General features: G+C 40.2%; 1 protein-coding gene across 1 annotated transcript; it reads right to left on the reverse strand.

Moving 5' to 3' along the window:
* Positions 1-18,031: 18,031 nt before the first annotated feature.
* LOC740583 (zinc finger protein 726-like) lies at positions 18,032-42,815 on the reverse strand. Its single transcript, XM_016935566.4, is given in 7 exon segments — positions 18,032-19,979; positions 19,981-20,115; positions 20,117-20,237; positions 31,799-31,894; positions 32,381-32,507; positions 39,083-39,114; positions 42,736-42,815. Coding segments are annotated over 7 exon segments (1,806 nt in total). The 5' UTR covers positions 42,743-42,815; the 3' UTR covers positions 18,032-18,691.
* Between the last annotated feature and the right edge of the window lie 29,274 nt (positions 42,816-72,089).

Raw genomic sequence — 72,089 nt, forward strand, 5'->3', positions numbered from 1 at the left:
AGGTGAGCAGTGGATGAGCGAGGCTTCATCAGGATTCACAGTCACTCCCCATCACTCGCATTACAAATCAGCAGCAGCATTAGATTATCATAAGAGTGCAGACCCTATCGTGAACTGCGCACGTGAGGGATGTAGGTTGTACACTATTTACGAGAATCTAATGCCTAAGGATCTCTCACTGTCTGTCATCACCCCTAGATGGGAACCTTTAGTTGCAGGAAAACAATCCTATGGCTCTCACTGATTCTACGTTATGGTGAGCTGTATAATTATTTCATTATATATTATAATGTAATAATAGAAACAAAGTGCACAGTAAGTGTAATGCACTTAAATCATACCAATAGAAAACCATCTTGCCACATCCGTGAAAAAATTGTCTGTCACAAAACCAGACCCTGGTGCCAACAAGGTTGAGGAGCACTGCCCTATATTGTACAGTGCCTGACATACACCAGGTAGCCAAAAAAATTCTTAGTGGGGTTAATTAGAGCTTTTAAAAACTGTATTTGTCTTTCCCTAGCTTGCTTTGTATTTTCTCTTTTTTCCGTGTTCTCAGAGACAATGGGGTAGGACTATATAAATGTCTGATATTTCTGGTAGTTTACTTACTTTAAAATGTTCTTTATTCATTTTGATATACCTTCTTGGACTAAGTTATTTTCACCCTGCTTCTTTGAAATCATTCAGGAAAGATTCCATGTTTATACTCAGAACAACACTATTAGGGTTGGGTGTGTATGTTGACCCATTTTATAGCTGCTTTATGAGGTACCCAGTGGCTGGCAATAAATTAAGCTCAGCATCCACAATTCCTAACTACCATCTAGCTCCATGGAACACCTGCTTTATAGAGTCAGCTTGATCTCAAAAAAAAAAAAATCATAGATTTAAATGTATACTGCTTATTTACCTCTGTGTATGTGTGTTGTTATTTTTAATAAAGAAGACCTTTTTTTTTCAAAATAAATTTGATTGAATTTGAAGGTATAAGGGAATTTCAAATGAAACTTTAGCCTCTGGTGACGTTGCCATTGATGAATATGATGATAGACATCTTTTCAGTAGCCTTTCTACCTCATGGGATTGTTGTAAAGATAAATAAATGTTCCAGAAACTCAAAACCTACATATGGAATAAAGTGGTTTATTTTGAGATCAGGAAGCTTTGTGGGTATCCACTGTGGATTTCCTTTCCAGAATTTTGAATTTTTGAGTGATTTGCTTTGGGGAAGGGTGCTACTGGCCTTAAGTATACAGACACTAGAAATGCTGCTCAGCATATTACAATGCACAGGATAGCCACAAATGTCAGCAGAGCTGAAGTCAAGGAAGCCTGCTTGAGAGGTGTAGTAGTGGCCTTTATTGCATCCACAAGCACAGTGGGTGCATTCCCTGTATTGCATGTGCTATATTTAGAAATCTGAAGTTCCAGAAAGTAGGTAAGCTTTCATCTGCCTCTAAGATGCCATGGTTGGCAAGGTCAAAGTTTTACAAGAAGCTTGGGATTGAGGAAAACATTAAGTGGTATTCAGTGTATTTGAAAACTCCATAGTAAATAAGAGTTCTAGAACTCATCAGCTTCTTCAACAAATGAGATGCATTGGCTCTGTAAAGCTGTTTTGGTAGGTGGCTCCTACCTGAGTTATTTAGGAAATTCGCTCTGATGCTGTCATCTGCCAGTCTCCCTCATGTTTTCAGTTACGTGGAGTACATCTTTTAAAAAAATTCTTTGAACTAGCTCTTACTAGCTTGATAGTTAATGTTTTTGCATTCATAGTCTCCCTTATTTTAATTTCTCAAGTTTTTGCAAAATTCTTACATAACTATCTGCCCTTTTCATAGAGCGGTGTTTCTGAGCCAGGTCTTCTGTCCACACATGTTGTCTTGAGAGAGTGGATGTCAGCCAGCTGCCCTGGCTGAGATGGATGGGGACAATACAGGGATGCAATAAAGGAGACAGTGATAATTTATATGATCTGGGACCCCAGGCCTCACACCAGAACTGTCTAGTATATGTTTAGCAAATAAGTGCCACTGATTTGACCTTTGTCCTGCCCTTCCACTTTCCACCCTACTACACAAGCAGGAAATATGCACGAGATAAGGCAGGAAGATGAGGAGACTGAATTCCAGAAAAGAAAGGGCTGCCTGCAGTAAGCAGACAGTTGCCTCCAAAGTGGTCTGGGCTCCCACTTACCTTAGAGACATGTGCAACACTTGAGAATAGTTGTTTTAAAATTCTGAAATCAGTGGACAGACTGTAAGCATCCCATTGGAGTCAGTTGCCAGGTACCTGTTCTCTGCAGCAACCTTTCACCTCCCAAACTTGGGAGTGAGTTCTGTTCCTGCAGAGTGCCCTGTGCATTCTGGTGCTTTTGTGCCCTCTCCTTTAACCTATAAACTGACAACTCTAACTCTACATTTTCACTTATAATTTTTCTGAAGCAGTAATTTTTTGTCGTCCTGATCACACTACAAGTCCCTCAACCTGCAAGTACTTGTAAAAATGAAAGTAATGTCCATTCCTTCTGGAAGGTGATTGCCATGCACACAACCTACTAGGCCAGGAACATTACTGATGGCTGTCCTGATGCATGTCTCTCTTACCCCCATGTCCAATCAGTCACCAGGCTCTCCTCAAAACCATGCTTCAGTCACTGACTTTGGCTGTTTAATCACTTCTGACCTAAGGCCCTCATTGAGTCATAAGCACCTCTTAATTTTCTGCCACCAGTTTCTCTCTACTGCTGTTAATCTTCCAGCTTGCTGCCAGAGTCATCATCCTCAAAAACAAAAGCTGCTGTCATTGTTTGCCTGCCTAATAACATCTCTTGCCTCCCTGCTGTCTGCAAAAAGAAAAATCCAAACTCCTTCACTTGTTTTACGAAGACCCTTATCTGCTTCCAAACCAAATTGCTAGTCTTGGCTCTTGTCTCTGTCTTCCACATCACTGACACACTGAATAATTCTTTACTGCCCCTGCTGTTGCATGGGTTGTTCTTTTTGTTGTGTCTCCATCCCCTTCCCCCAGCAAAGAATATTTACTCTTTACTCTTCTGTTGAGACCCATCTCAAATACTACCTTTTCTAGGGAGAATTAGGCCTTCTGTTCCTAATAACTTTTACCCTCGTCTATCAAGTCTGTCTGCTGTAATTTATCTGTTAACATGTTTCTCCTACCTCAAGGATATTTTTTCCATCTTCTGTACCTAGCACAATTGCATGGCTGATGCTCACTGACTACTGCATGTTGATTTACTTATTTTATTTTACTTGTTTGAGAGATGGAGTCTTGCTCTGTTGCCCAGGCTGGAGTGCAGTGGTGCAATGTAGGCTCACTACAGTTTCTGTCTCCCTGTTTCAAGCAATTCTCCTGCCTCAGCCTCCCCAGTAGCTCAGATTACAGGCACCCACCACCACGTCCAGCTAATTTTTGTATTTTTAGTAGAGACGGGTTTCACCACATTGGTCAGGCTGGGAAATGAAGGGATGGGCCAAATTAAAGGAATAGGTTGGGCTAATTAACTGCAGCAGGAGCATGTCCTTAAGGCATAGATGACTCATGCTATTGTTTGTGGCTTAAGAATGCCTTTAAGTGGTTTTCTGCCCTGGGCGGGCCAGGTGATCCTTGCCCTCATTCTGGTAAACACACAACCTTCCAGTGTGGGTGTTATGGCCATCATGAACATGTCACAGTGCTGCAGAGATTTTGTTTATGGCCAATTTCAGGGCCAGTTTATGGACAGATTTTGGGGGGCTTGTTCCCAACAACTGTAAATGAAGTAATTAAAATGGCCAGCCAGGAGTGGTGGCTCACCTCTGTAATCCCAGCACTTTGGGAGGCTGAGGCAGGTGAATCACCTGAGGTCAGGACTTTGAGACTAGCCTGGGCAACATGCCACAACTGTATCTCTACAAAACATTTTAAAAAATAGCTAGATGTAATGGTGCGCACCTATGGTCCTAGCTACTCGGGAGGCTGAGATAAAAAGATGGTTTGATCCTGGAAGGTGGAGGTTGCAGTGAGCCAAGATTGTTCCACTGCCCTCCAGCCTGGGTGACAGATTAAAACCCATTTCAAAAAGAAAATTAAGATAAAAATTAAAAATATGTGGGAAAAAAGATGGAAAGACAAACACAATGTAATAAAACCTGTGAGATAAAGAAAATATAATACTAAGAGGGCAGTTTACAGCCTAAATGACTGCATCAAAAAAGTAGAAAGCTTACATATTGAGCACCTGACATCACACACTCTTCAAGGAACTAGAAAATTAATAATAAACAAAATTCCAAGTTAGAAGAAAAAAATAACAAAAATCAGAACAGAACCAAATGAAATAGAGATGAAAAACAATAAAAATGATCAACAGAATAGAGTTGGTTTTCCAAAAAGACAAAATGGGTAAATTGCTAGGTAGATTAACCACAAACAGAATAAAAATCTAAATAAACAAAATCAGTTATGAAAGAAGACATTACAATGGATACAACAGTAATACAAAAGATCACTAGAAATGATTATAAACATCTAGACACTAATAAACCTGAAAACCTAAAAAGAATGAATTCATGGAAACATACAACCTCTCAAGGTAGAGCCAGGAAGAAATAGAGTACCTGAACAAACCAGTAATGAGTAGCATGATTGAGTCAGTAATAAAAAGTATCTCGACAAAGAAAAGCTCAGGACTGGATAAACGCACAGCCAAATTCTACCAAATATACAAAGAATAATAATCCTCCTTAAACTCTTCCCCAAAATTGAAGATAATTAAATTCTCCCTAAGTCACTCTGAGGTCAGTATCACCCTGATACCAAAACTAGCCAAGGACACAGCAAAGAAAACTATTATTATATTATTATTATAAAAAATAGACAAATGGGACACAAAAGAGTTTTTGCACAGTAAAAAAAAAAAATCAACAGGATAAATAGGCAACCTACAGAATAAAAGAATATATTTGCAAACTATGGGCCAACATGAAACCAATATTCAGAATGTACAAATAACTCAAACAATTCAAAAATATAATAATAATGAGAAATCCCATTGAAAAATGAGCAAATACTACTAAGTATTTTTCAATAAAGACATACAAATAACCAACATGCATATAAAAAACATGCTCAATCTCAACTAAAAATAAAACTACGATTTAATTCAGAAACCTCATCATTGGGTATCTACTCACAGAAAATTAGTTTATTATATGAAAATGATACCTAATATCACCTACAAATAGGCAACTGCAAATGAAAACAATGATGAGCTATGACTTCAAATCTGTTAAAATTACTAATATCAAAAAGAAAAAATAGAGGCTGGGCACGGTGGCTCACGCCTGTCATCCCACACTTTGGGATGCCAAGGCGGGAGGATCACTTATGTTCGGAAATTCAAGACCAGGCTGACCAACATTGGGAAACACCATCTTTACTAAAAATACAAAATTAGCTGGTCATGGTGGGGCATGCCTGTAATCCCAGCTACTCCAGAGGTTGAAGTGGGAGAATCTCTTGAACCCAGAGGAGAATCGCTTGAACCCAGGAGGGGAAGATGGTGGTGAGCTGAGATCATGCCATTGTACTCCAGCCTGGGCAACAAGAGCAAAACTCTGCCTCAAACAAACAAACAAACGAACAAAAACAAAAAGGAAAGAAAGAAAAGAAAAAATACAGAAATAGCAAGTAACATCTGTCATTGATGTTCCTGAGATTTCTGAAACAAATCTTAATGTCACCACTGCTCTCACACACTTCAGATATGATGGAAAAAGAAAACTTCAGAAATGATCTAACATGCACTTCCTCAAAATACTCAGAGATATTCTTATATTCCCCCTTGAAGCAATGGAAGAGGAGGCATATCATGCAGTACCTTATAAGCCATAAAGAGGACTTTAGCTCTCACGGTACCTTCAAAGGAAAATCACTAAATAGCAAGTAGAGTCCATAGAGAATTTAACGGTATGGGACAAATGATGCTCCTATACAAAAGCTACAGAATAAAAAATGGCTTTTTAGGAAACATTTCCACTGAAGCAGAGCATCCCATACCACATTTTAAGGTCTGCAATTCTTTTTGACCTTTGTACCTCTCATCTGTGTTATCTGCTTCATTCATGCTTACCTGCCTGAGTATTTGACCACTGTCTCATGTCTCCACATTCCAGGGCTCTTTTATTTGCTCAAGGCAGGAGATGCGATCAGGTTTAGAGACAGCAAGGCCTGTTTTGTTAGAAAAAGTAACATAACTTGCTGAGATTCTACAGTTACCAACCTTGTACCATGTTCAGTAGACAGGAGAAAATATGAAAGATTCTAGAAATTTAATTCCAAAATACTGTTTTCTGACAGAAACTTTTGAATATTTAGAACATATTTTACATTTCTGGGTCCTTAGCTCTACTATTCAATATTATTGAATTTAAAATTGGTGCTGGATATTGAATTTTAATATTTGGGCAAGAATATTTAATGCCACTGAATTTCTAGAATGACCATTAATCTAGAGTGAAGAATACAGATTAGCTCAAGAAAGGGGAAGTTTCCTGTTAAAACATCTTGAAGATTTTCTTTTCTGTTCCAGTAAACCTTCAAGTTTTCCTTAAAAGTGTTGATCTAAAAATAATTTATGCAGAGGAAAAACTGCCAAAATCATTCTACAAAGGGAGAAAATAGAAGCGTTAGGATATATTAGAATATCTGGGGAAAATGTATTGACACCGAGAGACCAGTTTTCGGCAGTTCTCTAACACTGCATCTCTATACAAATTTCACTTAGCAGTATTCAGACATTCCACACCTCCTGAGAGAATTCTATGGCCACAGCCTTGAAAGTTAACATCTCCTAAAATAAACCCAAAGACGCACACATACTTAGCAAGTGGCCATAGGCAGAATTATTAATTTTACTCTAAGTGTTTGAGAGTTAAGAGAACTGGCTCTGTTTTACATAAGAGACTGGCATTATCCAATAAAATATTGTTCAATAGAGAAAGATTCTCTAATGTATTCCTTCATTCTGAGGAAAGAGGATGAAACAAGATCCACAAAATCAGTGTATGTATTATAGTTTTCTGAATGATACAGCATAATATTTATGGCAAAAACACAAGCATATACAGTTTTGAGTGCCATATATGCATTATACAGAGGAAGGTGTGTACAGTTCTCATATGGAGAAGTCACAGTAAGTTAGAAGTTACCTCTCGAATTTTAATGCATACATTAATAAACTGGAGATTTTGTTAAAATACATATTCTAATTCAAGAGATCTGGGATGAGACCTGAGTTACTGTATTGCTAACAAACTCACCAATGATGTCAATGATTCTAGCTTAAGAAAAATACTCTGTAAAACATCTAGTAAGTGATAGAACCTGGGTTTTGTACCCATGTATATGACCAGTAAACAAAGATGACCGCCTTCATTTTCCAAAGCAATGTATAAACAAAGAGAAACTATTAAGAAAAAGAGCATAAGAAAAATGGATATTCTGTGGTCAAGAATAGGCCATGGTAAACGTCTGGTTCAGCATGACTCAGTTAGTTTAGAGTGCAGGTGCACAATTCTACTTATCATCTAACATGGTTGTGTAAGCTCATACTTGGCTCTGATCCACTATTGAGTGAAAGGAGTACACAGACAGGTGGACAGGAGGGAGAGGGAGAGTAAAGCTGCTCACCCTGTACACAGGGCTCATGCTCAGGCTTGTGCCTAGAGAGAAAAAAAAGCCATCTCAAAACTTCCCATAGTTCCTTGATTGTTTTTCCAGCAACCCACCACTCACCCACCAACTCCTGTTAGACCTCAGATTAGGCTGGAACCTGACACTTGGCATGACAGGGGAGCTTTCAGAGTAAATGTAATTGTTTATGCACATTAGTCACCTCTCCAAAATACCTATTAATAATACAGTTAAAAAAAAAAAACATTATAGTGAAGAAATTCTACAGAAAACACGTTAACCAAGGTAATAAAATTAATGGGACAGATTGGTATCAGGTGCTGATACATATAGGAGGATGCAACATGACTCTGTGAGACTACTGGCCAAAAAACATAAATTATAATCTGAATCTAATCATGAAAAATATGTTTTATGTAAAGTTCAAGCCACATATGTTGCCCATGTTTTGTAATTTCTAATAGTGTATCTAAAAATTCTTTTAGCATTCTAGAAGGCAAATTTCTTTGAATTCATTCCTTTACATATCTTTCTAAATTATTCCAGGCTATTAATTCCATTCTTTTAAAGTGTGCATTTAAAAATTATGTTCTTCATAGAGTTGATGGAGCCCTCCGATGGAACCTAACAGGTGCGGTTTTCTCCCTCACTGATATCTGAGGACCCAGCACCATCCCCAATAAGAATGTTTTATATCCCCACCTGCCCAGGCTGATCTGTCAACAAAGAGAATATTCTCAATATTTCAGGGTATAAATTCAAGGTGAGTATTAGTTGTGATATGTAAGAATCCTGGATGGAGAGAATAAAGATAAGGCTCTGATATATAGGAGTGAATTATTTTAATGAGGTCCTTTCACTGTCACGAGAAGACAAGAGAAATGTAGTTCAAATAATCTTGTTAGGCAAAAGCATCAGAAGTAGAAATGTAAATGATTGCAATTCTAAATACATGACATTCTAGAAGAAAATGTGGACACAATTTTGACCTGGGACACACTTACCTGACAATCAACCATTTCTTCCTCTCTTCTCTGATTCCTTCTCAGGAGAGATTATCTGAACAAATCACCACTTTCATCTTGAGACTGTGTCTTTAAAGGCATCAGGGCAGACCCTCTGAAGGAAGCAGACTGCTCCTGCAGGACCCTGGAGACACCCCAAATACTGTGAGTGCCACAACTGCAGAAGTGGGAAAGGGAGACCCTCCTCTCCTAAACACACAACCCCACTGGAGAAGCTGAAAGTCTGTTTGTGGGAGAAGTTTCTAACTACCTGGAGCTGCGTCAAGTTAGAGAGCCAAGCTGAGTGAAATACAGGGGTGTAGGAGGCAACAAAGAGGCCCTGGGAGCTCGCTGAATCCCCAAGGAGCCCATTCCTGCCTAGCACCACAGGGATCCATCAAGAGGAGGACAGAGGAGCAGGGGTAAAACTTCCAAGGGGAGAAGGACTTCCCTAGCTGAACTTTGTAACAATTTGAATGGGGCAAGAAGACTTCTGGCCAGAACTCGGGGGAAGGCATGAATCCGGCTTGAAGACTTCACAGGCATGGAAGAACTAAAGCCCTTTTCCCCCCCACAGCTGGGAGACAGAAAGCCTGGGGAAATTTTCAAGCCCAACTCGCCCTCCACCTGGAAACAGACTCAGGGCTGTTATGAAGGGCACAGTGAGAGTGAGACCAGCCCTTTGGTTTGCATGGGAGCTGAGTAAGGCCTGTGACTGCCAGCTTTCCCCCCACTTCCCTGACACCCTGCATGACTCAGCAGAGACAGCCATAATCCTCCTAGGTACACAACTCCAGTGACCTGGGAATCTCACCCCCATCTGCCACAGCAGCTTCAGCAACAACCACCCAAGGAGACTCTGAACTCAGGCATGCCTAGCGCCCCCCGCACCCATTGGTCCTTCCTTACACACCATGATAGCAGAAGAAAAAGGACATATAATCTTGGGAGTCCTGGGGTCCCACCCACTGCTGGTCCCTTTCAACAGTACTACAGCTGATGCTTTCTGGAAAGCGCTATCTCCTGGCAGGAGGTCTACCAGCACAAAAATAAAGCATTAAACCACCAAAGCTAAGGACACCCATGGAGTCCATTGCACCCTTAGCCACCTCCACCAGAGCAGGCACTGGTATCCATGGCTGAGAGACCCATAAACAGTTCACATCACAGGACTCTGTGCAGACAACCCCAAGTATCAGCCTGGAGCTGGGAAGACTCACTGGGTGGCTAGATCCAGAAGAGAGACAACCAATCACTGCAGTTCGGCTCACAGGAAACCACATCCACGGGAAAAGGGGGAGAGTACTACATCAAGGGAACACCCTGTGGGATAAAAAAAAAAAAATCTGAACAACGGTTTTCAGCTCTAGACCTTCCCTCTGAAAGGGACTACCCAAATGAGAAGGAACCAGAAAAGCAAACCAGGTCATATGACAAAAGGAGGTTTGTCAACACCCCCCACAAAAAAAAAATCACACTAGCTCACCGGCAATGGATCCAAACCAAGAAGAAATCCCTGATTTATCTAAAAAAAGAATTCAGGAGGTTAGTTCTTAAGCTAATGATGGAGGGACAAGAGAAAGGTGAAGCCCAATGCAACAAAATTAAAAAAAAAAATCATACAAGAAGTGAAGGAAGAAATATTCAACAAAATATATAGCTTAAAGAAAAAAAATCAAAAATTCAGGCAACTTTGCACAGACTTTTAGAAATACGAAACGCTCTGGAAAGTCTCAGCAGTAACAAGTAGAAGAAAGAAATTCAGAGTTCAAAGACAAGATATTTGAATTAACCAAATTCAACAAAGACAAAGAAAAAAGAATAAGAAAATATGAACAAAGCCTCCAAGAAGTCTGGAATTAAGTTAAATGACCAAACCTAAGAATAATTTGTGTTCCTGAGAAAGAAGACAATTCTAAAAGCTTGAAAAATATATTTGAGGGAATAATCAAGGAAAACTTCTCTGGCCTTGCTAGGGACCTAGACATGCAAATACAAGAAGCACAAAGAACACCTGGAAAATTCATTGCAAAGAGATCTTCGCCTAAGCACACTGTCATCAGCTTATCCAAAGTAAAGACAAAGGAATCTTAAGAGTTGTGAGACAGAAGCACCAGGTAACCTATAAAGGAAAACCTACCAGACTAACAGCAGACTTCTCAGTAGAAACCATACAAACTAGAAGGGATTGGGGCCCCATCTTCAGCCTCCTCAAACAAAACAATTATGTGCCAAGAATTTTACATCCAATGAAACTAAGCATCATATATGAAGGAAAGAAACAGTTGTATTTTTAGTAGAGAAGGGGGTATCTCCATGTTGATCAGGTTGGTCTCAAACTCCTGACCTCAGGTGATCCACCCGCCTTAGCCTCCCAAAGTGCTGGCATTATAGGAGTGAGTCACCGTGCCTGGCCCAGAAACTCTTTAAAGCATAAATCAAACTAGACTTATAAAATAAAAATACAAGTTAAAAAAAAAATACCAGATGCAGTGGCTCACACCTGTAATTCCAGTAAGCACTTTGGGAGACTGATGTGGGTAGATCACAAGGTCAGGAGTTCGAGACCACCCTGTCTGATATGGTGAAACCGTGTCTGTACTAAATATACAAAAATTAGCCCGGTGTAGTGGTGGGCACCTGTAGTACCAGCTACTCAGGAGGCTGAGGCAGGAGAATCACTTGAACCTGGAAGACGGATGTTGCAGTGAGCCAAGATCGAGCCACTGCACTACACCATGGGTGACAGAGCAAGACTCCATCCCAAAACAACAACAACAACAACAACAACAACAAAAACACCAAAGTATGCAGCCAACAAAGATCATGATGAATGCAATGGTACCTCACATTTCAATACTAACATTGAATGTAAATGACCTAAATGCTCCACTTAAAAGACACAGAACGGCAGAATGGATAAGAACTCACCAACTATCTGCCATCTTCAGGAGACTCACCTAACATAAAGACTCAAAGTAAAGGGGTGTAAAAAGGCATTTCATGCAGATGGACACCAAATGTAAGCAGGGGTAGCTATGCTTATATCAGACAAAACAAACTTTAAAGCAACTGTGGTTAAAAGAGACAAAGAAGGACATTACATAACAGTAAATGGCCTGATCCAACAGGAAAACATCACAATCCTAAACATATATGCAATCCTAAGTATACAAACATCACACTGGAGCTCCAAAATTTATAAAACAATTACTAATAGACAGAAGAAATGAGATAGACACCAACATCATAATAATGGGGGACTTCAATACTCCACTGACAGCACTACACAGGTCATCAAGACAGAAAGTCAACAAAGAAACAATGAATTTAACTATACCTTGGAAAAAATGGACTAAACAGATATATACACAACATTTCATCCAACAACCATGGAACACACATTCTGCTCAACAGTGCATGGAACTTTCTCCAAGATAGATCATATGATAGGCCATAAGACAAGCCTCAATAAATTTAAGAAAATTGAAATTATTTCAAGCACTCTTTCAGACCACCGTGGAATAAAACTGGAAATCAACACACAAAGAAACTTTCAAAACCATGCAAAAACATGGAAATTCAGTAACCTGCTCCTGAATGAGCATTGGGGCAAAAACAAAATCAATATGGAAATTAAAAATTTTTCTAACTGAATGACAGTAATGACACAGCCTATCAAAACCTCTGGGATACAGGAAAGGTGGTGCTAAAAGGAAAGTTCATAGCCCTAAATGCCTACATCAGAAAGTCTGAAAGAGCAGAAACAGACAATCTAAGGTCATACCTCAAGAAACTAGAGAAACGAGAAACAAGAACAAACCAAACCCAAACCCAGCAGAAAAAAAGGAAATAACCAAGATCAGAAAAGAACTAAATGAAATTGAAACAAACAAACAAAAAAATACAAAAGGTAAATGAGACAAAAAGCTTCTCCTTAGGAAAAATACATAAAATTGATAGACCATTAGCAAGACTAAGAAAGAAAAAAAGAGAAAATCCAAATAACCTCACTGAGAAATGAAACAGGAGATATTATAACTGACACCACTGAAACACAAAAAAATCACTGAAGGCTAGTATAAACACCTTTACAAAAAAGCTAGAAAACCTAGAAGAGATACTTAAATTCCTGGAAAAATACAACTCTCCTAGCTTAAATCGGGAGGAATTACATACCCTGAACAGACCAATAACAAGCAGTGAGATTAAAATGGTAATTTAAAAATCACCAACAAAAAAAAGTCCAGGACCAGACAGGTTCACAACAGAATTGTAGCAGATATTCAAAGAATCAGTACCAATATAGAGAAAGAAGGAAATCTCTCTAATTCATCCTATGAAGCCAGCATCACCCTAATACCCAAAACCAGGAAAAGATACAACCAAAAAAGAAAACTACAGACCAATATCATTGATAAACATTGATGCTAAAATCCTTAACAAAAAATTAGCTAATTAAATCCAACAACATGTCAAAAAGATAATTCACTGTGATCAAGCGGATTTCATACCAGGATGCAGGGATGGTTTAACACACACAGGTAAAAAAATGTGATACACCACATAAATAGAATTTAAAACTAAAATCACATGATCATCTCAATAGATTCAGAAAAAGCATTTGACAAAATCCAGCATCCTTTATGATTAAAACTCTCAGCAAAGTTGGCACACAAGGGACACAGCTTGATATAATAAAAGCTATCTATGACAAACCCACAGCCAACATAATACTGAATGGGGAAAAGTTGAAAGCATTCCCTCTGAGAACGGGAACAAGACAAGGATGCCCACTCTCACTACTCCTCTTCAACACAATTCTGGAAGTCCTAGCCAAAGCAATAAGACAGGAAATAAAGGGCATCCAAATCAGCTATCTATGACAAACCCACAGCCAACATAATACTGAATGGGGAAAAGTTGAAAGCATTCCCTCTGAGAACGGGAACAAGACAAGGATGCCCACTCTCACTACTCCTCTTCAACACAATTCTGGAAGTCCTAGCCAAAGCAATAAGACAGGAAATAAAGGGCATCCAAATCAGTAAACAAAAGGTCAAACTGCCCCTGTTTGCTGATGATATAATCATTTACTTTGAAAACCCTAAGGACTCCTGCAGAAAGCTCCTAGAACTGATAAAATAATTCAGCAAAGTTTCTGGATACAAGATTAACCTACACAAATAAGTAGCCCTTTTGTTCACCAACAGCAACCAAACGGAGAATTAAATCAAGAACTCAACCCCTTTTACAATAGCTCAACAAAAATAAAATACTTAGGAACACACCTAATGAAGGACTCAAAAGACCTCTACAAGGAAAACTACAAAGCACTGTTGAAAGAAATAGTAGATGACACAAATGGAAACACATCCCATGCTCATGGATGAGTGGAATCAATATTGTGAAAATGACCATACTGCCAAAAGCAATCTACAAATTCAACACAATCTCCATCAAAATACCATCATCATTCTGAAGATGGTGAGTTGGAAAAACAGAGTTGGAAAAAACAATTCTAACATTCATATGGAGCCCACATAGACAAAGGAAGTCTAAGCAAAAAAAAAAAAAAAAAAAAAAAAAAAAAAAAAAAAAAAAAAAAAAAAAAATGAAGGCACCACACTACCTGATTTCAAACTATACTGTAAGGCCATAGTCACCAAAACAGCATAGTACTGGTATAAAAATAGGCACATAGACCAATGGAACAGAGAACCCAGAAATAAACCCAAATAGTTACAGCCAACTGATCTTCAACAAAGCAAACAAAAACATAAAGTGGGGAAAGAACACCCTTTTCAACAAATAGTGCTGGAATAATTGGCTAGCCACATGTAGGAGAATAAAACTGGATCCTCATCTCTCACCTTATACAAAAATCAACTCAAGATGACTTAAGAACTTAAACCTAAGACCTGAAACTGTATAAATTTTGGAAGATAACATTGGAAAAACCCTTCTAGGCATTGGCTAGGCAAAAATTTCATGACAAAAATCCAAAAGCAAATGCAGTAAAAACAAAGATAAATAGCTAAGACCTAATTAAATTAAAGAGCTTTTCACGGCAAAAGGAACAGTCAGCAGAGCAAACAGACAACTCACAGTGTGGGAGAAAATCTTAACAATTTATACACCTGACAAAGGACTAATATCCAGAATCTACAATGAACTCAAACAACTCAGTAAAAAAAAAAATTCCCATAAAAAAGTGGGCCCTTGATTAGACAATTCTCAAAAGAAGATATACAAATGGCCAACAAACATAGATTTTAAAAAGCTCAACATCACTAACGATCAGGGAAATGCAAATCAAAACCACAATGTAATACCACCTTATTCCTGCAAGAATGGCCATAATCAAAAGATTAATAAACTGTAGATGTTGGCATGGATGAGGCAATCAGGAAACACTTCTACACTGCTGATGGGAATGTAAACTAGTACAGCCACTATAGAAAAGAGTGTAGAGATTCCTTAAAGAACTAAAAGTAGAACTACCATTTAATCCCACCACTGGGTATCTACCCAACAGGAAAAGAAGTCATTATTTGAAACATAGAACAATGAAACAGAGAACCCAAAAATAAACCCAAATACTGATTATAGAAAAACATACTTAAACATTCATGTTTCTAGGAGCACAATTCACAGTTTCAAAATCGTGGAACCAAACAAAATGCCCATCAATCAATGAGTAGATAAAGAAGGTGTGGTGTGTATATATGTGTGTATATATATATATGTTGGGATACTACTCAACCACAAAAAGGAATGAATTAACAGCATTTGCAATGACCTGGATGAGATTAGAGACTATTATTCTAAGTGAAGTAACTGAGGAATGGAAAACTGAACGCTGTGTGTCCTCGCTGATATGTGGGAGGTAAGCTATGAGGACACAAAGGCATAAGAATGATACAATAGACTTTGGGGACTTGGGGGAAGAGTGGGAAAAAGGAGGGATAGAAGACAACATATATGGTGCAGTGTATACTGCTCAGCTGATGGGTCTATCAGGATCTCACAAACCACTAAAGAACTTACTCATCCAACCAAGTATCACCTGTACCCCATTAAATTATGGAACAATGAAATTTTTAAAAAAATTATTCTTATAATTACAGACTAGCTCACATAAGGAATACTTCATAAACTATTACACAGGCTGGGCACAGTGGCTTATGCCTGTAATCCCAGCACTTTGGGAGGCCAAGGTGGGTGAATCACCTGAGGTCAGTAGTTTGAGACCAGCCTGACCAACCCTGTCTCTACTAAAAATATGAAACTTAGCTGGGCATGGTGGCAGGCACCTGTAATCCCAGGTACTTGGGAGGCTGAGGTAGAAGTATTGCTTGAAACTGACAGGCCAAGGTTGCAGTGAGCCAAGATAGCACCATTGTACTCCAGCCTGGGCTATACAGCAAGAGTCCGTCTCAAAAAAAAAACAAAAACAAACTATTAAACAAACAAACAAAAAGAAAATTATAAGTCTAACATGAGTAATAGTCAACTTAAAACAGAGAATTTTCATGGGGAGATTCTGAAGCATAAGCCAAGGATTATACAGTAATAAATTCAATACAAAGCAGACAGAATAGATTTGCTTTCAGCATTTTTGAGAATTTTTTTTCTAGTAAATTAGACACCTTCTTAAAATGATTTATTTTGTTCCAGTATTGCTTTTTTCTGCTACAAATAGTTTCAAACTTACGATAACACAAATACATTTACTCCAAAATTTATTTACACCTAAGATTTATCTTTAGACTAATAGATGTATATTTAACTCTGTAAATCAATACTAACAGTCCATATGTGCATGCAAGCAGAGGCCACATGTTCAAAGAAAAATATATTAAAATTTTAAAAAATATTTTCTCAGGACTCAGAAATGCATAGATTTTACTTATGTTTCTACATAATTTTCATTATGACCATAAAAATGCTCCTGCAGTCAATAACAATTTAATTGTACATTTAAAAATAACTAAAACTGTAGAAATGAATTGCTTGTAATACAAAGAATAAATGCTACAGGTAATGGATACCTATTTTCCTCTAATATGATTACATATTGCATGCCTGTATCAAAATATACCATATATGGCATACGCATATACACATATTATGTATCCACAAAAATTAAGAAAAATAAATTTAAACGTGAAAATGAGAATAAAAGTTTCACCTATAGGAACAATATTCTGTAACTTATTGACAATTTAAAGTCACTGGCAAAAAAGATTACTAGAGATTTCAGTCCGTTATCTTACCAAATAATATATTGTTACCATCTTTTACCTGCACCCTTGAGTAAGGTGGAATAGGCTAAAGTTAGTGGCATAACACTTCAATGAATTCATGATAGTATTTAAACTGTTAAAAATGTTTAAATGGAAAGTTAAGTTGACAGAAAATTTATAATTTAAGAGTATAATTAATATTATTCCATAAAAGTACAATTAATAACATACTAACTTAAACAAAATTTAAAAATGTTTTTCTTTCCTAATAATGCAGATTACTCTGAACACCTACCTCATACATCACTCAATGTTATAAGTTAACCACAAATAGCCTCTCCACTTAAATTTTCATCATGAGTCCTACATTATAATGTCCTTACCCTTCCATAGAAAAGGTCATAAATAACACCTACCTAAAAAAAAGAATCTTTCGTATCATTTATGCAGCAATGATTAGTCACATATTTTCACATGTGAATACACCAGGAATGATGAAACAGCATGAAGTAATTTAAGACATTAATTCCATTATTATTCACTTTTTAAAAATTCCATATTTTCACAAAAAGTATACTTTGAGTGTAATTATATCTCTCCAAAAAATTTTTTTAAAGTTATATACAAATAATGTTTATATGAACTTTAGTCTGTATTTTTTATACTCAGCTTTCTGATTTAGTATAATGTCTAAAGTTTGAGTGTCCTAGATGTTTCTACTGTGAATGATTCCCTGATATTTACATAGAACTAACTTTGGACTGAACATCTTTCATATTTAATGCATCTGCAAAAATACATTTTAGTATAAACTCTTTGGTGTTTCATAATTTGCAGTTTTTGAAAAAAATGTTTTTCCAAATTTATTACATTGGCAGGGTTTTCTTCAGTATAAACTCCTTGATGTTGAACAAAATTTTAACAACTGCCTCAAGGTTTTCCTCTAGTACAAAATGTGTGCAATACGATCTGTGATACAAGCAAAGATATTACAACCCTCTTCATATTGGTAATGCTTTTTCAAAATAAATACTCTTCTGCACTTTATAGACATATTTTCTGAGAGATCTTTTGATAGTAATTAAACTTTTAATGCTTTTATTTAGTATGAACTCTGATTTTGAGTAAGATTTGAGCAGGTATTAATGGCTTTTTTGTCAATATTTGTACATTGGTTCTCAAGTATAAATGCTTTACAGTGCAATAAGATGTGAGCATTGGTTAGAAGCTTGGCCACATTGTTCACACCGCCAATTTTCTCAGTATGAATTATCTTATCTATAATCAAGTGTGACAATCATTTAAAGGCTTTGTCACATTCTTCACATTTCTAGAATTTGTTGGCAACAAGTTTTTGTGTTTAGAAAAGTTTGAGGTGTTGTCAAAAGCATTGTCTTTTCTTTCAGGTTTGTAGAGTTTCTCTCCAATATGAATAATCTTATGTCTGTTAAGAATTGAGGACTTTTTTAGGCTTTCCGTATTATTCAACCTTGTAAGATTTTTCTCCAATATGACTTATCTGTAGTAATAAGTGAGGACTGGTTAAAGGCTTTGCCAAATTTTTTCCATTTGTAGGGTTGCTGTCCAGTATGAATTTTCTTATGTGTAGTTAGGGATGAGGATGAGAAAAAGGCTTTCCCACATTCTTCACATTTGTAGGGTTTTACTCCAGTATAAACTACCTCAATGTTTATTAAAAGTTGAAGATAAGTTAAAAGATTTGCCACATTATTCATATGATCAGGGTTTCTCTCCAGTATGAATTTTCTTATGGTTAGTAAGAATTGAAGACTGGTTAAAGGTTTTGCCACATTCTTCACATTGGTAGGGTTTCTCTCCAGTATGAACAATCGTATGTTTAGTAAGATTTGAGTAATGATTAAAAGCTTTGCCACATTCTTCACACTTGTAAGGTTTCTCTCCAGTATGAATTATCTTATGGTTAGAAAGGATTGAAGACTGGTTAAAGGTTTTGCCACATTTTTCACATTTGTAGGGTTTCTCTTCAGTATGGATTATCTTATGTTTAGTAAGAGTTGAGGACGAGTTAAAGGCTTTGCCACATTCTTCACATTTGTAGGATTTCTCTCCAGTATGAATTATCTTATGTGCAGTAAGGGTTGAGGATTGTCTAAAAGCTTTGCCATACTCTTCACATTTGTAGAGTTTCTCTCCAGTGTGCATCCTCTTATGTATAGTTAGGGTTGAAGATCGGCTAAATGCTTTGCCACATTCTTCACATTTGTAGGGTTTCTCTCTAGTATTAATTTTCTTATGTTCAGTAAGGTTTGAGGACCATATAAATGCTTTGCCACATTCTTCACACTTGTAAGGTTTCTCTCCAGTATGGATTATCTTATGTGCACTAAGATTTGAGAATCGATGAAAAGTTTTGCCACATACTTCACATTTATAGGGTTTCTCTGCAGTGTGCATTCTCTTATGTTTAGTTAGGGTTGAGGACCATACATATGCTTTGCCACATTCTTCACATTTGTAGCGTTTCTCTCCAGTACGAATTATCTTATGTGTAGTAAGGGTTGAGGATTGGCTAAAAGCTTTGCCACATTCTTCACATTTGTAGGGTTTCTCTCCAGCATGCATCCTCTTATGTTTAGTTAGGTTTGAGGACCATACATATGCTTTGACACATTCTTTACATTTGTAGAGTTTCTCTTCAGTGTGCATCCTCTTATGTATGGTTAGGGTTAAGGATTTGTTAAATGTTTTGCCACATTCTTCACACTTATAAGATTTCTCTCCAATATGAATTATCTTATGTGTAGTAAGATTTGAGGATAGATTAAAAGCTTTTCTATATTCTTCACATTTGTAGGGTTTTTCTTCAGTATGAATTTTCTTATGATTAGTAAGGGTTGAAGACCAATTAAAGGTTTTTCCACATTCTTTACATTTGTAGGACTTCCCTGTAGTATAAATGCTTTTATGCTGGGTTTTGTGTGAAAGCATGCAAAATGATTTGACACATTTTTTACATTTGAAAGGTTTCCTTCCAGTGTGTCTTATGTCTGTTTGAATTTACAAATTTATAAAAGACTTTCAAACATTTACCGCATTGAAATACTTTGCTCTGGGTAGTTGTGTAACACAGGTTAAGTCCATTATAACCTTCTTTGTGCACCTTAAGCTCATCCACACTTTGAACCTTTTCTTAACTGTAAATTCTGATGTCCACATTTTTCATATCTTCTTGGTATTACTTTTTGAAAAGAATCTTCCATGCCCTGTTCTGGCCAAAGGTCTTGAGCAACATGAGAACATATACCTGAAAAAAAATTTTTATAAATTACTCCACTTACTAGACTCACATGAATATAGTTTAAAAATCTTACCTATAAATTTATACCATCTACATAAATGAAATGGCTTTGCAAAATACCACAGGCCCTAATTCTTTCACAAACATATAAATGTAACAAAAACATAGAGACCAAAATACATCTGTGGAAAATTTATGAGTTAATTGTGTGCAGTGTCCCAGATGAGCACAATGTGAAAAACCACATAGAAGAAAAAGAGAAGTCTGATAAATTTACCCAACACAGCTTTTCCTGCTTCTCACTGTAACATAATGCCTTTAGAAAGGGCAGCCTGGCCAGCATGGCGAATCCCCATCTCTACTAAAACTACAAAATTTAGCTGGGTGTGGAAGTGTGTGCCTGTAATCCTAGCTACTCAGGAGGCTGAGGCTGGAGAATCGCTTGAACCTGGGAGGTGGAGGTTGCAGTTAGCTGAGGTTGCACCAGTACACTCCAGCATGTCGGGAGGATAGAGCAAGGCTCTGTCTCCAAAAAATAAAAATTAAAAGGAAACAGTGATGTGCCATTTACAAACACAGTCTTATGAGATAATCTGTGAACAGTTAACAAAAATTTTGCAGGCCATAAGGGAACTGTGTGATGTAGTCATAAAAAAGTTGTGAAAAAAAGCAGCTATTAAGTGAGAATAATACCATCAGTGAATCTGTCCTGCCAAATAAAAATATAGAAACTTTCCAAAATAAACAAATTCTAAAACAGTAGTTGGTACTGCTTATGTCCTACATATAAAGGGTGCTGAAAATAGTTTATTTTACTGAAAATAACATGATTCAAAAAAACACCACATAATCATACAAAAATAATTTTCTGGGAAAACATACACAAATAAACAAAATTAGAATTTCTGAGCATTATCCTAGTGGTGCAAAAAACATTTCTAATTATTCTCTGAAATTTGAAAGAAAAAAGCATAGAAATAATTATAAATATCTGTTAATGAATACACAACACAAAAAGACATAACTAGCAACGTCAATGACAAATTTGAAGGAAGATGAAAAAGAATTTTTGTATGCAACTTATTTTTTTACCAGATTAAAATATATTGTTGTATTTTTTAGAGGTTATATGTAATCCCCAAAGTACCACAAACATATTTGTATAAATACACAAAAGAGGTTGGGTGCTGTGGTTCATGCCAGTAATCCCAGCACTTCGGGAGGCCGAGGCAGGTGGATCATGAGGTCAAGAGATTGAGACCACCCTGGCCAACATGGTGAAACCCAGTCTCTACTAAAAATGCAAAAATTAGCCAGGCGTGGTGGCAGATGCTTGTAGTCCCAGCTACTCAGAAGGCTAAGGCAGGAGAATCGCTTGAACCCAGGAGGCAAAGGTTGCAGTGAGCCGAGATCATGCCACTGCACTCCCACCTGAGTGAAAGAACAAAACTCCATCTCAGAAAAGAAATTTAATGATTAAAAAAGACTGGAAGTAGACATTCCATGCAAACATTAATCAGAGGACAGCATAAATAGTCAAAATAATCATACACAAGCTCCATCTTAAGTCAAAAAGTATAATATTTTATAAAATGTACTTGAAATTAAAACTCCAAAGACACAAAGAAGAACATCAAAAAATAATAGATTCATTAACTGGGAACCTATTACAAATTTCTCTGTGTGTGTGTGAGTGTGTGTGTGTGTCTCACATTAGTGTTCCAAATATATAAAGCCAATATTGACAGAATGGAAGAAACACAAAGAAAGCAGTATAATTATAGAAAGATATTTTAATACCACACTTTCTGTAACAAAAATAAAACAAGAATGTTAATAAGGGAATAGACTACTTAAAGGCAGTATAAAACAATTATTCCGAACAGAGTTATGGAGAACACTCCTCAACAACATCAGAATACACACCCTTCTCAATAGCTCATATAACATTTTCCTTGATAGACCACATCTTAGGCCACAAAGGAAGTCTTACCAACATTTTTAAAGGTAAAATTCCATGAACTACTTTCTATGACCAAAATGATATGAGAGTATACTATGATGAGAACAAAAATGAAAAATTTACAAATGCACAGAAATTAAACAACACACTCTTAAGTGTGCTCTTACACAAAAGTTGAAATAGTTAAATTGTGAAGAGGTCCATTGTGCTCAATGCAATTTACATATTTAATGCATTGTTTTCCAAATTTCTCATTGCATTTTTGAAGAAATAGAAACAACAACCCCAAAAGTATATAGAATCCCAAGAGACTATAAAGTGTCCAACAATCTTCAAAAAAAAGAAAAAAATGCTGGAGGCATTTAAGTTAATTCAAAATACATTACAAAGCTACAGAATTAAAATGATTTGCTATTAGTATAAAGGTAAAAAAGTAGACATAAAATAGAATGCAGCACACATACAAATTTTCACATATATGGTCATATAAGGAGTCATTTACATACTCATAATTATTGCAGCATTGTTACTGTAGGCCAATAGGTGAAAGCAACGCAAATTTCTTTCACCAAATCATTCAGCAGATGTAATTTGAAATATAAAAATTGTGAGGCCAGGTGCGGTGGCTCAAGCCTGTAATCCCAGCACTTTGAGAGGGTGAGGTGGGCTGATTACCTGAGATTGAGAGTTCAAGACCAGCCTGACCAACATGGAGAAACCTAGTCTCTATTAATAATACAAACTTAGCCAGGCGTGGAGACACATGCTTGTAATCCCGGGTACTTGGGGGGCTGAGGCAGTAGAATCGCTTGAACCTGGGAGGCAGAGGTTGTGGTGAGCCAAGATCATGCCATTGCACTACAGCCTGGGCAACAAGGGGGAAACTCCGTCTAAAAAATGAAATAGAAAAATGAAAAAAAATTCTGGAATATCACTCAGTATTCAAAAAGAAGGAAATATTCTGCCAACTATAAATATAAATCTTGATGGCATTATGCAAAATGAAATGAGCCAGCCACAAAAAGAGACTGTATGAGATACATGAAGGAGTTACACTTTTAGAAACAAAGAACAGAGTGATATTTGAAAAGTGCCATAAAACAGAAAAAACTGGGGCCAGGCATGGTGGCTCACACCTGTAATTTCAGCACTTTGGGAGGCCAAGGCAGGTGGATCACCTAAGCTCAGGAGTTTGAAACCAGCCTGGCCAACACAGCAAAACTACGTCTACTAAAAATGCAAAAATTAGCCAGGCATGGCAGTTGGCACCTGTAATCCCAGCCACTCAGGAAGCTGAGGCACTAAAATTGCTTGAACCTGGAAGTGCAGTGAGCTGAGATCATGCCACTGCTCTCCAGTGTGGGTGACAGAGCAAGACTCTGGAAAATTTGGTAGACAATGGAAAAATTAGTAGTTGTTTAATATGTATTAAGATTTAGCTTTACAAGATAAAAATGTTTTAGCAATATGTTCCATGCAATGTCACAATAAACTGAATATTTAAAAATATTTTGTGGTAAATTTTGTTATGTTTTATTGACAAGTAAAAATAAACAATAATACCTAAAAGATATATAGTTATGATAGTTTTAAATTATATTCAAATCCAAATGTGTTTCTCCCATGCAAAAATCACATATATTCACAAATTAATAGGATGTTGAAATTACAAGAATTTCATGACTTCTCATCTACACAGGATTAAAAAACCATTCACAACAAACCTTCACAACAAATATACAAGTTATAAAAAAAAAACAAGGATAACATTTTTCCAGGCAAATAGAGATAATTCTATTGGAAAAGACATATGGCTAATTCATATATGATTTTGCTCCACAATGTCTTAAATTGTACAAAGTTAAATATTGGCATGCACAATTAGAATATATACTAAAAAATCAAACCACAATTAACAGATGTGTTGTGACATACCCTCAAATACATATTTATATATTATATACAAAAATATAAAATTGCAAAATAAAATTAAAACATGGAATGTAAAACTTATTAGATACCATCAACTAGATCAATATATTCATTAAGGAAGAAGAATATGAGAAAAAAATAATAGAGGTTACTTGAAGATAAAAAAGGGTGAGAACTTTCCACATTTTGACGTAATAAAAGAAAAAATTCTAACCAATAATATTTGATTTAAATTTATTTCACTTTAAAAAGGAGATGAAAATAAAAAAAAATCCAAGATAAAGGGTGAGGGTGTTCATCACCACTAGCACAGTTTTATGAAAAAATGCTACATGGGGGCAGGCACTGTGGGCTCATGACTGGAATCTATAGTTTTAGGAGGCCAAGGCTGTCAGAACACTAGAGACCAGGAGTTTCAGATCACGCTGAGTAATCCAGGGAGACTCTGCATATAACAAAAAAAATGCTAAAATGAGCCAATTTTGTTTAAAAATAAAATACTGGACAGCATCATAAAACCATACATAAAATAGAGCACTCTATTAAATGCAAATATACAAATATAGAACTCTTTACTATCATAATGATGATGTATACAAGTCTTAAAGCTATTCTGTAGAGTATTTAAAACAGAAAAACCACCATAAATGTTAATATACAACATAAAATAATTTTTAATATTAATAACAAACTGAAAAATATAGAGGTATAATTTTTATATTCAATTTAAGTTGTCATGAGATTTAAATATATTGTTTTAATTTTAAGATGTTTCATGTAAACTCCATTTTTAAAGATGATATGGTTTGGCCATGTCCCAACTCAAGTCTCATCTTTAATTCCCACATGTTGTGGGGGGAACGTGGTGGAAGGTAATTGAATCATGGGGGCAGGTCTTTTCTGTGCTGATCTCACGACAGTGAATAAGTCTCATGAAATCTGATGGCTTTATAAGGCAGAGTTTTCCTCCACAAGCTCTCTTTCTTGTCTGCCAACCAGGTGAGACATGCCTTTCACCTTCCAGCATGATTGTAAGGTCTCCCCAGTCATACGAAACTGTAAGTCCAATAAACCTCTTTCTGTTGTAAATTGCCCAGTCTCAGGTTATATCTTTATCACCAGCATGAAAACAGACTAATACACAAGATGGTTATGAAGATAATATTTATAGAAACTATGCAAAACAAAATGTAAAAAATAATTGAAGCACGTCACTACACAATTAAAATAAAATTTAAGGCAATAAAACAATATATTAAAAAACCCACTGAGGAATACATAAAACAATAACAATAAAACTAATAACTTCATTTTAATAAATAATTTTAAATATAAATTAATTAAACTACTTAATAGAAAGGTAATCTCAGGACTTTCGGAGGTTAAGGTGGGCTAATTACTGGATCTCAGAAGTTTGAGACCAGCCTTGGCAATGTGGCAAAACTTTGTCTCAACCATACATACAAAAAAACTAGCTGGGTGTGATGCTACACACTACCTGAGAGGCTACACACAACTACCTGAGAGGCTGAAATGACAGAATCTTCTGAGTTTGGGAGGTTGAGGCTTCTGTGAGCCATGATCACACCACTGCAAACCAGCCTGGTTGAGAGTGAGACCTATCTCAAAAATAAATGAATAAACAAGTAATTAAATGAAATTATAAAAAGAAAAAATAAAATGCCTTAGTGGCTTAAGAAAAAGCCACCTACAAGGGACTCATTTTAGCACTGAGTTAAATAGGCTGAAAACCACATGGTGAAAAAAAAATTTATTTTATGAAAATAGTAACTACAATTGGGTACTAGACATAATATCCTTTAAGTCAAGTGCTAACGTGAGACAAACATTGATAGTATATATTGGTAAAATGAATTGATTTACCACAAATCTATAACTATTCTTTCTTTCTTTCCTTCTTTCCTTCTTTCCTTCTTTTTCTTTCTCTTTCTTTCTTTCTTTCTTTCTTTCTTTCTTTCTTTCCTTTCTTTATGTATGTGTATATATAACATCAGACTCCAAAATATATAAAGCAAATATTAACAAAAGTAAAGCAAAAAATACATAGCAACATAATAATTGTAGACATCAAGACCCCATTTTCCATCATAGAAAACTCACATAGAAAAATCAATTAAAAAACAGAAAACCTAGACAACATTATAGACTGTATTAATTATTTTGCATATAGAGGAATACTTGAGAGTGGATAATTTATAAAGAAATAATGACTTCACCATTTCTGCACATATAAATACAGATAAATATTTAATAGGGGGATAATGCCTCCTAGAAAATGGGTGAAAATATTTACAAATCATATGTGATAGGAGTCAATATTCAAAAAATATAAACAACTTTTAAAACTGAACAATAGCCAGGTGCGGTGGCTCACATCTGTAATCCCAGCGCTTTGAAAGGCCGAGGCAGGCAGATCACGAGGTCAGGTGTTCAAGACCAGCCTGATCAACATGGCAAAACTCCATCTCTACTAAAAATACAAAAGTTAGCCAGGTGTGGTGGCATGCGCCTGTTATCCCAGCTACTCAGGTGACTGAGGTGGGAGAATCACTTGAAACCGGGAGGTGAAGGTTACAGCCTAGGCGACAGAGCAATACTCCATCTCAAAACAAACAAACAAAACAATAAAGTTGAATAACTTTATTTAGAAATAGGCCAATAATTGAAATAAATTTTCATCAAAACATTTGAAAGGACACACAAAACTAATTTGTAGAGAAATGCATAAAAATCACAATGAAAAACAAAATCCCCTCACACTCATTTAAATGGCCACTATCAATTTTTTAAAAACACCAAACCTGTCGATGATGCAATAAAAATGAAACCCTTGGCCGCGCGTGGTGGCTCAAGCCTGTAATCCCAGCACTTTGGGAGGCCGAGGCGGGCAAATCATGAGTCAGGAGTTCAAGACCAGCCTCACCAACATGGTGAAACCCCATCACTAATAAAAATACAAAGTTAGTTGGGTTGATTGTCGGTGGAAAATAAGGATGCACCCATTATTTTATAATGTTATAAATGTACTTCAAATAATTAAAAATAAATTATCAAATACAGCAATTCCATTTATGAATCTATATCTAAAATATGCAACATAGGACCTTGAAGACATGTTCGATACAATGAAATATTATTCAGCCTTAAAAAAAATCTTCTCACATTTAAAGATACACTCTGAGAATATTATGTCAACTGAAATAAGCCATAATGAAATGATGGATGTTATGATTTCACTTATTTAAGACATATAAAATAGTCTCATTCATCAAAACAGAACGTAGAAGGGTGGTTCTCAAGGGATGGAGAGAGTATAAAATGGATAAATGTTATGTAATGGATACTGAGTTTTAGTTTTACAAGATGTAAAATTTCAAGAAGTCTTTTGCATAACAATGTGAATATACATGACATGCCTAAAATATACATTTTGTTTTTGTTTTTGTTTTCAGACTGGGTCTCAATCTGTAACCCAAGATTGTGTGCAATGGCGCAATTATGGCTCACTGCAGCCTCAGATTCCCAGGGTCAAGTAATCCTGCCCCTCAATCTCTCAAGTAGCTGGGACCACAGGTGCACACCACCGTGCCTAGCTATTTCTTAGAAAAAAAATATTATTAGAGAGGGTGTCTCCATATTTTGCCGAGGCTGGTCTCAAACTCTTGGGTTCAAGTAATCCCCCTGTCCTTGCCTCTCAAAATCCTGGTTTTACAGATGTGAGCCACCACCATGCCTGGCCCTGACATGTACATTTAAATAGATTTAAGAAGGTAAATTATGTTATGTGTTTTTACAACAATTTTTTTTTAAACTGGAAAAAATACAGAATTATAAATCTTTTTAAAAATTACCTTCGGATCACAAAAGTGTTTCTCTCACACAAAGGAAATACATATTCATCATTAAACACATGGTGAAAATAAGACTATTTCCAAGGCCACTCACTTAGAAAAGATAAAACCAACATTGAAAATGAGCTAAGAGGCAGGGCAAGGTGGCTCATGCCTGTAATCCCAGCATTTTTGGTGGCCAACGTGGGCAGATCATCTGAGATCAGAAATTCCAGACCAGCATGACAAACATGGAGAAAGCCCACCTTTACTAAAAAAAAAAAATACAAAATTATCTGGGTGTGGTGGCATATACCTGTAATCCCAGCTACTAAGGAGCCTGAGGCAGGAGAATCACTTGAACCAGGGAGGCGGAGGTTGCAGTGAGACGAGATCCTGCATTGCACTCCAGGCTCAGCAACAAGAGCAAAACTCCATTTCCAAAAAAAAAAAAGAAAATGAGCTAAGAATGTATGAATGTATACAAGATAAGGTATAGCCAAAATTGGGGTCATATTTGCAGATAAAAACACACACATATATATAATTTGATTGTGATACACATGGCTCATTTATCTTTTAATTAAAACTTACATTAACTTATAGTATACAAACAACTGCTAATTGTCTAAAATTATAATACTTAAATAATAGCAATAGACACAATAAACTGATGTTAACAAACTTACACTAAAAAGCACACTAACGTACAACTGCAAGACAATAATAACAGAAATGCTTAGTCATAAAATCTAGTTGGCAACATTAATGTACATTAAATAATTTGTGTAGATAACTGCAATGTTTGACTGTAACTGTGCATTCATGGAAGGCAGGCATTTGAAATTACTGGCATCCATTTTATGGCAATAAAATTTCAGAGAAAATGCAGAACAATCATAAATGGGAGATGCTAATGAGAAACTTTTAATAGATTTAAGCATTTAAAAAAACTAGTGCCAATTTTTACGTTTTAAATATACGCTATTTTTAAACAAAATATAACTACTGTAATCCAAGTTTAGAAGCAAAGAAAATCCTTACATTGCTTTTATATATATATACACTTATATATATGTATATATATACACATATGGTTAGAGCCTCCTATATAAAATGAATATTTGGGGAATAAATTATGTTATTATTTAGATATAGGCTGATAAAAGTTGTTGAAAATTCTATAATTCCTTTTTGTCTGCCTGCACACTAATTATCTAATTTAATTCAGGCACAACATGTAAATTCTAGTATAGTACCCTAAATTTCTGAATCTAAAATTACAGACAAATTTGAAGTAGAAAATAGAAAGTAAAAATGTATATGGAGAGTGACATTAATAAGATTTTTTTAAAAAGGTGCCCTACTTGCTTATCCCCTGAAAGCAAGAAAATTTGTCAGCCATTCCTGATAAAAACGCCTTTATGAGAGAACCAGGCATCATGGTTCACACCTGTAATGACAACTACATGGCAAAATAAAGTAGGAGAATTGCCTGCAGTCAAAATATTAAGACCTGTCTGGGTTATGTAGGAAGACCCCCATTTCAAAAATAAGTGCCTTTAAGAGAGCTCTGAGATCCAGGAAGGGAGCTGTGAAACTCTGCTGAAGCCCAAGACTGAAGGTAATTCTGTTTAGAAGACAGGCCCTCATTCAGGTGGCAAACTACAGGACTACTGTTTTTGGCTACAGACAAGAAAACGTTCCGCCTAACTTGGTTCCACTGAGAATTTTAAACTTACTCTGTAACAATCCCAAACTCTTCCCAGCCATAGTCTGGGGGGGGGGGGTCCTGCCCTTCCAGAGGCCTGGAGGAAGACCTGCATTTATAGCCATGCAGCAGGCCTGCAGACCTTCGCCTTTCGTGTGGTCCCCGAAGCAGTTCCATGATGCAGTTCCAGCTCCCTGAGCCACAGTTCATGGCTGGTTCTGCCCATGTAGAAACCCAAAGTGACCTGGGAAAATTCTCTCTTGTACTGGGTGAAAGCCATGCTCATCCACATCCTGATATAAAGCCCACCATATGCAGGCCTGACTGCAGAAACCTGCCCTTGGGTTTGCCCTGCAGAGCAAAGTCCTGAAGGATATTCACTCTGTCCAAAAATTAAATGAGAATTACAACTATCCAAGCCCCTTTTAACAAGCCCACTTAAATGGATTCTTGTGCAAATCCAGAAGGCTTAAAACAAACCTAAAACCCCTCTTCACTACAAACCCAGAGGCATTCTATCACTCTGGTGGCCCAACAAAAATAGACTTTTCCTTTCTGAAACCAGTTTATAAAATCCTGAAGAGGTGTTTGCTCCTTCAAATTTACACACACCAATGCAAAACTATTGTTTCTTATTGTCAATGCTTCTATTTTAACATTGCACTGAAGGCATGTGAAAGAAGAAATAGTCAAAAGAAAAATTTAAAGTCATTGAAGTTGAAGTGCAGTAAGTAAAATGTTTGTTTGTAGATCATGTAATATTAAATATACAAAAAATAAAAAGTACATAAAAACCTGTTTAAACTAATGAATACACTCAGTTAATTAGCAAAATATAAAATTAACATACAATTCTGAGTAATCATTCCATACACTTAAAACAAACTCTCTGACAGAGGAAAAAACAATCTTATTTATGATAGCATAAAATAATCCATTTTGGAACAAATTTAATTAAGCAGCTCATAAATCTTTTTTTTTTTTTTGAGACAAGAGTCTTGCTCTGTCACCCAAGCTGGAGTGCAGTGGCATAATCTCGGCTCACTGCAACCTCCACCTCCCGGGTTCAAGCAATTCTCCTTCATCAGCCTCCTGAGTAGCTGGGATTACAGGTGCCCGCCACCATGCCCAGCTAATTTTTGTATTTTTAGTAGAGACAGGGTTTCACCATCTCACTGGTCTTGAACTCCTGATCTCATGATCCACCCGCCTCGGCCTCCCAAAGTGCTGGGATTACAGGCGTGAGCCACCATGCCAGGCCAAGAGCTCATAAATCTTTTAAATGAAAGATATATCAATAAAAAAATTAGACAGGACACAAATAAATTTAAAAATATTTTATTTCTATTGAAAGAATAAGAATTGTGAAAATGCCATATTATCCAAAGTGATCTCTAGATTCAATAAACTCCCTATCAAAATTCCAGATGTGATGCAAAAAGAGAACTTAAAAATAGTTTAGGCCAGGCACGGTGGCACACGCCTGTATTCCCAGCACTTTGGGAAGGCAAGGTGGGCAGATCGCCTGAGGTCAGGAGTTTGAGACCAGCCTGGCCAACATGATGAAACTTCATCTTTACTAAAAATACAAAGTATTAGCCAGGTGTGGTGGCATGTGCCTGTAACCCCAGCTGCTCAGGAAGCTGAGGCAGGAGAATCACTTGAACCTGTGAGGCAGAGGTTGCAGTGAGCTGAGATTGCGCCACTGCACTCCAACTTTGGCAACAAAAGCAAAGGTGTCTCTCAAATAAAATAAAATAACATAAAACAAAATAAAATGGTTTAACAGAGTATCTCAAAATTATGCAGATATGTATCTGTCCACAAAAACAAGAAGTCAGATTGTGCACTCTTTTATATGCCATGAACAGTACTTTGGCTGTCACTGTAAACTTCAACGAAGATTACTGAAGGGAAAGTAGAATTCTTAGAGATTTTATAAGCATAAGCAGAAGATGGCCCTATGTGAGAGTGTAATTTTTAAACAATTTCAGGCTTCCCAGAAACTATTTCCTTAGGAACACAGCTTCCCAAATCGCTTTAAAGACTTACTTTCTTCTTGACTTTGGACTTCTCATCCATGTCGTCTGTTGTATTCACTCTCACCTACCTGGGGGTTCATCCACCATCACATGTCGCTTCATATTCCAGGGCTCTTTTCCTTGCTCCAGACAGGTGATCAGGTCTGGCTTAGAGAAAGCAATACCTGTTTTATTAAAAATAACTAACATGAATTTTGTTCATATTCTCCAATTACCGACTTAGTAATGTGCTTAGTAAAAAGGATATAATAGATTATTCTAATAAGTTTATCCCAATATACTAATTTATAACAGAAATTTTTAAATATTTAGAAAATATTTTAATTTTGTAGGTTCTTAATTTCAGTGCCTGCCACTACTGAATAAAAAATTGGTGAAGCAGATAGATTTTAAGGTGTGAATAACAATATTTTATGCCACTAAGCTTCTGAAATTACCACTAATCTAAAATGAAGGACACAGATCAGCTCAGGAATGTGGAAAGTTCAGGTCAAGATGAAACATCTTCAGTAAATTTTTTCTAAACAGACGACTCCCCAGGATTTTCTTGATAACAGAAATATGAAAGCATAATTACCAGAAAACATTCTACAAAGAGAAATGAAATTTTTATTTTATATTGAGGAATTTTGTATTAAAGTTATCTTCACCCAGGAAGGCCAGGTTTCTGTAGTTCTCTAACATCATCTTCCTATATAAATTCTTCTGTGCAGTGTCCAGGTACTGCCACTCCTCCAGAGAGAATTCTATGGCCACATCCCTAAATGTCAACAGTCCCTGGAAAACACACACAAACACACATATTTACAAAGTGGCTATGAATAGAATTTTTTATTTGACACAAGGTAAAATCAGAAAGTGAATAGAACTGGTTCTGACTTAAAAGAATGACTGAAATTATCCAATAAAATAATTGTCAACACACAAACGTTTTCTAAGGTATTCTCTAACTATGAGATAAGAGAGTGGCATAATATCCACAACCTCAGTGTATATGTGATACTTGTCTGAATGATAAAAGTGTAAAATTGAGGGCATATCACGAACATGTACATTTTTGAGTGCTATATTTACATAATAGAGAATTAGTTGTGTATATTTTTCAGAAGAAAAAGACATAGTTTATATATTTCAGACAAAATAGACATGTTGAGTTAGACGGTACCACTCAAATTTTAATGTGTACAATAAACTGGACATCTTATTAAGGCAGATTATTTTTTCAGGAGATCTGAAATAAAGTCTGAGGTACCAGGCTCTACCAAGCTCACCAGTTATGCCAATGTTTTGGCACCAAAATACTATTTTGTCAAACATCCAGTAAGTGGAAGAGCCTGTGTTTTTTTTTCAGTTTTTCTGGCCTGTAAACAAAGATGAGAATTTCATTTACCAAAGAAAGATAAATGCAAAGAAAACCTTAAAAAAAAAAAAAAAAGCAGCTGCCAGATTAAATGTGATGGTTTATGCACATCAACTGCATAAAAATACTTAATGAAGAGAAAAATAACTCTATAGTGAAAAACTCTGTAAGAGAGTTAAGTGAGTTATTAACATCAACTGCACTAGGAAAACTTTTTATAGTGTGCTGATCCACCCAGAAGGACACAGCATCACTACTGAGATATGGCCCCTACTAAATTACTGTCTGAATTTAACCATAAGAAAACATCATTTTTATGGAAAGTACAAGATACAGGTATCGTCCATGTTCTACAATTTTTTTTTTTTTTTTTTTTTTGAGACAGAGTCTTGCTCTGTCGCCCAGGCTGGAGTGCAGTGGCATGATCTGGGCTCACTGCGAGCTCTGCCTCCCGGGTTCACGCCATTCTCCTGCCTCAGCCTCCCGAGCAGCTGGGACTACAGGCACCGGCCACCAAGCTAACTTTTTGTATTTTTAGTAGAGACGGGGTTTCACCGTGTTAGCCAGGATGGTCTCGATCTCCTCTCCTCGTGATCTGCCCGCCTCGGCCTCCCAAAGTGCTGGGATTACAGGCGTGAGCCACTGTGCCCGGCCTATGTTCTAACATTTTTAACAGTCATTTTAAGTAGTTCTTTCTTTAGCACCCTAATAAGCAGTTATCTCCTGATATTTTTTCAGAACTTTCCAGGTAATAAATGCCATCCTATTTAAATGAGCATTTTCTTAACCGTGTAACGCATAGAGTTTGAACACAGTATAAGAAATTCTTCTTCAAATGTTTAGCTAGCTTAAGTTTCTTTGCCCTTCTGTTCCCTGTTTTCAAGGCCAGACTTTCTTATTCTGTATGTTCCCCCTGCCCTGGTAAACAACCTTCTCCCAGTTTTTATCTATGGAGCCCACATTCCAAATCCATTACCGACTCTGTGAATTACCCCTCCCGTCGCAATGGCTACTTCTGCCGAAACTGATCTTCCTGCCTTCCCAACCGTATAACTGCATTCCTGCATTTTTCAAGTTAGCCAACTGGGTTTAGTTTAGATTATGCAGTCCAACTCCAGCCAGTGGAGGCAGGACACAGTAACAAGAAAAAGCTGCATCAGAGGTAATAAAAACCCCCTACTTTCCTTTGTTCATGTGCACCCTCCTGCAGCGTAAGCTTTAATTTCCATATCAGAGTTATTAACTTGGTTTCTGAAACTAAAACTAAGTGTTAGAAACATTCAGCAAAATTACTCAAACACAGTGTTCATGTAACGGAAGAACATTTTAAGGCGCTTACACTTTATACCTCAAAGAATAGCAAAAGTATTTATTCCTTTCAGGCAATAAATGTATTATTTTATTATTTGTATTAAAACTCATATAGGAAACAATTAGTCAGCCAGGTGCGGTGGCTTACATCTGTAATTTCAGCACTTTGGGAGGCTTAGGTGGGTGGATGACCTGAAGTCAGGAGTTCGAGACCAGCCGGGCCAACGTGGTGAAATCCCCATCTCTACTAAAAACACAAAAATTAGCCGGGCATGGTGGTGGAAGCCTGTAATTCAATCTACTCGGGAAGCTGAGGCAGGAGAATCGCTTGGACCAGGGAGGCAGAGGCTGCAGTGAGCCAAGATTGCACCATTGCACTCCACCTTGGGCAACAAGAGCAAAACTCCGTTTCAAAAAAAAAAAAAAAATTAGTCACTTGGAAACACTTATAGGAGGCACCAATTTTCATCACATAAAATTTAGCAATAAACTCAAAAATCAAAATAACAGGATACAGGGCCAGGCATGGTGGCTCACGCCTGTAATCCCAGCACTTTCGGAAGTCGAGGTGGATGTATCACTTGAGGCCAGGAGTTCAAGACCAGCCTAACATGGTGAAAACCCATCTCTGCTAAAAACACAAAACGTAGCCGGGTGTGGTGGCACATGTTTGTAGTGCCAGCTACTCAGGAGGCTGAGGCAGGAGAATCGCTTGAACCTGGGAAGCGAAAGTGGCAGTGAGCTGAGATTGCACTCCAGCCTGGGCATCGTTGTGAGACTCTATCTTAAAACACACACACACACACACACACAAACAGGATATAGAACAAAGATATTCACGGTCAAAAATTTACCCTGCTAACAAAAGGAACTGAAGTTTTCAGGAATCTATGTAACCAGTTACCAACCACATTTTGTGTGTGTGTGTGTGGAAATGTATTCATTGTCTACAGCTGAAATTGAAGAGAAATTTTTCTTTGTTTTCTTCCTTGGTAGCTACCATTCTAAAAGCTAGATGGACTGTATGAAATCACTCTGCCATAAAAACACACATCTGAGAAAATTTCTAAACTCACCCTGAGAAAAAAAAGGTAAGTGAAAATTTTCAACAAACAAAATGTATTATTAGATATTAATGTTTTTAAGACTCACCTGCCAGGTGCGGTGGCTCACGCCTGTAATCCCAGCACTTTGGGAGGCTGAGGAGGGCGAATCATCTGAGGTCAGGAGTTCGAGACCAGCCTGACCAACATGGAGAAACCCTGTCTTTACTAAAAATATAAAAAATTAGCCGGGCTTGGCGGCATATGCCTGTAATCCCAGCTACTCAGGAGGCTGAAGCAAGAGAATCACTTGAACCCAGGAGGTGGAGGTTGCGGTGAGCCAAGATGGCACCATTGCACTCCAGCCTGGGCAACAAGAGTGAAACTGTCTCAATTAAAAAAAAAAAAAAAGACTCACCTTTTTTATGCCCTTTGTAAATATTTTCTTACCTTTCAAGCTCTACTACTAAAATGCAATATACAATTAAAAAAAAAACAGCTGGGCACAGTGGCTAACACCTGTAATCTCAGCACTTTGGAAGGCCCAGGCAGGTGAGTCACTTGAGGCCAGAAGTTTGAGATCAGCCTGGCTAACATGGTGAAACTCTGACTCTACTAAATATACAAAAACTAGCAGGGAGTGGTGGTGAACACCTGTACTCCCAGCTACTTGGGAGGCTGAAGCATCACCCGAACTTAGGATTTAGAGGTTTCAGTGAGCCGAGATGGCACCACTTCACTCCAGCCTGGGTGACAGAAGAAAACTCTGTCTTAAAAAATAAATAAATAAACCTTAGGTAAAATAGGTGAATAAATCTTTTCAAGGTACAGATATGTCTTATTCATGTGTCAAGTCAGGCCATTCAGTTACTTGAGAGATTGCCCCACCCCACCCTGCACACTTAAGTGCTCAATAACCCCGTCTCAGGAGACTCTGAACTATGCCCCAGAGAGTGCCTCAGGCGCATTTTACTCTGCAAGTTCTTACACCATCTCAATGGAGTCAGCTTTTTGGGGTTTGGTGGTTTTCTTGTCTTTGGAGTGCTGATTTTTTTTCTAGAATTTTTTTACTGTTTTTCTTGTACTATTTTTCTGTCCCCTAAAGGAATCCAGGACACAGAAATTATTTTTCTCGTCAATACTGGTATCTGATTGGCTGACCAGCAATGAGTCTCCAAGAAATGAAAGTTGGGTTGGGTGAAGACAATATTAATGTCTCAAGGGGTTAACTTTGAAAAAAAAAAAAAAAAAAGTACACCAGGAAATGCCTCTTAGCCTGAGGGCATCCATGTGTGCACTTGAGAAGCTACACTCAATACCTCAGGTTGCCCTATGAGCGAATAAGCCCCAGGGCTGATATTCACTAGAGACTCTAGCAGACATAGTTATGGTAGGTATTGTGGTTTATCCCCATACAGTACTGAAATCCAGGTCCAAGAAAACCTGAAGGGTGACTGAAAACACATCACCCTATAATGTTTCTAAAAAAAAAACTTGACCCAAAAACATTCTGATAAGATATCTGTGTCAACGGAAAATAGAAGAAAAAAAAACCCACAGAGATATTTTACAATAGTGTCAGATTATTCTTTGCTTAACTCTCATAGGAAATATGTACCAAAAAAATATTTTTAAATGTGCCATCAAATGCTTTGTCAAAAAATAATTAATTAGCCAGGGGCAGTGGCTCAGGTCTGTAATCCCAGCTCTTTGGGAGGCAGAGGCAGGTGGACTTCTTGAAGCCAGAAGTTCAAGACCAGTCTGGCCAGTATAGTGAAATCCCGTCTCTACCAAAAATACAAAAATTAGCCAGGCATGCTGGCGAGTGCCTATAATTCCAGCTACTTGAGAGATTGAGACAAGAGAATTGTGCCAGGCGCGGTGGCTCATGCCTGTAATCCCAGCACTTTGGGAGGCAGAGGCGGGCGGATCACGAGGTCAGGAGATCGAGACCATCCTGGCTAACACAGTGAAACCCCGTCTCTACTAAAAATACAAAAAATTAGCCGGGGTCCCAGCTACTCGTGAGGCTGAGGCAGGAGAATGGCGTGAACCCGGGAGGCGGAGCTTGCAGTGAGCCAAGATTGCGCCACTGCACTCCAGCCTGGGCGACAGAGCGAGACTCCGTGTGAAAAAAAAAAAAAAAAAAAACCAGAATCGTTTGAGCCCAGGAAGTGGAGGCTGCAGTGAGCCTAGATGAAGCCACTGCACTCCAGCCTGGGCAACAGAGCAAGGCTCTATCTCAAAAGTTAAAAAAAAAAAAAGATTAATTAAAATAGGTATTAAAATGTATACTAAATGACAAATTGTTGATAAAGTGAATTAGGGAGGGGAAATTGGCATTTGGGAATGTCAGACGAAACTGAAAATTTAGTATTTTACTGCAAGCCAGAGTCAGACTGGAGGAATAGGTGATGAGGAGTGGACTTGAGGCCCTGCTTGTGACACGTGTGAAAAATTCAGAAAAAAAAAATCAGTCCCCTGTGGAGTGTGAAAAATCAGTAAGTGGCAGGAAATTAGATTGAGGTGGCTCTAGTCCCCGGATTTCTACTTCAAAAAAAAAAAAAAAAAATCTAAACTGAAGAGCATTTCTTGGTAAATAACTACATTGGAGGAAACAAAATTCAGGCTTAACCAACTATAAACTGCCAGTTAAGCTGATTACATAACCAGCTTTACCTTGATTATAAAAATTAAGAAACTATGCTGGGCGCAGTGGCTCACGCCTGTAATCCCAGCACTTTGGAAGGCCGAGGTGGGTGGATCATCTGAGGTCAGGAGTTCCAGACCAGCCTGACCAACAGGGTGAAACCCCGTCTCTACAAAAAATAATAAAAAAAAAAGGCCAAATGTGGTGGCGAGCACCTGTAGTCCCAACTACCAGCGAGGCTGAGGCAGAAGAAACGCTTGAACCTGGGAGGCGGGGATTGGGGTGAGCCACTGCACTCCAGCCTGAGTAACAGAGAGACTTTGTCTCAAAAAATAGAAAATCAAAACAAAACAACAACAACAAAAAAACCTACATAACCGTACCAAGCCAATTATTGAATTTGGTTTTCTTATAAAAACCTTTCCTTCAAGCGCCTTCCATGAATTGCAAATTACAAACTACAGCAGGGTGCTGCTCAACAATTTTTGAATCACCCTTTGATTAAGTTATTTAATATTTTCGTGGTGATGCCCATAAATTTTTAATAGAAAAAAAAGGGCCTGGGAATCCCACAGACAAAAAGCTCTTCCCATTCGTGAACCTGCACCCCGAGTCAGGATTCTGCCCTGACCTTCCTCCCGTGGTACTTGCACAATCTGGGAGAGATGCGGGGCTGCAGGTCCAGAGCTGCCCAGAGAGGGCTCCAGGCCAGGACATGGTCACTGCGCAGGGAAGAGACAGGCCGTCTGGGGGGCCCGGCTGTCAGTGCAGCCACCATCTTATGGCTGAAGGGGACTGAGGCCGAGCTGGGCAAGGAGAACACAGGGCGCAGATTGTGGAGCTGACTGCGGAGAGGCCTGAGTCCCATCAACCGCTTCCCACCGGTTCCAACCAGGCTCGTCCCTTCTCTCGGGATGTCGGACTCAGCACTTTCACCATTTCTAGGCTTCCAGGGGGTCCTCGTGTCTCAGTTGTGAATGTCCAATACCTGCAGGTCACAGGGCCACAGAGGCTGGGCCTCTAAAAGCAGAAGACACAGAGCAATGAGGACGACACCGGGAGGAACAACTGCAGCCAGCGGCAAAGGCCCCACCAAATACCGGAAGCCGCCCTGTTCGCTCCAGCTGTGTGTCTGATTGGACAGTTCCCAGGACAGCGTCCCTGATTGGATAACGTTTAAGACCCCGCCTTCTCAGGCCCTGAGTGATGGAAGATGTGGTCAGAGGTTGGACTGAAAGAAGAAAGATTGACAGCCTAAGTTGTAGCCTTTTCAGGCAAGATTTCTTCCCTGAGCTGAGCCAGGCCCATCCCAGAGCACGGGAAAATTCTCTCTCTTCTTTGCTCTCTCTTTTTTTCAATGTATTCAAAATGTAAACTTTTTTTTTTTGAAACGGAGTTTCGCTCTTGTTTCTCAGGCTGGAGTGCAATGGCACGATCTCGGCTCACTGCAACTTTCGCCTCCTGGGATTAAGCGATTCTGCTGCCTCAGCCTTCAGAGTAGCTGGGACTACAGGTGCACAACACCACACATGGCTAATTTTTGTATTTTTAGTAGAGACGGGATTTCTCCACGTTAGCCAGGCTGGTTTCGGCCTTCTGATCTCAGGAGATGCACCCGCCTCAGCCTCCCAAAGTGCTGGGATTACAGGCGTGATTCACCACATCCGCCAACTCGATATTATCTTTAAAGCAAAATTAGGAATGCCTCTGTTCTCCAGATATTGGGATATCTGGACAGTCCTAAGTCTGGTTCTGCTTAGTAAACATTAATTCGTTCCCTTAATCATAAACATCTAGAGGCTAGGAATGTCTAACTTGCTGAGAATGCAGCCCAAGTCTCAGCATCATTTTCCTAGCCCTCTCTCAAAATGGAGTCGCTCTGGTATAAATGCTTCTGACATATTTTCCCACTTGTTTTACAAGAGGACCCTTAATCCTAAGAGTTGCAGAGAGACAAAGATTCACCTGTAAATTTTTCAGGCTGAGTAGGGGCGATGATATTCCTGACCAACTGTTGGGGCCTCTCGCATTCAGAGTAGAGAGAAACTCAGTCAGACAGTGTTTGTATAGTGAAGGTCGTTCATAACTTCAAGTTCCAAAAAAAGGTGATTACTGGAAGACTAATAAATGTCCAATTCAAGAAAGCATTTAGTGAGCTTGTCTTGCATTTCTACACAAAGAGTAAAACCACAATATATTTCACAACAGCAAAGCAAAATTAGTAAAATTATCCCAGGTAAACTAAACGGGAAGGCTCTGCAAGATGTGGGCAGTTGTTGGAACCAAGCTGATACGTGGTTGACTGATAGTGCATAAAAATGGCAGAGATATGAGTGCTTAAAACTTTTATAGCCTGGGTAATATTATGTGAATAGTCTGGAGCATACACACAACATTTGGTTTTGATCAAAGCACAGGTTTCCTTTTGGGTCTCTGTTAAAATGTCTGCATACCCAACAGTTTGTTTGATTATGTAGAGAGGATGAAGTCTGTGCTCACTCAGTAAATAAGTTACTCTCTGCATGATTCCAACTAATTCCCAAAAGTAGAATGCCAATCTATATCTTTATGTTACCCATCCCTTTCATTTCTTCTGAACAGGAGTCAAAGGTCACTGGCTCATGGGAATAAACAGGATCAGTCTCTTGTGTTCTGCCAGCCTATAGGACTTCATAAGAGACAGGTTTAATTTGAGATAAGTGGACCCAGCTGTTTATTCCCAGAATTTTAACTGCAGTTGGGGTACTAAAGAGAACTTGATAAGGTCCCTTCCATTTTGGGGAAAGTTGACCTGCTGGGGATCCTTCTTTCCAAGTTTTTAATAGGACCCAATTTCCTGGCAGGGTTATAACAAGATTATCTTCCTTAGTTGGGAAAGGGAGTCTTTGATTTTCATATTCAGAGTGTGTTTTGTGCTTGTCACATAATTCTGTAGCTTGAAAGTATCTGTGTCTATTAGAAGGTATGTAGCTGAGAAAGGCCTTGCATACATTATTTCAAAAGAGCTGAGCAGCAGATTTCCCTTAGCGGCCACTGGAATCTATAATAAGGCTACAGATAGTAAAGACAGCGAGGTCTTTGGTGTTTCTTGGCATAGCATAGCAAGAGTCCTCTTTTGAGTTTGATTAGCTCTTTTTACTTTCACCAAGGACTGTGGCCTTCATGCTGAGTGAAGGCGTTACTAAATTTCTAGGGCTCAAGATATGTTCTGTGTAATTGTCACTGTGAAAGATAGGCCTTTATCTCTCTGTAAGCTCTTAGGCAGCCCAAATCTAGGAATTATTTCTTTTTTCTTTTCTTTCTTTCTTTTTTTTTGTTTTTGAGATGGATTTTTTCTCTTGTTGCCCAGGCTAGAGTGCAGTGACATGATCTTAGCTCACTGCAACCTCCGCCTCCCTGGTTCAAACAATTCTCCTGTCTCAGCCTCCTGAGTAGCTGGGATTAGAGGTGCCCGCCACCATGCCTGGCTAATTTTTTATCTTTTTAGTAGAGACAGGGATTTCATCATGTTGGCCAGGCTGGTCTCCAACTCCTGACCTCAGGTGATCCACCAGCCTTGGCCTCCCAAAGTGCAGGGATTACAGGCATAAGCCACTGTGCCAGGTGAAATTATTTCTTTTAGTAGGAATTTAGGAACCTCAATTGCCTTTTTAGACTGGGTAGGAAAAGCCTTGATCCAAACAGTAAAGGTGCAATGAATACTAATAAATATTTAAACCTTTTACATGGGGGCATCTAAGTATAGTCTATTTGCCATCTTCACCACGGTACATTCCTCTATGCTGAACAGGCCTTACTAAAGGAGGAGATAAACATTGGTTGGTCATTTGGGTTATTCCAGGCACATAGTTCACAGGCTCGAGTTACGGGGTTTACTGTTTAAAGTAATCCTTTTTCTATAAAAGGCCAACATTAATTGAAACAGGGAATCTCTTCCCAAATGAACAGTCATACAAATGTTTAACTATTTTTCACTGATTAGCACCTCGCATCAACAGTTTATCAGGAGTGTCTAGCAAAATGCCTGATATTTCAATAAGCGTCCCCCTGTCATCCACTGGTGTCCTTTAGCTTCTAGGACTCCTTGTACTTGATGTGGGTTTAAACCTCACGGTGTTGTTCTAAAGCCAGTTTATTGGCTTTATCTACCAAAAGAGAAGTTGCTGTGACTGCCCTGAGGCATCCAGGCATGACAAGAAAGTTATGTAAGAAAACCAAAGTCTCTAAAAAACAGCTTAGAGAATAGATAAAATGGCATCTATGGGCTTCTCAATCTATCCCTGTGACCATACAGTTTTGGGGTGACAGAAACCCATTATAATGGGTCAAAACAGAGTAAGCAGTACAGAAGAAAGTTTATATATATATATATATATATATATATTTTGAGTTAGAGTCTTGCTCTGTTTCTTAGGTGGAGTGCAGTGGAACAATCTCAGCTTACTGCAACCTCTACCTCTCGGGTTCAAGCAGTTTCCGGCTTTTTTTTTTTTTTTGCATTTTTATTAGAGATGGGAATTCACCGTGTTGGCCAGGCTAGTCTTGAACTCCTGACCTCAAGTTATCCACCCACCTTGGCCTCCCAATGTACTGGAATTACAGGTGTGAGTCACCATGCCTGGTGAAAGTTAATATTCTTACCTGCCATGGTGAAGGTTACCAAGGCTTCTCCAGATAATACGGCTAGTTGTCTGATTGGAGCTTTGGTGGAAGGTCTCAGGCCCCATCACTTTTGGGCACTTGCCTGGCTGTTTCACTCATTATTAGTTAGGGTGCCGATGGCTCTCTTCAGAACACTGGATTATCCCTCTTCCAATGGCCAGTTTTCTTACAGTGTGCACCCTGATTTATGCCCAAGGCACAGTGACTCAGATGGCCAGCTTTGGTCTTCCCACCTTTCAGTTTCTATTGTTCAGGCCAAGACTCAGGAGGCAGCCCCATGTGGGAGGTTAGCTTAAGGTTGCAGCCAAGAGCTGCACCTTGTGGGAGGTCCTTCTTCCTCTTTCTGCTTCCTCCGCTTTGTCCCTGTTATTAAAAACTAAAAATGCCATATCCAAAGCTGTTCCATAGAAGTTTGGGGACCCACAGCTGCTTTTACTAGTTTTCTATGGATATCAGGGGCAGACTGGGTTATAAAATGGACTCCCAGAAGGGTTTATCTTTTCCTTAAGGCAGGATCACTGTTAGTATATCTCCTGATTGCCTCAACTAAACACTATTGAAACAGAGCTGGATTCTCTTCTTTGCCCTGAGAAACTTCGTTAACCTTTTCACTTTTAACAGGCTATTTCATGCCTTTCTTCATCTCTTCCAAAAAACAAGTGACCATATGATCTCTTCTCCCAAGTCCTCACTGCCCCTGTGATAGTTCCACTCTAGATCTTGATCTGGAACTGCTATACCTCCTGTCTGATATATATTATGGTTCTGGTTGTGAGCCAATATCTCATCTGCATGGGTCCTAGCTGTCCTGAAAATGCATTGTTTCTTTTCCACTGTATAACACAGAGACAACAAAACATACAGATCCTGCCAAGTTAAACTAGAGATGAAAGTTAACTTCTCAAACTCATCTGTGAATTTTCCTAGATCTTCAGAGAAATAACCAAACTTGTCTTATATAGAGCCAAACCAGACATAGGAAAGGGGCCATGTCTTCTCACAGGCCTTTTTCTCCATTTGCAACCTCTCTAAGTGGACAAACATTTCCCTTTGGAGGTTGATAGGCAGCTCCACTATGAGTAGTACTCACTGAGCTCAGTTCTTCAAGGAGTGGTGGGTATAGAGTGGGACTAGATGGGTAAGGAAGAAGGATGAAGGGTCCTCAATAGAACTTTCAGGTGGACTAGGGGTAGAAAGGATGGACACAGCTGAACCTTTAGAGCTGACAGAAAGAGGTTCTGTTTCACCCAAAAATGCCCACTGAACCAAGTGGCGGGGGGGCTTGCAATAAAGGATCAGCCTGTCTGTTTAAATTTTTTTTCTTCTACTTCTCTTAGGAAACATGTCCATGCCTGCTGCAGGGTTTCATTCTGACTGAGCAGCAAAAATGCTTGAACATGAAGTATTTTATCCCATTTTCCCTACCACTTACAGAACAAATTGAGTTGAACTACAGTATAAGTACCCATTAGAGGCAATTTTTCTTGTATCTTTCGGAAATTGTTTGCTGCTTTTCCATGCAGATCATCCTTAAGAAAGTGTACAATCTTAGCCCAATCTGCAATCTCTGTTCCTGAGGTTTTAGTAACATGATGTTTCTCTTTTGTTGTAGACAGCACTGAAGATGAGTTTTCGTCCCTGGGAACAGAAAGACAAAAGGTCAAGATGTGCTTCAAAAAGCTGGAGCGGGGCATTGGGTCAGGAAAAGACAGGCTGTCTAAGCATTCAGAGACCCCTGTGCAACTGTCCTTGCAATTAGGAGCCAGGCCCCAAAAACCTTCCCACTGCGTGTGTCTTTGACCTGTGCTAGGTCCTGCTGTTGATTAGTGTTCCCTACTGAGCAGTTAACCTATGGTTTGAGTATTTATACCCAGGAGAATGTTGCAGGCCAGCCCTCAGTCAACTTAAAATAATCAAAAAGATTAAAATGTAATCTGAAATACATTTACTCAAGGTCAGATATTGAGGATGACCACCAGGAAAACAAATTTAAGTTGCCCTGGATATATATTTCAATTAGCAGCCATTCAAAGCAAGTCTTTTCAAAAAAATGAGAAGGCAGTTCCTAAGTTGTTAACCAAGAATTCATATTTAAATGCATAAGCTATTGATTGGCTATATATATTCTTTTGTTTTACAAATTCCAGAAATAATGGATGAGACTGCTAGTCAGAAACAAAATGTCTATAAACAATTGCCCCTAATCCCAGCATTCTGGGAGGCCTAAGTGGGCGGATCACCTGAGGCCAGCAATTGGAGACCAGCCTGGTCAAAATGGTAAAACCCCATCTCTACTAAATATACAAAAATTAGCTGGGTGTGGTTTCATGTGCCTGTAATCCCAGCTACTTGTGAGGCTGAGACAGAAGAATCATTTGAACTCAGGAGGCAGAGGTTGCAATGAACCAAGATCATGCCACTGCAGTCCAGCCTGGGTGACAAAGTGAGACTTCATCTCAAACAAACACACAAAAAAAGAATTGCCCCTGTGTAAAGTTCCACACTTTCATCTCCCTGGTCTTGATAAATTGTGCAGACCTTACAGAGCTGAGACTGCTCTGAGCTATTTTTATTTTCACCTCCTTGCTCAGGACACATGAATTATTAACAATAAAAAGAATTTACATAAGAATCTTGGCAAGCCACAAGAATAATGCCAGGAGGTGACCTCCAGGAACCTGGCTGTCACCTTCTTTTCCCACCTTACCCTCCACTCCTCTTACACACACACACCCTGGATCACAAGACCAACAAAACCACTCCATCAGCCACAGAGAGAGAAGCCACAGAAGAACCCAGAACCACTGCATGGCCCCCTTGGACCACCCTAGAATGAACAGCCATTGTTAGCATTCAGGAGCCGTTTATTCCCATCTTCACACTACACTAAATAACTTTCAAGAGTCACAAGATAAACTGGCTGAAAGCTGATGCTTGGAACATCCCACATCCCCCAGGAGCTCAGTGCTGCAGTCTCAGGTACAAACCTGCCCATCAGCCATTCAAATGAAACAACTTTTATCAAGAGAGCAGAGTCCCTCCAATGGTCCATTAATTTAGAAAGTTTATTTTGCCACAGTTAAGTAGGAGCCTGTGACACAGCCTCAGGAGGTCCTGATGAAATGTTCCCAGGGTGGTTGGGGTACAGTTTCTTATACATTTTAGAAAGTCATGAGACATCAATCAATATGTTTAAGATGTACATTGGTTTAGTCAGGTATGATGGGAAAACTTGAGGTTGGGGCTTCCGCATCACAAGTAGATAAGAGAAAAAAGAATAAATTTATTTGAGCCCTTGATAAGTCTCCCACTGAATACACAATTTAGTCTGGCTCAGTGAATCTGCATTTTGATATTAACAATAGAGCAGACAAAGTAAGCAGATATGTATTTGTCTCAGGTGAGCCTCAGAGGGATGACTTTGAGTTCTGTCTGTCATCTACTCAGTAGAAATATTCTTGTCAGCAAATTGTGAGGTAGGTGTATAGCTTTTTTATCTGCATAGCTATCTTATTTAAGAATAAAATAGAAGACAGCTTTGCTTGACATAGTTTCCAGCTTGACTTTTCTATTGGATTAGTAATTTTGACATCCTGAGATTTATTTTTCTTTCACAGCGGGGAACTTTTGATTATCAAGTGTATCTGTTTAAACTTGACAGAATAAAACAATGTATCTATTCAGAAGTAACAAACAGAGGTTAATGGAAAACTTATAAAACAAATATAACTATTTGTCTTTATAATCTTTCACAATAGCCCATCTTAGGTCTTCCATTTCTTATTCACTATAATTAAAATAAATTTTTTTCATAATGTTATAGTTGATCTCTTTATCCGAGGCATTAAAACGAGGGCGATTCCATCTTGAATAGTGTCAGGTAAAATGAGGCTGAGACCTATTGGGCTGCATCCTCAGGTTAGGCATTCTTAGTCACAGGACGAGATAGGAGGTCAGCACAACTTACACTGTATTTAGCAATATGTCACAATCATCCCTGTAAGCAGGGTGCAGGCACAATAGAGGAGTCACATATTTAGGTCATGGATGCAGAGATATGTCACAGAGTCCCCAGGGGCAGGGTCAAGAAAGGAGCTTTCTATCCCCTAGGTGTTGAGCCCACCAATATATCACAATACCCAAAATATGTGAGAACCACCCCCCCCCAAAAAATAAAGAGAATCACATCACCAAGGTGCTGGGTCAGGTGATATGTTGCAATTGCCCTCTGTGGCAGACTCCAGCCATAAGAACAGAGTCACAACACCTAAGTGATAAAACGATATTTCATAATACCCTTCTGAAAACAGTCCATGCAGAAGACTCATATTACGTAGGTGCTGGTTTCAGCCATACATCACAATGCACAATGTATGCAGAGACCAGGCAAAAAAATGAGTCACATCTTGGGCAGAGCCAAAGCAGTAAATGAGAGTCACATCACCTAGGTTCTGGGTACAGAAATGTCACAGTACCCTCTGAGGAAAGAGCCCTGGCAGAAAAGTCACATCATCTAGGTGAGAGACCCAGAGATATGTCACAATGCACCCTGTGAGTAGGGCTCAGAAAGAAGAGAAAAATCACATAACCTAAGAGCTGGACCCAGCTACATATCACAACCACCTTAGTGGGCAGGGCCAAAGCATGAGAAGAGTCACATCATGTAAGTACTTGACCAAGTGATATGTCACAACCTTCACTGTGGACAGGCCCCAGGAAAGAGAGTAGAGTCACATCATCTAGGTGATGGGCCCAGAGATATGTCACAATAACTTCTGTGGACAGGGACCAGACAGAAGAATGACATAGCCTGTGTGCTGATCTCAGGGATAAGTCACTCTCTTTTATGGGAGCATGGCTGTGAGAGGAAAGGAGAATCACATCTTCTAAGTGCTGCCCCCAGAGATATGTCACAATCTCTCCTATAGGCCAAACCCAAGTAAAAGAGTCATAGCACTAAGATGGTAGGTTCACAGATATGTCACTATGCCTGCTGTGAGCAGAGTTTCGACAGACGGCTCACATTACCTTGTTCAGTCCAGCAGTATGTCATGATCTACATTGTGAGCAGAACCTATTTAGAAGAGAAGAGTCACTTCAGCTAGGTGCTGGGACCAGTAATAGAAAAAAAATCATTTATGTGTGAAGGGACCTGGTAGAAAAAGAGAGTCACGTTACCTCAGTGATTGGTACAGAGGTGGGTCATAATGCTTCCTGTAGGCAGGACCCAGGAAGGAGAGTTACATCACCTGGATGTTGGACATAGCAATATGTCACAATAATCTATAATTGCAGGGCACAATCAGGAGAGTCACATAACCAAGGTGTGGGTCTCAGTCACATGTCACAAAGCCCTCTGTGGGCAGTGTCAAGGCATATGTACAGTCATACCACCTAGGTGTTGGGTCCAGCGATGTGTCACAATCCAATCTATAGGCTGGGCACTAGGCAAGAGAATCAAATTACTCAGGTGCTGGTCAGAGGTGTATTTCACAATTACAGTTGCAGTAAACGTAGGGAAAAATTAACAATCCTGCACATGTCCCATTTCTAGGTATTAGAATCAACACCCTTTGTAAGTTGAGTTTGAGTACATCAGTTACAATCTCAATGGTGGACTGAATACATGTATAAGAGTCTCAATCTTTGCTGTGAACTGTGTCCCCAATGAAGTCAAAACCTCACTGGTATGTTGAATCTTGGTCTGAGACTCATCAACCCACATATAGACTGAATCCATGTGTGAGAGTCAATTTTTCAACTTTTGGCTACCTCCAGGTGTGAGAATCACAACTTCAACAGTGAGCTGTGTTCATGTGGAAAGATGTCAATCTTTACTGTTTGCTGGGTATGCATATAAGTGTCACAATGTCACCTGTGATGGACCTCATTATAAAACTCTCTGTACCACCTGAGGTATTTATACAATATGCATGATAGTCACAATTTTCTCTGAGACTTTTTCCTAGTATGGACTCATAATTGTACCTGTGGAACTAAGCCCATGTATGCGACTCAACAGCTCTCCAAGTAGCTGGGTCCAGAGAGGAGAGTGTTCACCTGCCTATGACCTGGGTTTAGAAATGAGTCACCATGTGAACTGTGATGGCATGATCACATATAACAGTCAGAATTTTTACTATGGACTGCATTCACCTGTGAAATTCAGGATCTCTCCAGTGGGCATGACATGCTCTGTACCATCAAAACACTTTATACAAAATGTGAAAGAATAGTAATCCTCTATGATGTTATTATCTAGAGAAGACCCAGGAATATACCCATTTCTCCAAGTTTAGTTACAAGTGCCAGTATCTCTCCTTTTGGCTGATTCATGGTATTAGTGTCAACATCGCAACTGTGAGCTTGGCTAAGGTATATGTCGCAACCCAAACTGTAGAAAGAAAACAGGAGAGTAACATCACCTGGGTGCTGGGACAGAAATATGTTACAATTTTTTTAGGGCAGGGGCCAAGCAGAGAGTCATATCACCTGGTTGCCTGGCCAGGGTTATGTTACAATTCTCTTCCAAAAGCAAGGCACAGAAAGCAAAGTCACATTAATTGGGTAATGGACTCAGCTATATGTCACAATTTTCTCTGCAGTTAAGACATGTGTACAAGAAAATCACCACCTGGTTGCTGAACTCAGAGGCATGCCACAATCTTCTGTGTGGGCATGGTGCAGATGGAAGAGGAGAGTCACACCTCCAAAGTAATGGATGAAGAGATATGTCACAAGGCCTCTTGTAGGCAGAGCCCAAGCAAGAGCCTTTCACCCACTTGGTTTGACCCAGCAATATGTCTTAATACCTAAAATACACAGGGCCGATTTGAAAGATGAGAGTGATAAGGCCTGGCAAAATGGCTGACACCCATAAGTTCAATACCTTGGGAGGCTGAGGTGGGCAGATTTCTTGAGATCAGTAGTTTGAGACCAGCCTGGCCAACACGGTGAAACCCTGTCTCTACTAAAAATACAAAAATTAGCCAGTTATGGGTGTGCACACCTGTAATCCCAGCTACTCAGGAGGCTGAGGCAGGAGAATCACTTGAACCTGGGAGGTGGAGTTTGCAGTGAGCCAAGATGATGCTACTGCACTGCAGCCTGGGCGACAGTGTGAGACTCCATCTCAAAAAAAAAAAAAAAGAAAGAAAGAGGGATATCACTCGATGCTGGGGCCAGTGATGTCACAATCCCCCCTTTATACAGGGCTCAAGTAGAAAAGGACAGTTAAATCACCTAGGTGATAAACAAAATATGTCATAATTCCCTTATCAGAAGGGCTCATGGGGGAGAGTCACATCACCTAGCTGTTGGACACAGCCATACTTCAATATACACAATTTTAAATATACATAATATACAATTTGTATATTGAAATATGGTTGGGTCCAACACCTAGCTGATGTGACTCTCCTGCATAAGCCCTACCAATAGGGGACATATGACATATTATTTTATTTATCACCTAAGTGATGTAACTCTTCTTTCTCACCTGAACCCTGTAGAAGGAGAGGAGAGTCACATCACCAAGGTGCTGGGCCCAGTGATATATCACAATCCCTCCTTGGACAGAGCCCAAGCACTAGAAAAGAGTAACATCAGCTTATTGCTAGGTCAGTAAAATATGGGACAAAACTCCCTAAAAAACAAAAGGCCCATGCAGCAGTCTCCCTAATTTAGAGCTTCAGAGATATGTCAAAATGCCCTATGTGGGTGAAGTTCAGGTCAAAGAGAAATGTTACATAACCTAGGGCCTTCACCTAGTTATATGTCACAGTCACCCCAGTGGGCAATGCTCAGGCATGGGGAAAATGTTAAGTAGGTACTGAGACAAGTGATCTGTCATAATCCCCACTGTTGACAGGTCTCAGAGACAAAAAAAAAAAAAAAAAAAAAGTCATATCATCTAGTTTAGTGGGCCAGGGACATTCACTATGTCCTCTGTAGACAGGTATGAGACAGAAAAATTACATCACCTGTATACTGTGCCTAGGGACTAGTCACTCTCCCTTCTGTGGTCAGGGCCCAGGTAGGAGCAAAGGGTAACATCATATAGGTGCTTGGCCCAGATATGTTACAATGTCCCCTATGGAAAAGCTCATGTAAAAGTGGAGAGTAACATCAAATAGATGATGGGTCCAGGAATGTGGCAAAATGTCTCCGTAGCCAGGGTCTAGGTAGGAGATTCACATCACATGGGTGTTAGACCCAGCAATATGTTACAACAGCCCATGTGGGCAGGGCACATAAATGACAAACACATTACCTGGGTGCAGGGACCAGTGATATGTCACAATGCCCTCTTTGGCAGCACCAAGGCATGAGTACAGGGTCACATCATCCACATACTTGTTCCAACAATATGTCCCAATCCCATCTGTGCACTGGCCCCAGGCAGGAGAGTCAAATCACTCAGACTATGTGCAGAGACATGTTTGACAATCACACATGCAGAAAGGCTCAGGGATAACATGAATAATTTTTCACATATTCCCATCCTAGGTATGAGAGTCAAGACCAGGCTGGGCATGGTGGCTCATGCCTGTAATCCCAGCACTTTGGGAGGCTGAGGTGGGTGGATCACAAGGTCAGGAGTTCGAGACCATCCTGGCCAACATGGTGAAACCCTGTCTCTACTAAAAATACAAAAATTAGCTGGGCATGGTTCCGTGCACTGTAGTCCCAGCTACTCGGGAGGCTGGGGCAGGAGAATCGCTTGAACCCAGGAGGTGGAGCTTGCAGTGAGCCTAGATCATGCCACTGCACTCCAGCCTGGTGACAGAATGAGACTCTGCTCCAGAAAAAAAAAAAAAAAAAAAAAAAAAAAAAAAAAAAAAAAAAAGAGAGAGTCAAGACCATTTGGAGGTTGGGTCTAAGTACACAAATCACAATCTCAATGTGGATGGATTCCTGAATAAGAGCCTCAATCTCTCCTTCAGACTGGGTCTTCTCAGTAAAATCATAGCCTCAGAGTTGTGCTGAATCTTGGTCTGAATTACCAGCCCAGATGTGGACCAGATCCACATACGAGAGTCAATGTTGCAACTTTCCACTCCCTCCAGGGTTGAGATTCAGAACTTCAGAAGTAGGTTGTGTTTATCTAAAAGGATGGCGTAGTTACTGTTGACTGGTTTTGAGTACCAGTATCACAATGTCACCAGTGTGCTTGGTCATGTAAGGGCATTCAATGTATTACTGAGGGCTTTATTGCCAGGTGTGTCCCACAGATTCTGGTCTATGGATTAAATTAGTACTCAGACACAGGTATGCAGTGTAAGAGCAGCTAAGGGAATGCCAGGCTTTAGTAGCCAAAGTGCAGCCCTAAGAAGCTGGAGCCACTTGCTTTTTTCAGTGCAGGCACAATACCAAAAACCTGGAGCCAACACAACCTGCAGGTAATTAACATTTATTGTTCCCCTTTCAGGGAATGTCACACATGCAAATGATCAAAGGTCAGTTCCTGATCAACATAAGTAAATAAGCCTGTTTAAGATAAATTCTTCCACACTCCCTTGTACCTACTGCTTGCTCTCTGCCTCAAGGTTATAGAACAGCTGCCTTCAGCTATTTTCCCCTGGGGCTCTGCAGGACCTTCCAACATTTCAGAAAATTTGCGTTCTTTCCCTGTACTTTTTCCACCACTCTGACCAATCTCCCACATCTCCCCTTTTTCTGTTTTTTGCATCAGGTTTTGTTGATTGAAGCATACAGATGTGAGCAGCGACAGGTTTGACTGGTGCAATGGTTACAGCTTGTGTTCCAGCTTTGCACCCTAGAACCAGTAAATAACATAAGACAAACATGAGTATAATCAATATTATTCTTTTCCAATCAAGGATTGATATGTAATGTTACTTGGCACCTGAGTCCAATGTGTGCCATTACTGAGGGACCCCCACCGGGGGTATGTCAATACCTCCCAGCCAATTGGTCACATTGTCAGAGGCTGAGAAGGGGGTATCTTCCCAAGTAAAAGGCGGTAAGAAAGGCAGATCTAGAAGATGGGCCCAATAGTGTATAGCAGGTGTGGGTTGCAGGCAAAAAGAGAGAATAAGAAGAATCAGTATTCCATAAGAGTTGCAATGTGGAATAAAAAGCATAGCAAAGAACAAATTATATGGATTGAATGGTATCTGTGTCTGAAGCAGATTTGTTCAGCCTCCTGAGTTGTGTTCTTCAGCATTCCCCAGGTAATGTCCGGGGCCTGTGTCATCCAAGGAAGCCACATCATCCAGGGTTGTGGGTTCTGCATCGTCATTTCCTTTATTTCTGGTACCGGGTTGGGCCCTAGTCATGCCGTGGTAAGGTTTGATGCATCATGCTGGAATCCAAAGAGGACCTAAGGGGCTGTGAACACAAGCATATCCCCTTCCCCACGTTAGCAAATCATTTGGACCACACCGTACATTACTATTTACACCTTTCCATAAAACTGAAGGCTTTCTATTTTGAGAGGTTTTTGCAAAGTGCTTATCTATGGCTCATTGAAATGTATCATCTAAATTTAAGAAATTAAGAGTAAATAAGGCTCGTGCTAGTAGTGTTGTAAGGTCCCTACTCATATTCACCCTTTTTTGATTTTAAGCATATTCTTAAGGGTGGAATGGGCACATTTCACTATGACCTAAGTTAAATGATTGATAAATTCAACAAATGGCTCCCGGGGCCCTTGTCATACATTTAGAAAAGATCACTGTTGAACTCCACCTTTGGGAATTTGGTCCCAGGCCCTGTGAGTGCACTGACTCTGTGCATAGGCTGGGGGAAAAATTTAATTGTTGTTGTACATTTACATAGGGACCCCTCCCCTGGAGTATAGCAGCTGTTATGTTTTGCCTGGCCAATTGATTCTGGTTAGCTTGTTGTTCTCATAACTCATCATGTTATGCCCTCCAGAGGAGGTATTGACTGGCCTCTGAAGTTGTTTTAGCTAGCACTAACCAGTCCCATGGGGTCATGTGGAAGTTATATGCTATGGCCTCAATTAATCCTTTCATAAATGGGCTAGTGGCTCCATTTTCTCTAATGCTCTTTCTTATTTCTTTATAAGTCTTGAAAGCAATGGGTTCATGTACATGATTGCCTTGTTGATCTTCCATCATCAGGCAAGCCAAGAGCTCCCCCTCTAATGCTGCTTGCCTAAGACAGGGTCCCATAACTGTAGGGTATCCCTTGTCTTTTTCTCAATTTACTGGGGGAGGGGCTCAGGGAAAATCTATGTCTCCTCTGTGGCACCTTTACTCGGTAATGGTGGGGCTGAGAGAGGAGGAGATAGTAAGGTAGGTGATGATTCTTCCTCCCTTCCCGTTTTATGCTCTTCTGTGTAGAGCGGGGCCAAAGCAGTCCTAACTTAAGGCCCATAACATTAAAGAACATTAAAGATGCTACTGGGACTCATTGTCCTTGTGCATAATGTCATTTAAGATTTCTTCCCACTTGTTCCCAGAGCTCTAGGTCTAGTGTGCCTTCTTCTAGGAATTATTGGTTACAGAAAATAACAGTTTGCATTAGGGCCCTTAATTGAGCCTTTGAAACCGAGGCTTCACTAGCTTTAAGCAGTTGTTTCAATACTTTTATATACTGTTGCTGTTGAGCTGATTACTGTTGTCTCATGATGAAACCCTAGGTTGAAAAATCCCCCAAACTTGGAAATCCCCAGCGGGCATCAATTACTTACTGTGCAGTAACTTCACTTTCGTTTTTGAGGGTTCCATCATGATGCATTTCATTGCTTCTTACATGGGGCACCACCTGCTGGGTCTGTCCCACAGATCCTGGCAGACAGTTGAAATGAGTACTGAGACACAGGTATGCAGTGTAAGAGCAGCTAGGGGATTGCCCAGCTCTAGTGGCCAGAGTGCAATCCAAAAAACTGGAGCTGCTTGCTTTTATTCCATGCAGGCACAATGCTGACAACCTGGAGCCAACACAACCTGCAGGTAATTAACATATATTGTTCCCCTTTCAGAGAACGTCATGCAGATGATCAAAGGTCAGTTCCTGGTGAACACAAGTAAATATGTAAAGAAGTCTGTTTAAGATAAATTCCCTCACACTCCCTTGTATCTACTCCTTCTCCTCTGTCTCAGGATTATAAAACAGCTGCCTTCAGCTATTCTCCCCTGGTGCTCTGCAGTACCTTCTGACCTTTCAGAAGGTTTGCATCTTTCCCTATAATTTTTCCACCACTCTGACTGATCCCCCACACTTTATACAATATGCTTGTGAGTAGCAATCCACTCTAAGACATTTGTGATGGTATGGACCCATGATAGTACATGTGGCTCTAAGCCCAGGAATGAGTCAACATCTCTCCAATTGGCTGATCCATATAGCAGGTGCCTCACCTGCCTATCACCTACATTTAGAAGTGAGTCATCATTTGTAGCTTTAGAAATGAGCCATTTCTGGCTGTATGTTTGCGCATCACTGTCACAATTCCAACTGTGGACTGCATCTGCATATGAGATTTAAGACCTCACCAGTGGGCTCTGTCTATGTAGAGATTACTATTGTAATGTGTGGCAGGATGTTCTTTTAAGAAACACAATCTTGGGCTGGGCATGGTGGCTCACACCTGTAATCCCAGCACTTTGGGGGGTTGAGGCAGGTGGATCACCAAAGTTGTGGAGTTTGAGACCAGTGTGGCCAACATGGTGAGTGAAACCCCTACAAAAATTAGCTGGGCTTGGTGGCATGTGCCTGTAGTGCTAGCTACTTGGGAGGCTGAGGCAGGAGAATCACTTGAACTCAGGAGGCAGAGGTTGCAGTGAGCCAAGATTGTGCCACTGCACTCTAACCTGGGTGACAGAGTGAGACTCTATCTCCAAAAAATAAATAAATAATAAATAAAAGAAACACAATATCATCCGTGTTTTTGTCACTTGATGACACTCTTTGTGCCACCCAAGGGCTTTGTACAATATTTGAGAGAGTGGCAATTCTCTATGAACTCAGTGAAAAGAAAAGACAGGATCGTGTTCATTTTCCTAACACTAGCTAGGAGGGAGTGTAACTTTTTTTGGGGGGTGGGGGAAGGAGTCTCACTCTGTCACCCAGGCTGGAATGCAGTGGCGTGATATCGGCTCACTGCAACCTCTGCTACCCGGGTTCAAGATATTCTCCTGCCTCAGCCTTCCAAGTAACTGGTATTACAGGCACCTGCCACCATGCCTGGCTAATTTTTGTATTTTTAGTAGAGACGAGGTTTCACCATCTTGGTCAGTCTGGTCTCGAACTTCTACCTCATGATCCACCCACCTCAGCCTCCCAAAGTGCTGGGATTACAAATGTGAACCACTGCACCCAGCTGAGTGTAACTCTTTTATTGCCTTGTTCAAGGTGTGAGAATCATCATAGCAATTGCGAGCTGGGGCAAGATATATGTCACAATTACACTAGTGAGTAGGGAGTGAGCAGAAGGGTCACATCACCTGGGGGTGGTCTAAAGGTATGTCACGATCTCTTCTGAGGGCAAGAACCAGACAGGAGAGTCATAACACATCACCTAGGTGCTTAGCCAGGGATGCATTAAAATCAATTCCTATAAGGCAGACTTGGGTGCTCTGGCTCATGCTGGGAATCTCAGCACTTTGGGAGACCAAGGCAAGTGGATCACCTGCCAGCCAAGGCAACATGTTGGAACCCCACCTCCACTAAAAATACAAAAATTAGCCTGTTGTGGTGATGCATGCCTTTAATCCCAGCTACTTGGGAGGCTAAGGCAGGAGAACCACTTGAATCCAGGAGGCAGAGGTTGAAATGAGCCGAGATCACATCACTACACTCCAACCTGGATGACAGTGTGAGATTCTGTCAAAAAAAAAAGGAAGAAAGAAAGAAAGAGAGAAAAGATGGGCATAGGCCACAAGTCACATCACCTGGGTGCTGAGCCCAGTGATATGTTACAACGCTCTCTTTGAGCAACACCCTGAGAGGTGAGACACACACCTGGTGGCTGATCCCACTGACATGCTACAATCTTTTCTTCGTGTATCGTACATGTAGGTGAGGAGAGTCACATTTCATAGGTGATGGATGCCAAAATATGTCACACGGTACCTGTGGGCAGGACCCAGGCAGGAGCCTCTCATCCCCTAATGTCAGACTCAGTGATATATAACAATATGCAAAATATGCAAGGTCCAGTCAAAAGATGAGTTACATCATCTAGGTGCTGGGCCCAATGATATGTTACATTTCCTACTGTGGACAGGTCCAGAAAGATAAGGAGAGACCTATCACTTAGGCCATCCAGAGATATGTCACAATGACCACTTGAGCAGGAACCAAGAAGAATCAAATCCCCTGTGTGCTGGATCCAGCAATAAGTCACTCTCACTTCTGTTAGCATGACCCAGGCCCAAAGATATATTATAATCTAACCATGGACAAAGTGAAGATAAGAGAGGAGAGTCACATAAAATAGTTGATGGGCAGAAAACTCACATCATCAGGGGTAGGGCCCAGCAATATGTCACAATGTCTTATGTGTGCAGGTACAAGAAAAAAAAAAAGTAATATCCCTTTGGTGCTTAGTTCAGTAATATTGTAAATATTGTACAATCTTTCCCACAGGAAAAACTAAAAAATAACAGAAAAAAATCAGCTACATGCTTTGAAAGGTCACAATTCTCCCTATGAGCAGAGACCTGGTAACACAAGAGAGTCATATCACCTGTGGAACTGGTGCCAGAGATATCTTTTTTTTTTTTTTTTTTTTTTTTGAGATGGAGTCTCACTCTGTCACCCAGGCTGGAGTGCAGTGGCACAATCTTGGCTCACTGTAACCTCTGTCTCCCGAATTCAAGTGATTCTTCTGGCTCAGCCTCCCTAGTAGCTGGGACTACAGGTGCCCATCACCATGCCCGGCTGTTTTTTGTATTTTTTTTTTTTTTTTTTTTTTTTTTTTTTTTTTTAGTAAAGACAGGGTTTCACCATGTTGACTAGGCTGGGCTCAAACTCCTGACATTGTGATCCATCAGCCTCGGCCTCCCAAAGTGCTGGGATTACAGGCATGAGCCACCGCACCTGGCCACAAAAAACATTTTAAAATGCCCCCTGTAGCCAAGGCCCAGGCATAAAATTTACATCACCTGAGTGTTAAACTCAGCAATATGTCACAATGGCCCAAGTGGGCAAATTGCAGGCAGTTGAGTCACAAATTGTCAGTGCAGGGCCCAGCAATATGTCACAATGTCCCCTGAAACCAAAACCTAAAAGAAGAGAAGAGTCACATAAGCTAGTTGCTGGGTGTAGCAATATGCTACAATTTCCCTGTAAGCAGGGACCAGCAGAAGAGAGTCACATTACCTGGATGCCGGGCCCTGTGATATGTCAACCATCTTTCCTGTAATAAAGACCCAGGAAGCAGAAACACATCATCTGGTTGCTGGCCACAGCAATATGCCACAACTTTCCATGTAGGAAGGGTGCAGGTAGGAGAGTCACATTTCCTAGGTGAGGAATGCAGAGACATGCCACAATGCCCCTGTAGGAAGAGCACAGGTAGGAGACTCCCATCCCTTAGGTGTTAAGTTTAGCAATATGTCACAATACCCAAATATGCAGAGCCTGAAAAAAAGAGGAGAATCACATCACCTAGATGCTAGGCCAGTGATGTGTCACAATTTCTCTGAGCAGAGACCAGGCAGGAGAAAAGAGTAACATCACCATGGTAATGGGCACTGAGTTATGTCACAAGGTCCCCTGTAGGCAGGCCCAGAAAAAAAAGTTACATCACCTGGGTGTTAAACCCAGAAAAATGTAACAATGTCTAATGTGATATATTGAGCCCCAATATCACACAACATGTAAGACACATTTGAGAGAGTCACATAACTTGGGTGCAATGTTGGTAGCAAGCCATAAGCCTATCATAAATAGGCCTTAAAGATACTGGCCATAAACAGGATTTCTGCAGCAATGTGACATGCTTGTGGCTGTCATGCACACTGCTAAAAGTTGTTGGTTTACTGGAGCAGGGCAAGGGACACCTGGCCCAGCCTGGATGGAAAAACTGCTCAAACCGCAAATGATAGCAGGAGCAGCCTGTGCCTTGAGACCATGTTTTTGCTGCAGATAATCAGCCAGAGCCTGTTTCTCTGCTCCTTTCTGAGAATCCTTTGTTTCCCATAAGGAATGCTTTTAGCTAATCTATAATCTATAATCTATAGAAGCAATGCTTATCACTTGCTTTCTATCAATAAATGTGTGGGTCAAACTCTGTTCAAGGCTCTCAGCTCAGAAGGCTGTGAGACCCCTGATTTCCCACTCCACACCCTATATTTCTGTGTATGTGTCTTTAATTCCTCTAGCACTGCTGGGTTAGGGTCTCCATGACTGAGCTGGTCATGGCAAGCAGTGCCCAACGTGGAGGCTCAAACCCAGGTCAGTGTGTCACCAGAGCGACAGTTGGAGAACATAGAACTAAGTTGGAGGACACCTGAGTACTCTTTTTTTTTTTTCAAGGGTTTTCGAAATAAAATTTTTCTTTCTTTTTTTTTTTTTTTTACAGGTGAATTACATTTATTTATTTGCCATATTGTTCCAGTTTTTATCATGGTGAATTAGAAGCACAATTGTGAAATGATGGTTTAAGGCTTTTTCCCTCCTGGACTTTTCTTTCTTTTTTTTTTTAATTGATCATTCTGGGGTGTTTCTCGCAGAGGGGGATTTGGCAGGGTCATAGGACAATAGTGGAGGGAAGGTCAGCAGATAAACAAGTGAACAAAGGTCTCTGGTTTTCCTAGGCAGAGGACCCTGCGGCCTTCCGCAGTGTTTGTGTCCCTGGGTACTTGAGATTAGGGAGTGGTGATGACTCTTAACGAGCATGCTGCCTTCAAGCATCTGTTTAACAAAGCACATCTTGCACCGCCCTTAATCCATTTAACCCTGAGTGGACACAACACATGTTTCAGAGAGCACAGGGTTGGGGGCAAGGTCATAGATCAACAGCATCCCAAGGCAGAAGAATCTCTCCTAGCACAGAACAAAATGGAGTCTCGCATGTCCACTTCTTTCTACAGAGACACAGCAACAATCTGATTTCTCTCTTTTCCCCACATTTCCCCCTTTTCTATTCCACAAAACCGCCATCGTCATCATGGCCCGTTCTCAATGAGCTGTTGGGTACACCTCCCAGATGGGGTGGCGGCCGGGCAGAGGGGCTCCTCACTTCCCAGAAGGGGCGGCCGGGCGGAGGCGCCCCCCACCTCCCTCCCGGATGGGGCAGGTGGCCGGGTGGGGGCTGCCCCCCACCTCCCTCCCGGACGGGGCAGCTGCCGGGCGGAGATGCTCCCTACTTCCCAGACGGGGTGGCTGCCAGGCGGAGGGGCTCCTCACTTCTCAGAAGGGGCAGCTGCCGGGCAGAGGGGCTCCTCACTTCTCAGACAGGGTGGCCGGACAGAGACGCTCCTCACCTCCCAGACGGGGCAGCGGGGCAGAGGCGCTCCCCACATCTCATGATGGGCGGACGGGCAGAGACGCTCCTCACTTCCTAGAAGGGATGGCGGCTGGGAGGAGGCGCTCCTCACTTCCCAGACTGGGCAGCCGGGCAGAGGGGCTCCTCACATCCCAGATGATGGGTGGCCAGGCAGAGACCCTCCTCACTTCCCAGACGGGGTGGCAGCCAGGCAGAGGCTGCAATCTCGGCACTTTGGGAGGCCAAGGCAGGGGGCTGGGAGGTGGAGGTTGTAGCTAGCCGAGATCACGCCACTGCATTCCAGCCTGGGCAACACTGAGCACTGAGTGAACGAGACTCCATCTGCAATCCCGGCACCTCAGGAGGCCGAGGCTGGCAGATCACTCTTGGTTAGGAGCTGGAGACCAGCCCGGCCAACACAGCGAAACCCTGTCTCCACCAAAAAAATACGAAAACCAGTCAGGCGTGGCGGCGCGCACCTGCAATCGCAGGCACTCGGCAGGCTGAGGCAGGAGAATCAGGCAGGGAGGTTGCAGTGAGCAGAGATGGCAGCAGTACAGTCCAGCTTCAGCTCGGCATCAGAGGGAGACCATGGAGGGAGAGGGAGACTGTGGGGAGAGGGTGAGGGAGAGGGAGACCATGGGGAGAGGGAGAGGGAGCCACCTGAGTACTCTTAATCAATCCCCATGGTGAGTAAGAAAGGGAGCTCAGAAGCATCAGGGTAACAATGGGACAAGTGTGGGCTCTGGTTCGTTCCACCTTGGAACATTTTCACAATAATGATGAGGAGGAAGGAAAGTATAACAAAGTAACAGAAGAGGTAACAGAGCAGGTTTGTTTGCCAGCTAAAGCTAAAGCCTCAAAGGAGGAAGAGGTTCATCCCTAGCCTTCTGCACCCCATTATTTTGAAGAAAAAGAGTGGCCTGACCCTCCAGATCTTTCTTTTCCAGAGGACACTGGGCAAAAAGTAGTTGCCCCAGTGACTGAGCAGCACCTTGAGTGACTGCTGTCAGTTCTATTCAGGCAGGAATCCAGCAAGCTAGAGAGGGTGATATGGATGCTTGGCAGTTCTCTGTTAGAATATACCCACCTGATCAATAGGGAAATATTATGGCTATGTGCGAGCCTTTTCCTTTTAAAATACTTAAAGAATTTAAACAAGGTATTAATCAATATGGACCAGGTTCTACTTTTGTAATGGGACTGTTAAAGAGTGTTGCTGTCTCCAGTCAGATGTTGCCAGCAGGGACGGTAGGATTATTTCTAGGTAGGTCTAGTTTAAATTTAAAAGGAGTACAAGTACATACAGGAATCATTGATTCAGATTACAATGGGGAAATTCAAAATGTTATATCTACTTCTGTTCCCTGGAAAGCAGAGCCAGGAGAGTGTATAGCACAGCTTCTGATTGTGTCATATGTGGAAATGGGGGGAAATGAAACTAAACAGACAGGAGGATTTGGCAGAAAAAATAAACAAGAGAAAGCCACCTACTGGGTAAATCAAATTACTGATAAGCATCCTACCTGTGAAATAACTATTCAGGGAAAGAAATTTAGAGGTTTGGTAGATACAGGAGTGGACATTTCAATCATTTCTCTACAGCACTGACCATCCGCACGGCCAACTCAACCCTCTCAATTTAACATAGCTGGAGTTGGTAAAGCCCCTGAAGCATATCAAAGTAATTATATTTTACATTGTGAAGAACCTGATGGACAATCTGGGACTATTCAGCCAATTATAACTCTGTACCTATAAATTTATGGGGGAGAGATTTATTACAGCAATGAGGAGCAGAAGTTCTAATTCCAGAACAATTATATAGCCCTCAAAGTTAGCATATGATGCAGGAAATGGGGTATGTACCTGGCATGGGATTAAGAAAAATTTACAAGTGTTAAAGAAACTGCTTCAAGTGGGAGGACAAAATTCTCATCAGGGTTTAGGATATCGTTTTTGATGGTGGCCATCGTTAAGCCTCCAGAACCTATAATTTCAAAATGGTTAACAAATAAGTCAATTTGGATAGAAAAATGGCCACTGAGTAAAGAGAAACTGTAGGCTTTAGAGAATTTAGTTGCTGAACAATTAGAAAAAGGATGCATAGCTCCAACATTTTCCACCTGGAATTCTCCAGTCTTTGTTATTAAGAAAAAAATCAGGTAAATGGAGAATTAATTCAGTTACACAACCTATAGGAACATTACAGCTAGGATTGCCTTCTCCAGCTATGATTCCAAAAAATTGTCCTTTAATAGTCATAGATTTAAAAGACTGTTTCTTTACTCTCCCCTTAGCTGAGCAAGACTGTGAACGGTTTGCATTTACAATTCCTGTGGTAAACAATCTGCAGCCTGCTAAGCGTTTTCATTGAAAGTCTTACCACAAGGCATGTTAAACAGTCCAACAATTTGTCAGACTTATGTAGGACAAGCAATTGAACCTACTTGTAAAAAATTTTCACAGTGTTACGTTATTCATTATACAGACGATATGCTTTGTGCTGCCCCACTCAGGAAATATTATTCCAATATTATCACTTACAAAACTCGGTTTCTTGAGCTGGTTTAATTATAGCTCCTGACAAAATTCAGACTGCTACTCCTTACTCCTACTTAGGGACCTTAGTAAATGACACTACAGCAGTGCCACAGAAAGTAACCATACGTAAGGATCAATTAAAAACATTGAATGACTTTCAAAAATTACTAGCAGACATTAATTGGATATGACCTGCTCTAGGCACTCCTACCTATGCCATGAGTAATCTATTTTCTATCCTTAGAGGAGATCCTAGTCTCACTAGCCCTCGGCAATTAATAAATGAGACTGAGACAGAGTTACAGCTGATTAAAAAGCAAGTGCATAAAACTCAAATAAATAGAATAGATCCAGAAAAGACTTTAGACTTATTGATTCTTCCAACTCAGCATTCACCTACTGGTGTTATTGTTCAAGAGCAAGATCTTGTAGAATGGCTTTTTCTTCCACATACTAATTCACGGACTCTATCTCCTTATTTGGATCAAACTGCTACTCTGATAGGAAATGGGAGGACTCAAATCATGAAATTGCATGGCTATGATCCTGGAAAAATTATCGTCCCTCTTACAGAGGCACAAATACAACAAGTCTTTATAAATAGTCTTAATTGGCAAACCATTTAGCTGATTTCATAGGTGTTCTTGATAGTCACTTTCCAAAGACAAAATTATTTTAATTTTTAAAATTAATGAATTGGATTCTCCCTAAAATAACTAAATTTAAACCAATTGAAGGTGCTGGAAATGTTTTTACAGATAAGTCTACTAATGGTAAAGCTTCTTATTCTGGATCAAAAAGTAAAGTTTTCTAGACACCCTATACTTCAGCTCAAAAAGTGGAGCTTGTAGCTGTAATTGAGGTGCTGACTGCTTTTGAGATGCCTGTCAATGTAATTTCTGATTCTTCATATGTGGTTCATTCCACACAATTAATTGAAAATGCTCAGTTATGATTTCATACAGATGGACAACTAATGACTTTATTTACCCAATTGCAAAAAGCAGTTAGGAATAGAATGCATCCTTTTTACATTACTCATATTAGAGCTCATACACCTCTTCCAGGACCTTTGACTGCAGGGAATCAGATGGCTAATTGCCTAGTTGCTACTGTAATATCTAATGCTAGACACTTTCACAATTTAACCCATGTTAATGACTCTGGTCTCAAACACAGGTACAGTATTACTTGGAAAGAGGCTAAAGCCATTATTCAGCAATGCCCAACTTGCCAAATGGTGCATTCTACATCTTTTACAGGAGTTAATCCTTGAAGATTGGAACCTAATTCTCTTTGGCAAATGGATGTCACTCATGTTCCTTCTTTTGGTAAATTGGCTTATGTACATGTATGTGTAGATACATTTTCTCACTTTATTTGGGCTACATGCCAAATAAGGGAATCTTCTGCCTATGTTAAATGGCATCTCCTGCAATGCTTCGCAGTCATGGGCATTCCAGCTTCAGTTAAAATGCACAATGCCCCAAGCTAGAGCAAAGCTCAAGCTACATTTTTCTCTATATGGAATATTAAACACATTACTGGTATCTCATATAATTCTCAAGGACAAGCCATAGTGAAAAGAATGAATCTCTCATTGAAACAGCTGTTGCAAAAGCAAAAAGGGGGGTAAACAGGGACTATGGGACACCTCATATATACAATTGAATCTAACATTATTAACCTTAAATTTTTTGAGCCTGCCCAAAGGCCAGATGTTATCAGCAGATGAACAGCATCTACAGAAACCAGCTGCAATGACAGAAGCAGAACAACTGGTTTGGTGGAGAGATCCGATAACCAAAATTTGGAAAATAGGTAAAATAATAACTTGGGGTAGAGGGTATGCTTATGTTTCTCCAGCGACCGATTTGGATACCATCAAAACACCTGAAACCTTACCATGAGCCAGATGCTGAGGAAGAGATTCTGGGAGGATCCCAAGGACCCCCTGGTTGCAGTCATGTCAAGACTGATGCTGAGGAGGACCCCAACTGTCATGAGCAACACCCATCAAATACAGCCACCTACCTGGGGACAGATCAAGAAGCTGTCACAGATGGCAGAAGAAAACCTGAGGAAAGCAGGCACAGTGAGTAATTTAATGATAGCTATGATAGCAGTGATCACCATTGCCATGAGTATTCCTTCAGCAAGGGCTAACACAGAGAACAATTATACTTATTGGGCATATTTATCAATCTTGGCTGGCAATAATGCCTGGATGTAATCACTCTATGATGCATTTACACATGCTTTCTGGTCTCAGCATTTACCATAATAAATCTGCTCCTATAACTGAGGCATACCACCCTCAAAAACCTATTTGTAAACAGAATTAAACCTGACCAGAAGAAATGAACATACTTGTTTGGGAAGATTGCATTGCAGAACTGGCAGAGGTGATGCGCAACGATTCCTATGGAATCATTATTGATTAGTCCTCTAAGGGGATGTTTAGCTTGAATTGCACCTCTCAGTCTGTGTGCCATGGCCACACTATGTTCAGCTGGTCTGAACAAAATGGTCAGATGGTAGAAATGGTAAGAAGTGCGGCAAGAGTTCCTATTATCTGGAAACATGGCAGTATAGTGGCACCTCAACCTCAAATGATATGGCCCACTCTGGGAGCTAAACATAAGGATTTGTGGAAACTATTAACAGCTCTTAATAAGATCAAGATTTGGGAAGGAAAATATACTATGCCATCAGAATATAGTCCTAATTACATTTTAGAACTTTTTGAAAACAATACAATGTGAATACAAAGTTGTGTTCACCCTCCTTTTCTGTTGGTAATGGGTGATCTAAAGTTTGACATCTCTAATTACATGTAACTTACCAGGAATGTAGATTGTTCTCTTGTGTGAACTCTTCCTTGTTTAGTACTATTCATTCTATCCTAGTAGTGAGAGCTCAAGAAGGAGTATGGTTACCAGTGAAGCTTTCCCATCCTTAGGAAGCCTCTCTCTCTCTACATATTACTGAAATTCTTCAGAAAATTCTGAGATGCTCTCAGTGTTTCATTGTTACTTTAATCTTGATTATTATAAGACTGATCACTGTCACAGCTACTGCTGCAGCAGCTGGAGTTGCACTACATTCATCAGTGCAAACAGCAGATTTTGTAAATAAATGGCAAAAGAATTCTACTCTGCTGTGGAACTCTCAAACTAAAATAGACCAAAAGATAGTTAATCAAATCAATGATCTCTGACAAACTGTAATGTGGCTAAGAGATCAAGTAGCTAGTTTAGAATATAGAATGCAGCTAAAATGCGACTGGAATAATTCTGACTTTTGTATCACTCCTCACCCTTGTAATGAATCAGAGCATGAGTGGGAAAGAATTAAGAAACATTTAAAAGGTCATACTGGAAATTTATCTTTGAATATTGCAAAACTGAAGGAACAAGTATTTCAAGCTTCTCAGGCACATCTGATGCTAATACCAGGAACTAAAGTGCTTGAAGGAGCTGAAGACAGATTAGCAGCTATTAGCCCATTAAAATGGAATAGGTGGGAATTGAACAATGGGAACACATGGACACATGAAGGGGAATATCACACACTGGTGCCAGTTGTGGGGTGGGGGGAGGGGGGAGAGATAGCATTAGGAGACATACCTAATGTTACGTGATGAGTTAATGGGTGCAGCACACCAACATGCCACATGTATACATACGTAACTAACCTGCATGTTGTGCACATGTACACTAAAACTTAAAGTATAATAATAATAAAAAAGAAACTTGGAAGCTCTGTGATTTCAATGATGATTGTGCTTTTAATCTGTGTTGTCTTTGTATAGTCTGCAGATGTGGATCCCGAATACTGCAAGAAGTAGCCCTCCATGACAAAGCTGCCTATGCCTTTATTGCTTTGCAGAAACATAAATGGGGACTTGTTGGTTGCAAGCCCTAAGCCTATCATAAACAGGTGTTAAAGAAACTGGCCATAAACAGGATTTCTGCATCAATGTGACATGCTCATGATGGCTGTCATGCACACTGCTAAAAGTTGTTGGTTTACTGGAGCAGGGCAAGGAACACCTGGCCCTGCCCAGAGCAAAAAACCACCCAAACCACAAATGATATCAGAGTGGCCTGTGCTTTGACAGCATGTTTTTGCTGCAGATAATCAGCCAGAGCCTGTTTCTCTGCCCCTTGCTGAGAATGCTTTGTTTCCCATAAGGAATGCTTTTAGCTAATCTTGCTTATCACTGGTTTTCTGTCAATAAATGTGCAGTTCAAACTCTGTTTGAGACTCAGCTCTGAAGGCTGGGAGACCCCTGATTTCCCACTCCACACCCTCTATTTCTGTGTGTGTGTCTTTAATTCCTCTAGTGCTGGGTTAGGGTCTCCATGACCGAGCTGGTCTCAACAGGTGCAGGATTCAGCAACAATTGACAATACCCAAAATTTGTGGGGTCCCCCAAAAAAGAGGAGAGTCAAATCACTGAGGTGCTGGATCCAGTGATATATCACAATCTTACCTTTGGACTGGGACCAGACAGCAAAATCAAACCACTCAGGTGCTGAACATAGGTATATGTAACAATCACACCCGCAGGAAGGTCCAGTAATGAATTAACAATCCCACACAGGTCCCAGTTCTAGGTATGAGAGTCACCACATTTTCTATGTTGGGTCTAAGTATGGTAGTGAAAATCTCACCAATGAACTGGATTGGTGCATGAGAGCTTTCATTCCTCCTGTAAACTGTGTTCACTCTGGCCCTAAGCCCAGATAAAATTTTCACAGATTCAGATAGAATTCCCACATGCCAATGAACTGGGTTTAGAAATAAGTCATCATTCCAACTTTGGCTGGATGTTCACATATGACAGTTACAATTTTAACTGTGTCTGTGTGAAATTCAGGGTCTCACCAGTGGTCTCCATCCATGTGTGAGGGTGACAATCTTAACAATTGGTGGGGTGTACACATGAGAGCCACAATTTCACCTGTGTGCTGAACCGTGGAATGACACTCTCTGTACTACAAGAAATTTATATAGTATGCAAGAAAGTGACAATTCTCTATGACTTTGTACAAAAAAAAGAAGACCCAGGATTGTAATTACAACACTAGGCCTAGCTATAAAAGATAGCATCTCTCCTATTAGATGGTTTGAGGTATGAGAATCACCATTGCATCTGTGAGCTAGGCCAAAATATATTTTACAATCCCATCTGTGAATAGACAGAGAGAAGGAGAGTCACATCACCTAGGTTTTTGGCCAGGAATACACCACAATCTTTACTGAGGGCAGTGACCAAACAGGAGTATCACATCACTTTAATACTCAGCCAGGAATATGTTGCAACCTTCTCTTAAAAGTGGGACACAGGCAGCAGAGTCATATCACCTGGGTGCTGAGTTCAGCAACAGGTAACAACGCTTTATATGGTCAAGACCCATGCAGGAGAGACACATCACCTGGTACCTGGGCCTAGTGATAATTCACAATTTTTCCTGTGTGCAGAGTGCAGGTAAAAATGGAGAGTCACATCTCCTAGGTGACTGATGCATAGATATGTCAGAAGGCCCACTGTAGAAAGGGTCCAGGCAGAAGCCTCTTATTTTATAGGTGTTGGATCTAGTAATATGTCCTAACATGGAAAATATTCAGGGCTTAAGCAAAAAAAAGGGGGGGGGTCACATAACCCAAGTGCAGAACTTAGCAAAATGTAACAATGCACCATGTGGGCAGTGCCAAGGGAAGAAAAAAGACTCACATCACCTGGGTGGACGGCTCAGGCATATGTCACAATGACACTTGTGGGCAACACCAAGGCTGGAAAAGAGGGTCACATCTTTGAGGTGCAGAGTCAAGATACATGTCACAAGCTCATCTGTGGGCTGGGCCAAGGCAGGAGAGTCAAATCACTAAAATGCATAGCAGACACAATCATACCTGAAAGTCCAGGAATAAGATTAGAAATTCCATACATGTCCATGTTCTAGATATGAGAGTCAACACCTCCTGTAATGTTGGGTCTAAATACATGAGTAACAATCTCAATAGCTGACAAAATTTTTGCAAGAGAGCCACAGTTTCTTCTGCAGACTGTGTTCTTTCAGTGTAGGCACAGCCTCATATGTGTGCTGAAGTTTGGTCAGAGTCACCAGCCCACCTGTGGACCAGATCCACATATGAGAGTCAATTCTCCAACTTTCAACAGACTCCATGTGTGAGCTTCAGAACCTCAACAGTGAGATATGCTTATGTGGGAGAATGACAATCTTTATTGTTGCCTGAGTGTGCATTCAAGAGACACTATCTCACCTGTGTGCTGTGCACTCCTATGACACTCTGTGTCACCTGAGGGCTTTCTACAATATGCAAGAGTGGTGATCCTCTGTGATCTTCAAACAAGAAGGAAATCCAGATTCTTTTCATTGGTTCTAAGCCCAGAGTCAACATCTCTCTAATTGACTAAGTCCAGATAAGGGTCCTCACTTTCCTATGAGCTGGGTTTAGAAATGAGTCACCATCAGCTGGGCATGATGGGTCATGCCTGTAATCCCAGCAATTTAGGAGGCTGAGGCAGTTGGATCACCTGAGGTCACAAGTTTGAGAACAGCCTGACCAACATGGTGAAAGCTCATCTCTACTAAAAATACAAACAATGATCTGGGCGTGGTGGCAGGTGCCTGTAATCCCAGCTACTTGGGAGGCTAAGGAAGGAGAATTGCTTGAAGCCAGGAGGCAGAGGTTGCAGTGAGCTGAGATCGCACCATTGCATTCCAGCCTGGGCAACAAGAGGGAAACTCCATCTCAAAAAAAAAAAGCCACCATCTCAACTGTGGCCAGATGTTCACATATGACAGTCAGAGTTCCAACTGTGAAATGCATTCATGTGAGATTCAGGACCTCACCAGTGAGCTCTGTCTATGTGTGAGGGTGACAATTCTAAAGGTGGGTGGGGTGTGCACAGGAGAAACACAATCTCATCTGCATACTGGACCCTGTTATGACATTCTCTATAACACACTAGGGCTTTACAGATGTGAGAGTGGTAATTCTCTATAACTTTTGTACAGAAAGAAGACCCAGGATCATCTTTGTTTTCCTAAGCATAGCTATGAGCAACATGATCTCTCCTACTGGCTTCTTCGAGGTATGAAAGTCCTCAGTACATCTGTGTGCTTGGCCAAGTTATATGTCACAATTCCACCTGTGGGTAAAGAACAAGCACTAGAGTCACATCAACTGTGTGCTGGGCCAGGGTTATGTCACAATCTTCCCTGAGAGCATGCACCAGGCAGAAGAGTCACATCACAGGGTTCTCAACCAGAGATGTTACAATCCTCTCCTGAAAGTAGGGCACAGGAAGAAGAGTAAGATCACCTGGATGGTGGGCCAGGAGATATGTTACAAGGATCGCTGTGGGCAAGGCCCAGAAAGGACAGACAAAACACCTGGTTCCTGGGACCATCAATACGTCACAGTCGTCTCTATGGCAGAATGCAGGCAGAAGTAGAGGATTTCATCTCCCAGGTGATGGTTAAAAAAATACATCCCAAAGCACTCTGTGGGAAGGGCTCAGGCAGAAGCCTTCCAACTCCTAGGTGTTTGTTTCAGTGATATGTCACAATAACCAAAATATGCAGGTCTCAGGCAAGTGAGGAGGGTCACACCACCTAGGTGCTAGGTCAAGTGATCTGTCACAATCTTTTTTTTTTTTTTTTGGCAATGCTCAAGCAGAATAGAAAAGTCACATCACCAAGATAATGAACAAAAACATGTGTTAGAATACTTCTGTGTGAGAGCCCATGCAGGAAAGTCACATCACCATGTTGTTGGATCCAGAGATAACGTTGTAATACATGATGTATGCGGGTTTCAGGCAGGAGAGGAGAGTAACATCACTTAGGTGCAGGGTGCACCTAAATTCACATCACAATTTCCCCTTAAGCACACCCCAAGCAGTAGCAGAGAGTCACATCACCTAGGTTCTTGGTCCAGCAGTATTTCACAATACCCCTGAGGGGAGGGCCTAGGCAAAAAAGTCACATTACCTAGGTGAGAAGCCTAGAGATATGTCACAATGTCCCTTGTGGGTAGGTCTCAAAAACAAGAGAAGAGACATAGCCTAGGTGCTGGGCTCAGCTTTATGTTCCAATCACCCCAGTTGGAAGAAGCCAAGAATGAAGAGGAGTCACATCACATAGGAATTACGTCAAGTGGCATATCACAATTCCCACTGTGGACAAACCCCAGAAGAAAGGAGTCACGTCATCTAGGTGGGAGGCCCAAACATATGTCACAGTGACTCCTGTGTGCAGGGACCAGGCAGAATAATACACCACTGTTTTACTTGTCCCAGCAATAAGTCCCTCTCTATTCTGTGGGCATGGCCAAGGCAGAAGAGGAATGTCACCTCACATAGGTAAAAAGGGCATCTACCTGAGCTTGGTCTATAGGAGAGATTGTAATGGGTCAAGAAATATGTCACAATGCTCTCTGTGGTAAGGGTTCAGGCAGAGGACGCACATCATCTTAGTACTGGGCCCAGTAGTATGTCCCAATGCCTTCTAAGGGAACAGCCAAAGCAAAAAAAGTAATATCACCTTACTGTTAGGCACAGTCGTATCTCATAATCTCTTTTGTGAGCAGAAACTTAAAAAAAGAAAAGTGTCAGCCGGGCGCAATGGCTCATGCCTGTAATCCCAGCACTTTGAGAGGCTGAGGCAGGTAGATCACCTGAGGTTGGGAGTTCGAGACAAGCCTGACCAACATGGAGAAACCGTGTCTACTAGAAATACAAAATTATTTGGGCATGGTGGCACATGCCTTTAATCCTAGCTACTGGGGAGGCTGAAGTAGGAGAATCACTTGAACCCAGGAGGCAGAGGTTGTAGTGAGCTGAGATCACTCCATTACACTCCAGCCTGAGCAAGAAGAGTGAAACTGCGTCAAAAAAAAGAAGAAAAAAGGAAAGAAAAGTGTCATATCAGCTAGGTGCTGGGCCCAACAATATGTCCCAATACCCCCAGTCATTGGGGAACAGGCAGGAAAAATAAGTCACATTTCCAGGGTGATTGGAAAGATGTATATTACAATACCCTCTGTAGAAAGGTCCAGGATGAAGCATTACCTCACCTGGCTGATGGACTTAGCAATATGTCACAATGGCCTATGTAGGTAGGGCACAAGCATGAGAGTCACATAATCAAAGTGTGAGACCCAGCAATATGTCACAATAAACATGTGGGCAGCACCAAGGCCAAAGAGGAGACTCACATCACCTGGGTGCAAGGTTCTGCAATATGTCACAATGACACCTGTGGGCTTCACAAGGCAGAATAGAGTCTGGTTCCAGGGATATATCACTGTGAGCTGGGCCCAG

The sequence above is a fragment of the Pan troglodytes genome, chromosome 20 (genome assembly GCF_028858775.2).
Source record: "Pan troglodytes isolate AG18354 chromosome 20, NHGRI_mPanTro3-v2.0_pri, whole genome shotgun sequence".
Classification (NCBI taxonomy): domain Eukaryota; kingdom Metazoa; phylum Chordata; class Mammalia; order Primates; family Hominidae; genus Pan; species Pan troglodytes.